The sequence below is a fragment of the Procambarus clarkii genome, chromosome 12 (genome assembly GCF_040958095.1).
Source record: "Procambarus clarkii isolate CNS0578487 chromosome 12, FALCON_Pclarkii_2.0, whole genome shotgun sequence".
Taxonomy (NCBI): Eukaryota; Metazoa; Arthropoda; class Malacostraca; order Decapoda; family Cambaridae; genus Procambarus; species Procambarus clarkii.
The window spans coordinates 53,172,434-53,244,522 of NC_091161.1; positions in this window are offsets into that span (position 1 = coordinate 53,172,434).

Genomic DNA, 72,089 nt, shown 5'->3' on the forward strand with positions numbered 1-72,089 from the left:
TTTTTATCATTTGTATTGAAAACAACATTGTCATATATCTTCTCTTGGATCTAAATAATACGAAACCTCGCTCTATGATTTGAAGTTAAAATCCTCAAATATTGTATAATAGTAACTTTTTCACGTTAATCATGTAGTTTGATATTACGTAAATATATTCATTTTTACCAATATTTCGATACTATTTCATGTAGTATCACGATATGTGATTTGGTCTTCAAATCTCAGAATGTCTCATAATATTGCATTTTAAGCAAGTTTTCTTGCATTTTGTTTCGTACGAAAAATCATCGAATTTAGCAATATTTTGACGTTTATCATCCACTTTTCCTCTATGTGATTTAAACAAAATATCATCGAATTAGGCAATATTTTGCCGTTTTTCCACGTTTTTGTGAATTTTCAGTTTATGGGTTTAATTTATTATATATACGATAAAAATGATGCAAACACATAATTGATTAGATAATAACCTTAAATACTTCATTTTCAATCAACTATTTGTTTCTCGTTAAAATACTGAGTAAGATATTAAAAAGGGGAGAAGTTCTGTTTTTATTGCATATATCGACGTTTCAGCCGGATTACAGCGTTTTACGTGTACATCTTCCATCGGTAATATAAACGGAAAATCAAGAACATTTTAGTTAATGCTAATGAAAACACATTGTTTTTTATCATTTGTATTGAAAACAACATTGTCATATATCTTTTCTTGGATCTAAATAATACGAAACCTCGCTCTGTGATTTGAAGTTAAAATCCTCAAATATTGTATAACACTTTTTCACGTTAATCATGTAGTTTGATATTACGTAAATATATTCATTTTTACCAATATTTCGATACTATTTTATGTAGTATCACGATATGTGATTTGGCCTTCAAATCTCAGAATGTCGCATAATATTGCATTTTAAACAAATTTTCTTGCATTTTGTTTCGTACGAAATGTCATCGAATTTAGTAATATTTTGACGTTTATCATCTCCTTTTCCTTTATGTCATTTAAACAAAATATCATCGAATTAGGCAATATTTTGCCGTTTTTCCACGCTTATGTGAATTTTCAGTCTATGGATATTAATTCATTATATATACGATAAAAATGATGCAAACACATAATTGATTAGATAATAACCTTAAATACTTCATTTTCAATCATCTATTTGTTTCTCGTTAAAATACTGTGTAAGATATTGAAAAGGGGATAAGTTCGGTTTTTAATGCATATATCGACGTTTCAGCCGGATTAGAGCGGTTTTACGTGTACATCTTCCATCGGTAATATAAACAGAAAATCAAGAACATTTTAGTTAATGCTAATGAAAACACATTGTTTTTTATCATTTGTATTGAAAACAACATTGTCATATATCTTTTCTTGGATCTAAATAATACGAAACCTCGCTCTATGATTTGAAGTTAAAATCTTTAAATATTGTATAATAGTGACTTTTTCACGTTAATCATGTACTTTGATATTACGTAAATATATTCATTTTTCCCAATATTTCGATACTATTTCATGTAGTATCACGATATGTGATTTGGCCTTCAAATCTCAGAATTTCGCATAATATTGCATTTTAAGCAAGTTTTCTTGCATTTTGTTTCGTACGAAAAATCATCGAATTTATCAATATTTGGACGTTTATCATCCGCTTTTCCTCTATGAGATTTAAACAAAATATCATCGAATTAGGCAATATTTTGCCGTTTTTCCACGTTTTTGTGAATTTTCAGTTTATGGGTTTAATTCATTATATATACGATAAAAATGATGCAAACACATAATTGATTAGATAATAACCTTAAATACTTCATTTTCAATCAACTATTTGTTTCTCGTTATAATACTGAGTAAGATATTGAAAAAGGGAGAAGTTCTGTTTTTATTGCATATATCAACGTTTCAGCAGGATTAGAGCGGTTTTACGTGTACATTTTCCATAGGTAATATAAACAGAAAATCGGGAACATTTTAGTTAATTCTAATGAAAACACATTGATTTTTATCTTTTGAATTGGAAACAACATTGTCATATGTCTTTTCTTGGATCTAAATAATACGAAACCTCGCTCTATGATTTACAATTAAAATCCTCATATATGGTAATATAGTGACTTTTTTCACGTTTTTCATGTAGTGGGATTTTACGTAAATATATACGTTTATACCAATATTTCGATACTATTTCATGTAGTATCACAATATGTGATTTGGCTTTCAAATCTCAGAATGTCGCATAATATTGCATTTTAAGCAATTTTTCTTGCATTTTGTTTCGTACGAAAAATCATTGAATTTAGCAGTATTTTGACGTTTATCATCCACTTTTCCGCTATATGATTTAAACAAAATATCATCGAATTAGGCAATATTTTGCCGTTTTTCCACGTTTTTGTGAATTTTCAGTTTATGGGTTTAATTCATTATATATACGATAAAAATGATGCAAACACACAATTGATTAGATAATAACCTTAAATACTTCATTTTCAATCAACTATTTGTTTCTCGTTAAAATACTGAGTAAGATATTAAAAAAGGGAGAAGTTCTGTTTTTATTGCATATATCGACGTTTCAGCCGGAATAGAGCGTTTTACGTGTACATCTTCCATCGGTATTATAAACGTAAAATCAGGAACATTTTAGTTAATTCTAATGAAAACACGTTGATTTTTATCATTTGTATTGGAAACAACATTGTCATATGTCTTTTCTTGGATCTAAATAATACGAAACCTCGCTCTATGATTTGAAGTTAAAATCCTTAAATAATATAATAGTGACTTTTTCACGTTAATCATGTAGTTTGATATTACGAAAATATATTCACTTTTACCAATATTTCGATACTATTTTATGTAGTATCACGATATGTGATTTAGCCTTCAAATCTCAGAATGTCGCATAATATTGCATTTTAAGCAAGTTTTCTTGCATTTTGTTGTTTACGAAAAATCATTGAATTTAGCAATATTTTGACATTTATCATCCCCTTTTCCTTTATGTGATTTAAACAAAATATCATCAAATTAAGCAATATTTTGCCGTTTTCCACGTTTTTGTGAATTTTCAATTAATATGTATTAATTCATTATACATACGATAAAAATGATGCAAACACATAATTGATTAGATAATAACCGTAAATACTTCATTTTCAATCAACTATTTGTTTCTCGTTATAATACTGAGTAAAATATTGAAAAGGGGAGAAGTTCTGTTTTTATTGCATATATCGACGTTTCAGCAGGATTAGAGCGGTTTTACGTGTACATTTTCCATAGGTAATATAAACAGAAAATCAGGAACATTTTAGTTAATGCTATTGAAAACACATTGATTTTTATCTTTTGAATTGGAAACAACATTGTCATGTCTTTTCTTGGATCTAAATAATACGAAACCTCGCTCTATGATTTGAAGTTAAAATCCTCAAATATTGTATAATAGTAACTTTTTCACGTTAATCATGTAGTTTGATATTACGTAAATATATTCATTTTTACCAATATTTCGATACTATTTCATGTAGTATCACGATATGTGATTTGGTCTTCAAATCTCAGAATGTCTCATAATATTGCATTTTAAGCAAGTTTTCTTGCATTTTGTTTCGTACGAAAAATCATCGAATTTAGCAATATTTTGACGTTTATCATCCACTTTTCCTCTATGTGATTTAAACAAAATATCATCGAATTAGGCAATATTTTGCCGTTTTTCCACGTTTTTGTGAATTTTCAGTTTATGGGTTTAATTTATTATATATACGATAAAAATGATGCAAACACATAATTGATTAGATAATAACCTTAAATACTTCATTTTCAATCAACTATTTGTTTCTCGTTAAAATACTGAGTAAGATATTAAAAAGGGGAGAAGTTCTGTTTTTATTGCATATATCGACGTTTCAGCCGGATTACAGCGTTTTACGTGTACATCTTCCATCGGTAATATAAACGGAAAATCAAGAACATTTTAGTTAATGCTAATGAAAACACATTGTTTTTTATCATTTGTATTGAAAACAACATTGTCATATATCTTTTCTTGGATCTAAATAATACGAAACCTCGCTCTGTGATTTGAAGTTAAAATCCTCAAATATTGTATAACACTTTTTCACGTTAATCATGTAGTTTGATATTACGTAAATATATTCATTTTTACCAATATTTCGATACTATTTTATGTAGTATCACGATATGTGATTTGGCCTTCAAATCTCAGAATGTCGCATAATATTGCATTTTAAACAAATTTTCTTGCATTTTGTTTCGTACGAAATGTCATCGAATTTAGTAATATTTTGACGTTTATCATCTCCTTTTCCTTTATGTCATTTAAACAAAATATCATCGAATTAGGCAATATTTTGCCGTTTTTCCACGCTTATGTGAATTTTCAGTCTATGGATATTAATTCATTATATATACGATAAAAATGATGCAAACACATAATTGATTAGATAATAACCTTAAATACTTCATTTTCAATCATCTATTTGTTTCTCGTTAAAATACTGTGTAAGATATTGAAAAGGGGATAAGTTCGGTTTTTAATGCATATATCGACGTTTCAGCCGGATTAGAGCGGTTTTACGTGTACATCTTCCATCGGTAATATAAACGGAAAATCAAGAACATTTTAGTTAATGCTAATGAAAACACATTGTTTTTTATCATTTGTATTGAAAACAACATTGTCATATATCTTTTCTTGGATCCAAATAATACGAAACCTCGCTCTATGATTTGAAGTTAAAATCTTTAAATATTGTATAATAGTGACTTTTTCACGTTAATCATGTACTTTGATATTACGTAAATATATTCATTTTTACCAATATTTCGATACTATTTCATGTAGTATCACGATATGTGATTTGGCCTTCAAATCTCAGAATTTCGCATAATATTGCATTTTAAGCAAGTTTTCTTGCATTTTGTTTCGTACGAAAAATCATCGAATTTATCAATATTTTGACGTTTATCATCCGCTTTTCCTCTATGTGATTTAAACAAAATATCATCGAATTAGGCAATATTTTGCCGTTTTTCCACGTTTTTGTGAATTTTCAGTTTATGGGTTTAATTCATTATATATACGATAAAAATGATGCAAACAAATAATTGGTTAGATAATACCTTAAATACTTCATTTTCAATCATCTGTTTGTTTCTCGTTAAAATACTGTGTAAGATATTGAAAAGGGGAGAAGTTCAGTTTTTATTGCATATATCGACGTTTCAGCCGGATTAGAGCGGTTTTACGTGTACATCTTCCATCGGTAATATAAACGGAAAATCAAGAACATTTTAATTAATGCTGATGAAAACACATTGTTTTTTATCATTTGTATTGAAAACAACATTGTCATATATCTTCTCTTGGATCTAAATAATACGAAACCTCGCTCTATGATTTGAAGTTAAAATCCTCAAATATTGTATAATAGTAACTTTTTCACGTTAATCATGTAGTTTGATATTACGTAAATATATTCATTTTTACCAATATTTCGATACTATTTCATGTAGTATCACGATATGTGATTTGGTCTTCAAATCTCAGAATGTCTCATAATATTGCATTTTAAGCAAGTTTTCTTGCATTTTGTTTCGTACGAAAAATCATCGAATTTAGCAATATTTTGACGTTTATCATCCACTTTTCCTCTATGTGATTTAAACAAAATATCATCGAACTAGGCAATATTTTGCCGTTTTTCCACGTTTTTGTGAATTTTCAGTTTATGGGTTTAATTTATTATATATACGATAAAAATGATGCAAACACATAATTGATTAGATAATAACCTTAAATACTTCATTTTCAATCAACTATTTGTTTCTCGTTAAAATACTGAGTAAGATATTAAAAAGGGGAGAAGTTCTGTTTTTATTGCATATATCGACGTTTCAGCCGGATTACAGCGTTTTACGTGTACATCTTCCATCGGTAATATAAACGGAAAATCAAGAACATTTTAGTTAATGCTAATGAAAACACATTGTTTTTTATCATTTGTATTGAAAACAACATTGTCATATATCTTTTCTTGGATCTAAATAATACGAAACCTCGCTCTGTGATTTGAAGTTAAAATCCTCAAATATTGTATAACACTTTTTCACGTTAATCATGTAGTTTGATATTACGTAAATATATTCATTTTTACCAATATTTCGATACTATTTTATGTAGTATCACGATATGTGATTTGGCCTTCAAATCTCAGAATGTCGCATAATATTGCATTTTAAACAAATTTTCTTGCATTTTGTTTCGTACGAAATGTCATCGAATTTAGTAATATTTTGACGTTTATCATCTCCTTTTCCTTTATGTCATTTAAACAAAATATCATCGAATTAGGCAATATTTTGCCGTTTTTCCACGCTTATGTGAATTTTCAGTCTATGGATATTAATTCATTATATATACGATAAAAATGATGCAAACACATAATTGATTAGATAATAACCTTAAATACTTCATTTTCAATCATCTATTTGTTTCTCGTTAAAATACTGTGTAAGATATTGAAAAGGGGATAAGTTCGGTTTTTAATGCATATATCGACGTTTCAGCCGGATTAGAGCGGTTTTACGTGTACATCTTCCATCGGTAATATAAACAGAAAATCAAGAACATTTTAGTTAATGCTAATGAAAACACATTGTTTTTTATCATTTGTATTGAAAACAACATTGTCATATATCTTTTCTTGGATCTAAATAATACGAAACCTCGCTCTATGATTTGAAGTTAAAATCTTTAAATATTGTATAATAGTGACTTTTTCACGTTAATCATTTTGTTTGATATTACGTAAATATATTCATTTTTACCAATATTTCGATACTATTTCATGTAGTATCACGATATGTGATTTGGCCTTCAAATCTCAGAATTTCGCATAATATTGCATTTTAAGCAAGTTTTCTTGCATTTTGTTTCGTACGAAAAATCATCGAATTTATCAATATTTGGACGTTTATCATCCGCTTTTCCTCTATGAGATTTAAACAAAATATCATCGAATTAGGCAATATTTTGCCGTTTTTCCACGTTTTTGTGAATTTTCAGTTTATGGGTTTAATTCATTATATATACGATAAAAATGATGCAAACACATAATTGATTAGATAATAACCTTAAATACTTCATTTTCAATCAACTATTTGTTTCTCGTTATAATACTGAGTAAGATATTGAAAAAGGGAGAAGTTCTGTTTTTATTGCATATATCGACGTTTCAGCAGGATTAGAGCGGTTTTACGTGTACATTTTCCATAGGTAATATAAACAGAAAATCGGGAACATTTTAGTTAATTCTAATGAAAACACATTGATTTTTATCTTTTGAATTGGAAACAACATTGTCATATGTCTTTTCTTGGATCTAAATAATACGAAACCTCGCTCTATGATTTACAATTAAAATCCTCATATATGGTAATATAGTGACTTTTTTCACGTTTTTCATGTAGTGGGATTTTACGTAAATATATACGTTTATACCAATATTTCGATACTATTTCATGTAGTATCACAATATGTGATTTGGCTTTCAAATCTCAGAATGTCGCATAATATTGCATTTTAAGCAAGTTTTCTTGCATTTTGTTTCGTACGAAAAATCATTGAATTTAGCAATATTTTGACGTTTATCATCCACTTTTCCGCTATATGATTTAAACAAAATATCATCGAATTAGGCAATATTTTGCCGTTTTTCCACGTTTTTGTGAATTTTCAGTTTATGGGTTTAATTCATTATATATACGATAAAAATGATGCAAACACACAATTGATTAGATAATAACCTTAAATACTTCATTTTCAATCAACTATTTGTTTCTCGTTAAAATACTGAGTAAGATATTAAAAAAGGGAGAAGTTCTGTTTTTATTGCATATATCGACGTTTCAGCCGGAATAGAGCGTTTTACGTGTACATCTTCCATCGGTATTATAAACGTAAAATCAGGAACATTTTAGTTAATTCTAATGAAAACACGTTGATTTTTATCATTTGTATTGGAAACAACATTGTCATATGTCTTTTCTTGGATCTAAATAATACGAAACCTCGCTCTATGATTTGAAGTTAAAATCCTTAAATAATATAATAGTGACTTTTTCACGTTAATCATGTAGTTTGATATTACGTAAATATATTCACTTTTACCAATATTTCGATACTATTTTATGTAGTATCACGATATGTGATTTAGCCTTCAAATCTCAGAATGTCGCATAATATTGCATTTTAAGCAAGTTTTCTTGCATTTTGTTGTTTACGAAAAATCATCGAATTTAGCAATATTTTGACGTTTATCATCCACTTTTCCTCTATGTGATTTAAACAAAATATCATCGAATTAGGCAATATTTTGCCGTTTTCCACGTTTTTGTGAATTTTCAATTAATATGTATTAATTCATTATACATACGATAAAAATGATGCAAACACATAATTGATTAGATAATAACCTTAAATACTTCATTTTCAATCAACTATTTGTTTCTCGTTAAAATACTGAGTAAGATATTAAAAAGGGGAGAAGTTCTGTTTTTATTGCATATATCGACGTTTCAGCCGGATTACAGCGTTTTACGTGTACATCTTCCATCGGTAATATAAACGGAAAATCAAGAACATTTTAGTTAATGCTAATGAAAACACATTGTTTTTTATCATTTGTATTGAAAACAACATTGTCATATATCTTTTCTTGGATCTAAATAATACGAAACCTCGCTCTGTGATTTGAAGTTAAAATCCTCAAATATTGTATAACACTTTTTCACGTTAATCATGTAGTTTGATATTACGTAAATATATTCATTTTTACCAATATTTCGATACTATTTTATGTAGTATCACGATATGTGATTTGGCCTTCAAATCTCAGAATGTCGCATAATATTGCATTTTAAACAAATTTTCTTGCATTTTGTTTCGTACGAAATGTCATCGAATTTAGTAATATTTTGACGTTTATCATCTCCTTTTCCTTTATGTCATTTAAACAAAATATCATCGAATTAGGCAATATTTTGCCGTTTTTCCACGCTTATGTGAATTTTCAGTCTATGGATATTAATTCATTATATATACGATAAAAATGATGCAAACACATAATTGATTAGATAATAACCTTAAATACTTCATTTTCAATCATCTATTTGTTTCTCGTTAAAATACTGTGTAAGATATTGAAAAGGGGATAAGTTCGGTTTTTAATGCATATATCGACGTTTCAGCCGGATTAGAGCGGTTTTACGTGTACATCTTCCATCGGTAATATAAACGGAAAATCAAGAACATTTTAGTTAATGCTAATGAAAACACATTGTTTTTTATCATTTGTATTGAAAACAACATTGTCATATATCTTTTCTTGGATCCAAATAATACGAAACCTCGCTCTATGATTTGAAGTTAAAATCTTTAAATATTGTATAATAGTGACTTTTTCACGTTAATCATGTACTTTGATATTACGTAAATATATTCATTTTTACCAATATTTCGATACTATTTCATGTAGTATCACGATATGTGATTTGGCCTTCAAATCTCAGAATTTCGCATAATATTGCATTTTAAGCAAGTTTTCTTGCATTTTGTTTCGTACGAAAAATCATCGAATTTATCAATATTTTGACGTTTATCATCCGCTTTTCCTCTATGTGATTTAAACAAAATATCATCGAATTAGGCAATATTTTGCCGTTTTTCCACGTTTTTGTGAATTTTCAGTTTATGGGTTTAATTCATTATATATACGATAAAAATGATGCAAACACATAATTGATTAGATAATAACCTTAAATACTTCATTTTCAATCAACTATTTGTTTCTCGTTATAATACTGAGTAAGATATTGAAAAAGGGAGAAGTTCTGTTTTTATTGCATATATCGACGTTTCAGCAGGATTAGAGCGGTTTTACGTGTACATTTTCCATAGGTAATATAAACAGAAAATCGGGAACATTTTAGTTAATTCTAATGAAAACACATTGATTTTTATCTTTTGAATTGGAAACAACATTGTCATATGTCTTTTCTTGGATCTAAATAATACGAAACCTCGCTCTATGATTTACAATTAAAATCCTCATATATGGTAATATAGTGACTTTTTTCACGTTTTTCATGTAGTGGGATTTTACGTAAATATATACGTTTATACCAATATTTCGATACTATTTCATGTAGTATCACAATATGTGATTTGGCTTTCAAATCTCAGAATGTCGCATAATATTGCATTTTAAGCAAGTTTTCTTGCATTTTGTTTCGTACGAAAAATCATTGAATTTAGCAATATTTTGACGTTTATCATCCACTTTTCCTCCCTGTGATTTAAACAAAATATCATCGAATTAGGCAATATTTTGCCGTTTTTCCACGTTTTTGTGAATTTTCAGTTTATGGGTATTATTTCATTATATATACGATAAAAATGATGCAAACAAATAATTGGTTAGATAATAACCTTAAATACTTTATTTTCAATTATCTGTTTGTTTCCCGTTAAAATACTGCGTAAGATATTGGAAATTGGAGAAGTTCAGTTTTTATTGCATATATCGACGTTTCAGCCGGATTAGAGCGGTTTTACGTGTACATCTTCCATCGGTAATATAAACTGAAAATCAAGAACATTTTAATTAATGCTGATGAAAACACATTGTTTTTTATCATTTGTATTGAAAACAACATTGTCATATATCTTTTCTTGGATCTAAATAATGCGAAACCTCGCTCTATGATTTGAAGTTAAAACCCTCAAATATTGTATAATAGTGACTTTTTCACGTTAATCATGTAGTTTGATATTACGTAAATATATTCATTTTTACCAATATTTCGATACTATTTCATATAGTATCACGATATGTGATTTGGCCTTCAAATCTCAGAATGTCGCATAATATTGCATTTTAAGCAAGTTTTCTTGCCTTTTGTTTCGTACGAAAAATCATCGAATTTAGCAATATTTTGACGTTTATCATCCACTTTTCCTCTATGTGATTTAAACAAAATATCATCGAATTAGGCAATATTTTGCCGTTTTTCCACGTTTCTGTGAATTTTCAGTTTATGGGTTTAATTCATTATATATACGATAAAAATGATGCAAACACATAATTGATTAGATAATAACCTTAAATACTTCATTTTCAATCAACTATTTGTTTCTCGTTATAATACTGAGTAAGATATTGAAAAAGGGAGTTTTTATTGCATATATCGACGTTTCAGCAGGATTAGAGCGGTTTTACGTGTACATTTTCCATAGGTAATATAAACAGAAAATCGGGAACATTTTAGTTAATTCTAATGAAAACATATTGATTTTTATCTTTTGAATTGGAAACAACATTGTCATATGTCTTTTCTTGGATCTAAATAATACGAAACCTCGCTCTATGATTTACAGTTAAAATCCTCATATATGGTAATATAGTGACTTTTTTCACGTTTTTCATGTAGTGGGATTTTACGTAAATATATACGTTTTTACCAATATTTCGATACTATTTCATGTAGTATCACGATATGTGATTTGGCCTTCAAATCTCAGAATGTCGCATAATATTGCATTTTAAGCAAGTTTTCTTGCATATTGTTTCGTACGAAAAATCATTGAATTTAGCAATATTTTGACGTTTATCATCCACTTTTCCTCCCTGTGATTTTAACAAAATATCATCGAATTAGGCAATATTTTGCCGTTTTTCCACGTTTTTGTGAATTTTCAGTTTATGGGTTTAATTCATTATATATACGATAAAAATGATGCAAACAAATAATTGGTTAGATAATAACCTTAAATACTTCATTTTCAATCAACTATTTGTTTCTCGTTAAAATACTGAGTAAGATATTAAAAAGGGGAGAAGTTCTGTTTTTATTGCATATATCGACGTTTCAGCCGGAATAGAGCGTTTTACGTGTACATCTTCCATCGGTATTATAAACGTAAAATCAGGAACATTTTAGTTAATTCTAATGAAAACACGTTGATTTTTATCATTTGTATTGGAAACAACATTGTCATATGTCTTTTCTTGGATCTAAATAATACGAAACCTCGCTCTATGATTTGAAGTTAAAATCCTTAAATATTGTATAATAGTGACTTTTTCACGTTAATCATGTAGTTTGATATTACGTAAATATATTCACTTTTACCAATATTTCGATACTATTTTATGTAGTATCACGATATGTGATTTGGCCTTCAAATCTCAGAATGTCGCATAATATTGCATTTTAAGCAAGTTTTCTTGCATTTTGTTGTTTACGAAAAATCATTGAATTTAGCAATATTTTGACATTTATCATCCCCTTTTCCTTTATGTGATTTAAACAAAATATCAACAAATTAAGCAATATTTTGCCGTTTTCCACGTTTTTGTGAATTTTCAATTAATATGTATTAATTCATTATACATACGATAAAAATGATGCAAACACATAATTGATTTTGATAACCGATTGATTGATTTTGATGAAGATTGATTTTGATAATTGATAACCGTAAATACTTCATTTTCAATCAACTATTTGTTTCTCGTTATAATACTGAGTAAAATATTGAAAAGGGGAGAAGTTCTGTTTTTATTGCATATATCGACGTTTCAGCAGGATTAGAGCGGTTTTACGTGTACATTTTCCATAGGTAATATAAACAGAAAATCAGGAACATTTTAGTTAATGCTATTGAAAACACATTGATTTTTATCTTTTGAATTGGAAACAACATTGTCATGTCTTTTCTTGGATCTAAATAATACGAAACCTCGCTCTATGATTTGAAGTTAAAATCCTCATATATGATAAAATAATGACTTTTTTCATGTAGTGTGATTTTACGTAAATATATACGTTTTTACCAATATTTCGATACTATTTCATGTAGTATCACGATATGTGATTTGGGCTTCATATCTCAGAATTTCGCATAATATTGCATTTTAAGCAAGTTTTCTTGCATTTTGTTTCGTACGAAAAATCATCGAATTTAGCAATATTTTGACGTTTATCATCCACTTTTCCTCCCTGTGATTTAAACAAAATATCATCGAATTAGGCAATATTTTGCCGTTTTTCCACGTTTTTGTGAATTTTCAGTTTATGGGTATTAATTCATTATATATACGATAAAAATGATGCAAACAAATAATTGGTTAGATAATACCTTAAATACTTCATTTTCAATCATCTGTTTGTTTCTCGTTAAAATACTGTGTAAGATATTGAAAAGGGGAGAAGTTCAGTTTTTATTGCATATATCGACGTTTCAGCCGGATTAGAGCGGTTTTACGTGTACATCTTCCATCGGTAATATAAACGGAAAATCAAGAACATTTTAATTAATGCTGATGAAAACACATTGTTTTTTATCATTTGTATTGAAAACAACATTGTCATATATCTTCTCTTGGATCTAAATAATACGAAACCTCGCTCTATGATTTGAAGTTAAAATCCTCAAATATTGTATAATAGTAACTTTTTCACGTTAATCATGTAGTTTGATATTACGTAAATATATTCATTTTTACCAATATTTCGATACTATTTTATGTAGTATCACGATATGTGATTTGGCCTTCAAATCTCAGAATGTCGCATAATATTGCATTTTAAGCAAGTTTTCTTGCATTTTGTTTCGTACGAAATGTCATCGAATTTAGTAATATTTTGACGTTTATCATCTCCTTTTCCTTTATGTCATTTAAACAAAATATCATCGAATTAGGCAATATTTTGCCGTTTTTCCACGCTTATGTGAATTTTCAGTCTATGGATATTAATTCATTATATATACGATAAAAATGATGCAAACACATAATTGATTAGATAATAACCTTAAATACTTCATTTTCAATCATCTATTTGTTTCTCGTTAAAATACTGTGTAAGATATTGAAAAGGGGATAAGTTCGGTTTTTATTGCATATATCGAAGTTTCAGCCGGATTAGAGCGGTTTTACGTGTACATCTTCCATCGGTAATATAAACGGAAAATCAAGAACATTTTAGTTAATGCTAATGAAAACACATTGTTTTTTATCATTTGTATTGAAAACAACATTGTCATATATCTTTTCCTGGATCTAAATAATACGAAACCTCGCTCTATGATTTGAAGTTAAAATCTTTAAATATTGTATAATAGTGACTTTTTCACGTTAATCATGTAGTTTGATATTACGCAAATATATTCATTTTTACCAATATTTCGATACTATTTCATGTAGTATCACGATATGTGATTTGGCCTTCAAATCTCAGAATTTCGCATAATATTGCATTTTTAGCAAGTTTTCTTGCATTTTGTTTCGTACGAAAAATCATCGAATTTAGCAATATTTTGACATTTATCATCCCCTTTTCCTTTATGTGATATAAACAAAATATCATCAAATTAAGCAATATTTTGCCGTTTTCCACGTGTTTGTGAATTTTCAATATATGTGTAATAATTCATTATACATACGATAAAAATGATGCAAACATAATTGATTAGATAATAACCTTAAATACTTCATTTTCAATCAACTATTTGTTTCTCGTTATAATACTGAGTAAGATATTGAAAAGGGAAAAGTTCTGTTTTTATTGCATATATCGACGTTTCAGCAGGATTAGAGCGGTTTTACGTGTACATTTTCCATAAGTAATATAAACAGAAAATCAGGAACATTTTAGTTAATGCTATTGAAAACACATTGATTTTTATCTTTTGAATTGGAAACAACATTGTCATGTCTTTTCTTGGATCTAAATAATGCAATATTATGCGAAACCTCGCATAATATACGAAATTATATTATACGAATTATATTATACGAAACCTCGCTCTATGATTTGAAGTTAAAATCCTCATATATGGTAAAATAGTGACTTTTTTCATGTAGTGTGATTTTACGTAAATATATAAGTTTTTACCAATATTTCGATACTATTTCATGTAGTATCACGATATGTGATTTGGGCTTCATATCTCAGAATTTCGCATAATATTGCATTTTAAGCAGGTTTTCTTGCATTTTGTTTCGTACGAAAAATCACCGAATTTAGCAATATTTTGACGTTTATCATCTCCTTTTCCTTTATGTCATTTAAACAAAATATCATCGAATTAGGCAATATTTTGCCGTTTTTCCACGCTTTTGTGAATTTTCAGTCTATGGATATTAATTCATTATATATACGATAAAAATGATGCAAACACATAATTGATTAGATAATAACCTTAAATACTTCATTTTCAATCATCTATTTGTTTCTCGTTAAAATACTGTGTAAGATATTGAAAAGGGGATAAGTTCGGTTTTTATTGCATATATCGACGTTTCAGCCGGATTAGAGCGGTTTTACGTGTACATCTTCCATCGGTAATATAAACGGAAAATCAAGAACATTTTAGTTAATGCTAATGAAAACACATTGTTTTTTATCATTTGTATTGACAACAACATTGTCATATATCTTTTCTTGGATCTAAATAATACGAAACCTCGCTCTATGATTTGAAGTTAAAATCTTTAAATATTGTATAATAGTGACTTTTTCACGTTAATCATGTAGTTTGATATTACGTAAATATATTCATTTTTACCAATATTTCGATACTATTTCATGTAGTATCACGATATGTGATTTGGCCTTCAAATCTCAGAATTTCGCATAATATTGCATTTTAAGCAAGTTTTCTTGCATTTTGTTGTTTACGAAAAATCATTGAATTTAGCAATATTTTGACATTTATCATCCCCTTTTCCTTTATGTGATTTAAACAAAATATCATCAAATTAAGCAATATTTTGCCGTTTTCCACGTTTTTGTGAATTTTCAATTAATATGTATTAATTCATTATACATACGATAAAAATGATGCAAACACATAATTGATTAGATAATAACCGTAAATACTTCATTTTCAATCAACTATTTGTTTCTCGTTATAATACTGAGTAAAATATTGAAAAGGGGAGAAGTTCTGTTTTTATTGCATATATCGACGTTTCAGCAGGATTAGAGCGGTTTTACGTGTACATTTTCCATAGGTAATATAAACAGAAAATCAGGAACATTTTAGTTAATGCTATTGAAAACACATTGTTTTTTATCATTTGTATTAAAAACAACATTGTCATATATCTTTTCTTGGATCTAAATAATACGAAACCTCGCTCTGTGATTTGAAGTTAAAATCCTCAAATATTGTATAACACTTTTTCACGTTAATCATGTAGTTTGATATTACGTAAATATATTCATTTTTACCAATATTTCGATACTATTTTATGTAGTATCACGATATGTGATTTGGTCTTCAAATCTCAGAATGTCTCATAATATTGCATTTTAAGCAAGTTTTCTTGCATTTTGTTTCGTACGAAAAATCATCGAATTTAGCAATATTTTGACGTTTATCATCCACTTTTCCTCTATGTGATTTAAACAAAATATCATCGAATTAGGCAATATTTTGCCGTTTTTCCACGTTTTTGTGAATTTTCAGTTTATGGGTTTAATTTATTATATATACGATAAAAATGATGCAAACACATAATTGATTAGATAATAACCTTAAATATTTCATTTTCAATCAACTATTTGTTTCTCGTTAAAATACTGAGTAAGATATTAAAAAGGGGAGAAGTTCTGTTTTTATTGCATATATCGACGTTTCAGCCGGATTACAGCGTTTTACGTGTACATCTTCCATCGGTAATATAAACGGAAAATCAAGAACATTTTAGTTAATGCTAATGAAAACACATTGTTTTTTATCATTTGTATTGAAAACAACATTGTCATATATCTTTTCTTGGATCTAAATAATACGAAACCTCGCTCTGTGATTTGAAGTTAAAATCCTCAAATATTGTATAACACTTTTTCACGTTAATCATGTAGTTTGATATTACGTAAATATATTCATTTTTACCAATATTTCGATACTATTTTATGTAGTATCACGATATGTGATTTGGCCTTCAAATCTCAGAATGTCGCATAATATTGCATTTTAAACAAATTTTCTTGCATTTTGTTTCGTACGAAATGTCATCGAATTTAGTAATATTTTGACGTTTATCATCTCCTTTTCCTTTATGTCATTTAAACAAAATATCATCGAATTAGGCAATATTTTGCCGTTTTTCCACGCTTATGTGAATTTTCAGTCTATGGATATTAATTCATTATATATACGATAAAAATGATGCAAACACATAATTGATTAGATAATAACCTTAAATACTTCATTTTCAATCATCTATTTGTTTCTCGTTAAAATACTGTGTAAGATATTGAAAAGGGGATAAGTTCGGTTTTTAATGCATATATCGACGTTTCAGCCGGATTAGAGCGGTTTTACGTGTACATCTTCCATCGGTAATATAAACGGAAAATCAAGAACATTTTAGTTAATGCTAATGAAAACACATTGTTTTTTATCATTTGTATAGAAAACAACATTGTCATATATCTTTTCTTGGATCTAAATAATACGAAACCTCGCTCTATGATTTGAAGTTAAAATCTTTAAATATTGTATAATAGTGACTTTTTCACGTTAATCATGTACTTTGATATTACGTAAATATATTCATTTTTACCAATATTTCGATACTATTTCATGTAGTATCACGATATGTGATTTGGCCTTCAAATCTCAGAATTTCGCATAATATTGCATTTTAAGCAAGTTTTCTTGCATTTTGTTTCGTACGAAAAATCATCGAATTTATCAATATTTTGACGTTTATCATCCGCTTTTCCTCTATGTGATTTAAACAAAATATCATCGAATTAGGCAATATTTTGCCGTTTTTTCACGTTTTTGTGAATTTTCAGTTTATGGGTTTAATTCATTATATATACGATAAAAATGATGCAAACACATAATTGATTAGATAATAACCTTAAATACTTCATTTTCAATCAACTATTTGTTTCTCGTTATAATACTGAGTAAGATATTGAAAAAGGGAGAAGTTCTGTTTTTATTGCATATATCGACGTTTCAGCAGGATTAGAGCGGTTTTACGTGACCATTTTCCATAGGTAATATAAACAGAAAATCGGGAACATTTTAGTTAATTCTAATGAAAACACATTGATTTTTATCTTTTGAATTGGAAACAACATTGTCATATGTCTTTTCTTGGATCTAAATAATACGAAACCTCGCTCTATGATTTACAATTAAAATCCTCATATATGGTAATATAGTGACTTTTTTCACGTTTTTCATGTAGTGGGATTTTACGTAAATATATACGTTTATACCAATATTTCGATACTATTTCATGTAGTATCACAATATGTGATTTGGCTTTCATATCTCAGAATGTCGCATAATATTGCATTTTAAGCAAGTTTTCTTGCATTTTGTTTCGTACGAAAAATCATTGAATTTAGCAGTATTTTGACGTTTATCATCCACTTTTCCTCCCTGTGATTTAAACAAAATATCATCGAATTAGGCAATATTTTGCCGTTTTTCCACGTTTTTGTGAATTTTCAGTTTATGGGTATTAATTCATTATATATACGATAAAAATGATGCAAACAAATAATTGGTTAGATAATAACCTTAAATACTTTATTTTCAATCATCTGTTTGTTTCTCGTTAAAATACTGCGTAAGATATTGAAAATTGGAGAAGTTCAGTTTTTATTGCATATATCGACGTTTCAGCCGGATTAGAGCGGTTTTACGTGTACATCTTTCATCGGTAATATAAACTGAAAATCAAGAACATTTTAATTAATGCTGATGAAAACACATTGTTTTTTATCATTTGTATTGAAAACAACATTGTCATATATCTTTTCTTGGATCTAAATAATACGAAACCTCGCTCTATGATTTGAAGTTAAAATCCTCAAATATTGTATAATAGTAACTTTTTCACGTTAATCATGTAGTTTGATATTACGTAAATATATTCATTTTTACCAATATTTCGATACTATTTCATATAGTATCACGATATGTGATTTGGCCTTCAAATCTCGGAATGTCGCATAATATTGCATTTTAAGCAAGTTTTCTTGCATTTTGTTTCGTACGAAAAATCATCGAATTTAGCAATATTTTGACGTTTATCATCCACTTTTCCTCTATGTGATTTAAACAAAATATCATCGAATTAGGCAATATTTTGCCGTTTTTCCACGTTTTTGTGAATTTTCAGTTTATGGGTTTAATTTATTATATATACGATAAAAATGATGCAAACACATAATTGATTAGATAATAACCTTAAATACTTCATTTTCAATCAACTATTTGTTTCTCGTTAAAATACTGAGTAAGATATTAAAAAGGGGTGAAGTTCTGTTTTTATTGCATATATCGACGTTTCAGCCGGATTACAGCGTTTTACGTGTACATCTTCCATCGGTAATATAAACGGAAAATCAAGAACATTTTAGTTAATGCTAATGAAAACACATTGTTTTTTATCGTTTGTATTGAAAACAACATTGTCATATATCTTTTCTTGGATCTAAATAATACGAAACCTCGCTCTGTGATTTGAAGTTAAAATCCTCAAATATTGTATAACACTTTTTCACGTTAATCATGTAGTTTGATATTACGTAAATATATTCACTTTTACCAATATTTCGATACTATTTTATGTAGTATCACGATATGTGATTTGGCCTTCAAATCTCAGAATGTCGCATAATATTGCATTTTAAACAAATTTTCTTGCATTTTGTTTCGTACGAAATGTCATCGAATTTAGTAATATTTTGACGTTTATCATCTCCTTTTCCTTTATGTCATTTAAACAAAATATCATCGAATTAGGCAATATTTTGCCGTTTTTCCACGCTTTTGTGAATTTTCAGTCTATGGATATTAATTCATTATATATACGATAAAAATGATGCAAACACATAATTGATTAGATAATAACCTTAAATACTTCATTTTCAATCATCTATTTGTTTCTCGTTAAAATACTGTGTAAGATATTGAAAAGGGGATAAGTTCGGTTTTTATTGCATATATCGACGTTTCAGCCGGATTAGAGCGGTTTTACGTGTACATCTTCCATCGGTAATATAAACGGAAAATCAAGAACATTTTAGTTAATGCTAATGAAAACACATTGTTTTTTATCATTTGTATTGAAAACAACATTGTCATATATCTTTTCTTGGATCTAAATAATACGAAACCTCGCTCTATGATTTGAAGTTAAAATCTTTAAATATTGTATAATAGTGACTTTTTCACGTTAATCATGTAGTTTGATATTACGTAAATATATTCATTTTTACCAATATTTCGATACTATTTCATGTAGTATCACGATATGTGATTTGGCCTTCAAATCTCAGAATTTCGCATAATATTGCATTTTAAGCAAGTTTTCTTGCATTTTGTTGTTTACGAAAAATCATTGAATTTAGCAATATTTTGACATTTATCATCCCCTTTTCCTTCATGTGATTTAAACAAAATATCATCAAATTAAGCAATATTTTGCCGTTTTCCACGTTTTTGTGAATTTTCAATTAATATGTATTAATTCATTATACATACGATAAAAATGATGCAAACACATAATTGATTAGATAATAACCGTAAATACTTCATTTTCAATCAACTATTTGTTTCTCGTTATAATACTGAGTAAAATATTGAAAAGGGGAGAAGTTCTGTTTTTATTGCATATATCGACGTTTCAGCAGGATTAGAGCGGTTTTACGTGTACATTTTCCATAGGTAATATAAACAGAAAATCAGGAACATTTTAGTTAATGCTATTGAAAACACATTGATTTTTATCTTTTGAATTGGAAACAACATTGTCATGTCTTTTCTTGGATCTAAATAATACGAAACCTCGCTCTATGATTTGAAGTTAAAATCCTCATATATGATAAAATAATGACTTTTTTCATGTAGTGTGATTTTACGTAAATATATACGTTTTTACCAATATTTCGATACTATTTCATGTAGTATCACGATATGTGATTTGGGCTTCATATCTCAGAATTTCGCATAATATTGCATTTTAAGCAAGTTTTCTTGCATTTTGTTTCGTACGAAAAATCATCGAATTTAGCAATATTTTGACGTTTATCATCCACTTTTCCTCCCTGTGATTTAAACAAAATATCATCGAATTAGGCAATATTTTGCCGTTTTTCCACGTTTTTGTGAATTTTCAGTTTATGGGTATTAATTCATTATATATACGATAAAAATGATGCAAACAAATAATTGGTTAGATAATACCTTAAATACTTCATTTTCAATCATCTGTTTGTTTCTCGTTAAAATACTGTGTAAGATATTGAAAAGGGGAGAAGTTCAGTTTTTATTGCATATATCGACGTTTCAGCCGGATTAGAGCGGTTTTACGTGTACATCTTCCATCGGTAATATAAACGGAAAATCAAGAACATTTTAATTAATGCTGATGAAAACACATTGTTTTTTATCATTTGTATTGAAAACAACATTGTCATATATCTTCTCTTGGATCTAAATAATACGAAACCTCGCTCTATGATTAGAAGTTAAAATCCTCAAATATTGTATAATAGTAACTTTTTCACGTTAATCATGTAGTTTGATATTACGTAAATATATTCATTTTTACCAATATTTCGATACTATTTCATGTAGTATCACGATATGTGATTTGGTCTTCAAATCTCAGAATGTCTCATAATATTGCATTTTAAGCAAGTTTTCTTGCATTTTGTTTCGTACGAAAAATCATCGAATTTAGCAATATTTTGACGTTTATCATCCACTTTTCCTCTATGTGATTTAAACAAAATATCATCGAATTAGGCAATATTTTGCCGTTTTTCCACGTTTTTGTGAATTTTCAGTTTATGGGTTTAATTTATTATATATACGATAAAAATGATGCAAACACATAATTGATTAGATAATTACCTTAAATACTTCATTTTCAATCAACTATTTGTTTCTCGTTAAAATACTGAGTAAGATATTAAAAAGGGGAGAAGTTCTGTTTTTATTGCATATATCGACGTTTCAGCCGGATTACAGCGTTTTACGTGTACATCTTCCATCGGTAATATAAACGGAAAATCAAGAACATTTTAGTTAATGCTAATGAAAACACATTGTTTTTTATCATTTGTATTGAAAACAACATTGTCATATATCTTTTCTTGGATCTAAATAATACGAAACCTCGCTCTGTGATTTGAAGTTAAAATCCTCAAATATTGTATAACACTTTTTCACGTTAATCATGTAGTTTGATATTACGTAAATATATTCATTTTTACCAATATTTCGATACTATTTTATGTAGTATCACGATATGTGATTTGGCCTTCAAATCTCAGAATGTCGCATAATATTGCATTTTAAACAAATTTTCTTGCATTTTGTTTCGTACGAAATGTCATCGAATTTAGTAATATTTTGACGTTTATCATCTCTTTTTCCTTTATGTCATTTAAACAAAATATCATCGAATTAGGCAATATTTTGCCGTTTTTCCACGCTTATGTGAATTTTCAGTCTATGGATATTAATTCATTATATATACGATAAAAATGATGCAAACACATAATTGATTAGATAATAACCTTAAATACTTCATTTTCAATCATCTATTTGTTTCTCGTTAAAATACTGTGTAAGATATTGAAAAGGGGATAAGTTCGGTTTTTAATGCATATATCGACGTTTCAGCCGGATTAGAGCGGTTTTACGTGTACATCTTCCATCGGTAATATAAACGGAAAATCAAGAACATTTTAGTTGATGCTAATGAAAACACATTGTTTTTTATCATTTGTATAGAAAACAACATTGTCATATATCTTTTCTTGGATCTAAATAATACGAAACCTCGCTCTATGATTTGAAGTTAAAATCTTTAAATATTGTATAATAGTGACTTTTTCACGTTAATCATGTACTTTGATATTACGTAAATATATTCATTTTTACCAATATTTCGATACTATTTCATGTAGTATCACGATATGTGATTTGGCCTTCAAATCTCAGAATTTCGCATAATATTGCATTTTAAGCAAGTTTTCTTGCATTTTGTTTCGTATGAAAAATCATCGAATTTATCAATATTTTGACGTTTATCATCCGCTTTTCCTCTATGTGATTTAAACAAAATATCATCGAATTAGGCAATATTTTGCCGTTTTTCCACGTTTTTGTGAATTTTCAGTTTATGGGTTTAATTCATTATATATACGATAAAAATGATGCAAACACATAATTGATTAGATAATAACCTTAAATACTTCATTTTCAATCAACTATTTGTTTCTCGTTATAATACTGAGTAAGATATTGAAAAAGGGAGAAGTTCTGTTTTTATTGCATATATCGACGTTTCAGCAGGATTAGAGCGGTTTTACGTGTACATTTTCCATAGGTAATATAAACAGAAAATCGGGAACATTTTAGTTAATTCTAATGAAAACACATTGATTTTTATCTTTTGAATTGGAAACAACATTGTCATATGTCTTTTCTTGGATCTAAATAATACGAAACCTCGCTCTATGATTTACAATTAAAATCCTCATATATGGTAATATAGTGACTTTTTTCACGTTTTTCATGTAGTGGGATTTTACGTAAATATATACGTTTATACCAATATTTCGATACTATTTCATGTAGTATCACGATATGTGATTTGGGCTTCATATCTCAGAATTTCGCATAATATTGCATTTTAAGCAAGTTTTCTTGCATTTTGTTTCGTACGAAAAATCATCGAATTTAGCAATATTTTGACGTTTATCATCCACTTTTCCTCCCTGTGATTTAAACAAAATATCATCGAATTAGGCAATATTTTGCCGTTTTTCCACGTTTTTGTGAATTTTCAGTTTATGGGTATTAATTCATTATATATACGATAAAAATGATGCAAACAAATAATTGGTTAGATAATAACCTTAAATACTTTATTTTCAATCATCTGTTTGTTTCTCGTTAAAATACTGCGTAAGATATTGAAAATTGGAGAAGTTCAGTTTTTATTGCATATATCGACGTTTCAGCCGGATTAGAGCGGTTTTACGTGTACATCTTCCATCGGTAATATAAACTGAAAATCAAGAACATTTTAATTAATGCTGATGAAAACACATTGTTTTTTATCATTTGTATTGAAAACAACATTGTCATATATCTTTTCTTGGATCTAAATAATACGAAACCTCGCTCTATGATTTGAAGTTAAAATCCTCAAATATTGTATAATAGTAACTTTTTCACGTTAATCATGTAGTTTGATATTACGTAAATATATTCATTTTTACCAATATTTCGATACTATTTCATATAGTATCACGATATGTGATTTGGCCTTCAAATCTCGGAATGTCGCATAATATTGCATTTTAAGCAAGTTTTCTTGCATTTTGTTTCGTACGAAAAATCATCGAATTTAGCAATATTTTGACGTTTATCATCCACTTTTCCTCTATGTGATTTAAACAAAATATCATCGAATTAGGCAATATTTTGCCGTTTTTCCACGTTTTTGTGAATTTTCAGTTTATGGGTTTAATTTATTATATATACGATAAAAATGATGCAAACACATAATTGATTAGATAATAACCTTAAATACTTCATTTTCAATCAACTATTTGTTTCTCGTTAAAATACTGAGTAAGATATTAAAAAGGGGTGAAGTTCTGTTTTTATTGCATATATCGACGTTTCAGCCGGATTACAGCGTTTTACGTGTACATCTTCCATCGGTAATATAAACGGAAAATCAAGAACATTTTAGTTAATGCTAATGAAAACACATTGTTTTTTATCGTTTGTATTGAAAACAACATTGTCATATATCTTTTCTTGGATCTAAATAATACGAAACCTCGCTCTGTGATTTGAAGTTAAAATCCTCAAATATTGTATAACACTTTTTCACGTTAATCATGTAGTTTGATATTACGTAAATATATTCACTTTTACCAATATTTCGATACTATTTTATGTAGTATCACGATATGTGATTTGGCCTTCAAATCTCAGAATGTCGCATAATATTGCATTTTAAACAAATTTTCTTGCATTTTGTTTCGTACGAAATGTCATCGAATTTAGTAATATTTTGACGTTTATCATCTCCTTTTCCTTTATGTCATTTAAACAAAATATCATCGAATTAGGCAATATTTTGCCGTTTTTCCACGCTTTTGTGAATTTTCAGTCTATGGATATTAATTCATTATATATACGATAAAAATGATGCAAACACATAATTGATTAGATAATAACCTTAAATACTTCATTTTCAATCATCTATTTGTTTCTCGTTAAAATACTGTGTAAGATATTGAAAAGGGGATAAGTTCGGTTTTTATTGCATATATCGACGTTTCAGCCGGATTAGAGCGGTTTTACGTGTACATCTTCCATCGGTAATATAAACGGAAAATCAAGAACATTTTAGTTAATGCTAATGAAAACACATTGTTTTTTATCATTTGTATTGAAAACAACATTGTCATATATCTTTTCTTGGATCTAAATAATACGAAACCTCGCTCTATGATTTGAAGTTAAAATCTTTAAATATTGTATAATAGTGACTTTTTCACGTTAATCATGTAGTTTGATATTACGTAAATATATTCATTTTTACCAATATTTCGATACTATTTCATGTAGTATCACGATATGTGATTTGGCCTTCAAATCTCAGAATTTCGCATAATATTGCATTTTAAGCAAGTTTTCTTGCATTTTGTTGTTTACGAAAAATCATTGAATTTAGCAATATTTTGACATTTATCATCCCCTTTTCCTTCATGTGATTTAAACAAAATATCATCAAATTAAGCAATATTTTGCCGTTTTCCACGTTTTTGTGAATTTTCAATTAATATGTATTAATTCATTATACATACGATAAAAATGATGCAAACACATAATTGATTAGATAATAACCGTAAATACTTCATTTTCAATCAACTATTTGTTTCTCGTTATAATACTGAGTAAAATATTGAAAAGGGGAGAAGTTCTGTTTTTATTGCATATATCGACGTTTCAGCAGGATTAGAGCGGCTTTACGTGTACATTTTCCATAGGTAATATAAACAGAAAATCAGGAACATTTTAGTTAATGCTATTGAAAACACATTGATTTTTATCTTTTGAATTGGAAACAACATTGTCATGTCTTTTCTTGGATCTAAATAATACGAAACCTCGCTCTATGATTTGAAGTTAAAATCCTCATATATGATAAAATAATGACTTTTTTCATGTAGTGTGATTTTACGTAAATATATACGTTTTTACCAATATTTCGATACTATTTCATGTAGTATCACGATATGTGATTTGGGCTTCATATCTCAGAATTTCGCATAATATTGCATTTTAAGCAAGTTTTCTTGCATTTTGTTTCGTACGAAAAATCATCGAATTTAGCAATATTTTGACGTTTATCATCCACTTTTCCTCCCTGTGATTTAAACAAAATATCATCGAATTAGGCAATATTTTGCCGTTTTTCCACGTTTTTGTGAATTTTCAGTTTATGGGTATTAATTCATTATATATACGATAAAAATGATGCAAACAAATAATTGGTTAGATAATACCTTAAATACTTCATTTTCAATCATCTGTTTGTTTCTCGTTAAAATACTGTGTAAGATATTGAAAAGGGGAGAAGTTCAGTTTTTATTGCATATATCGACGTTTCAGCCGGATTAGAGCGGTTTTACGTGTACATCTTCCATCGGTAATATAAACGGAAAATCAAGAACATTTTAATTAATGCTGATGAAAACACATTGTTTTTTATCATTTGTATTGAAAACAACATTGTCATATATCTTCTCTTGGATCTAAATAATACGAAACCTCGCTCTATGATTAGAAGTTAAAATCCTCAAATATTGTATAATAGTAACTTTTTCACGTTAATCATGTAGTTTGATATTACGTAAATATATTCATTTTTACCAATATTTCGATACTATTTCATGTAGTATCACGATATGTGATTTGGTCTTCAAATCTCAGAATGTCTCATAATATTGCATTTTAAGCAAGTTTTCTTGCATTTTGTTTCGTACGAAAAATCATCGAATTTAGCAATATTTTGACGTTTATCATCCACTTTTCCTCTATGTGATTTAAACAAAATATCATCGAATTAGGCAATATTTTGCCGTTTTTCCACGTTTTTGTGAATTTTCAGTTTATGGGTTTAATTTATTATATATACGATAAAAATGATGCAAACACATAATTGATTAGATAATAACCTTAAATACTTCATTTTCAATCAACTATTTGTTTCTCGTTAAAATACTGAGTAAGATATTAAAAAGGGGAGAAGTTCTGTTTTTATTGCATATATCGACGTTTCAGCCGGATTACAGCGTTTTACGTGTACATCTTCCATCGGTAATATAAACGGAAAATCAAGAACATTTTAGTTAATGCTAATGAAAACACTGTTTTTTATCATTTGTATTGAAAACAACATTGTCATATATCTTTTCTTGGATCTAAATAATACGAAACCTCGCTCTGTGATTTGAAGTTAAAATCCTCAAATATTGTATAACACTTTTTCACGTTAATCATGTAGTTTGATATTACGTAAATATATTCATTTTTACCAATATTTCGATACTATTTTATGTAGTATCACGATATGTGATTTGGCCTTCAAATCTCAGAATGTCGCATAATATTGCATTTTAAACAAATTTTCTTGCATTTTGTTTCGTACGAAATGTCATCGAATTTAGTAATATTTTGACGTTTATCATCTCTTTTTCCTTTATGTCATTTAAACAAAATATCATCGAATTAGGCAATATTTTGCCGTTTTTCCACGCTTATGTGAATTTTCAGTCTATGGATATTAATTCATTATATATACGATAAAAATGATGCAAACACATAATTGATTAGATAATAACCTTAAATACTTCATTTTCAATCATCTATTTGTTTCTCGTTAAAATACTGTGTAAGATATTGAAAAGGGGATAAGTTCGGTTTTTAATGCATATATCGACGTTTCAGCCGGATTAGAGCGGTTTTACGTGTACATCTTCCATCGGTAATATAAACGGAAAATCAAGAACATTTTAGTTTATGCTAATGAAAACACATTGTTTTTTATCATTTGTATAGAAAACAACATTGTCATATATCTTTTCTTGGATCTAAATAATACGAAACCTCGCTCTATGATTTGAAGTTAAAATCTTTAAATATTGTATAATAGTGACTTTTTCACGTTAATCATGTACTTTGATATTACGTAAATATATTCATTTTTACCAATATTTCGATACTATTTCATGTAGTATCACGATATGTGATTTGGCCTTCAAATCTCAGAATTTCGCATAATATTGCATTTTAAGCAAGTTTTCTTGCATTTTGTTTCGTATGAAAAATCATCGAATTTATCAATATTTTGACGTTTATCATCCGCTTTTCCTCTATGTGATTTAAACAAAATATCATCGAATTAGGCAATATTTTGCCGTTTTTCCACGTTTTTGTGAATTTTCAGTTTATGGGTTTAATTCATTATATATACGATAAAAATGATGCAAACACATAATTGATTAGATAATAACCTTAAATACTTCATTTTCAATCAACTATTTGTTTCTCGTTATAATACTGAGTAAGATATTGAAAAAGGGAGAAGTTCTGTTTTTATTGCATATATCGACGTTTCAGCAGGATTAGAGCGGTTTTACGTGTACATTTTCCATAGGTAATATAAACAGAAAATCGGGAACATTTTAGTTAATTCTAATGAAAACACATTGATTTTTATCTTTTGAATTGGAAACAACATTGTCATATGTCTTTTCTTGGATCTAAATAATACGAAACCTCGCTCTATGATTTACAATTAAAATCCTCATATATGGTAATATAGTGACTTTTTTCACGTTTTTCATGTAGTGGGATTTTACGTAAATATATACGTTTATACCAATATTTCGATACTATTTCATGTAGTATCACAATATGTGATTTGGCTTTCAAATCTCAGAATGTCGCATAATATTGCATTTTAAGCAAGTTTTCTTGCATTTTGTTTCGTACGAAAAATCATTGAATTTAGCAATATTTTGACGTTTATCATCCACTTTTCCTCCCTGTGATTTAAACAAAATATCATCGAATTAGGCAATATTTTGCCGTTTTTCCACGTTTTTGTGAATTTTCAGTTTATGGGTATTAATTCATTATATATACGATAAAAATGATGCAAACAAATAATTGGTTAGATAATAACCTTAAATACTTTATTTTCAATCATCTGTTTGTTTCTCGTTAAAATACTGCGTAAGATATTGAAAATTGGAGAAGTTCAGTTTTTATTGCATATATCGACGTTTCAGCCGGATTAGAGCGGTTTTACGTGTACATCTTCCATCGGTAATATAAACTGAAAATCAAGAACATTTTAATTAATGCTGATGAAAACACATTGTTTTTTATCATTTGTATTGAAAACAACATTGTCATATATCTTTTCTTGGATCTAAATAATACGAAACCTCGCACTATGATTTGAAGTTAAAACCCTCAAATATTGTATAATAGTGACTTTTTCACGTTAATCATGTAGTTTGATATTACGTAAATATATTCATTTTTACCAATATTTCGATACTATTTCATATAGTATCACGATATGTGATTTGGCCTTCAAATCTCGGAATGTCGCATAATATTGCATTTTAAGCAAGTTTTCTTGCATTTTGTTTCGTACGAAAAATCATCGAATTTAGCAATATTTTGACGTTTATCATCCACTTTTCCTCTATGTGATTTAAACAAAATATCATCGAATTAGGCAATATTTTGCCGTTTTTCCACGTTTTTGTGAATTTTCAGTTTATGGGTTTAATTTATTATATATACGATAAAAATGATGCAAACACATAATTGATTAAATAATAACCTTAAATACTTCATTTTCAATCAACTATTTGTTTCTCGTTAAAATACTGAGTAAGATATTAAAAAGGGGAGAAGTTCTGTTTTTATTGCATATATCGACGTTTCAGCCGGATTACAGCGTTTTACGTGTACATCTTCCATCGGTAATATAAACGAAAAATCAAGAACATTTTAGTTAATGCTAATGAAAACACATTGTTTTTTATCATTTGTATTGAAAACAACATTGTCATATATCTTTTCTTGGATCTAAATAATACGAAACCTCGCTCTGTGATTTAAAGTTAAAATCCTCAAATATTGTATAACACTTTTTCACGTTAATCATGTAGTTTGATATTACGTAAATATATTCATTTTTACCAATATTTCGATACTATTTTATGTAGTATCACGATATGTGATTTGGCCTTCAAATCTCAGAATGTCGCATAATATTGCATTTTAAGCAAGTTTTCTTGCATTTTGTTTCGTACGAAAAATCATCGAATTTATCAATATTTGGACGTTTATCATCCGCTTTTCCTTTATGTCATTTAAACAAAATATCATCGAATTAGGCAATATTTTGCCGTTTTTCCACGTTTTTGTGAATTTTCAGTCTATGGATATTAATTCATTATATATACGATAAAAATGATGCAAACACATAATTGATTAGATAATAACCTTAAATACTTCATTTTCAATCAACTATTTGTTTCTCGTTATAATACTGAGTAAGATATTGAAAAAGGGAGAAGTTCTGTTTTTATTGCATATATCGACGTTTCAGCAGGATTAGAGCGGTTTTACGTGTACATTTTCCATAGGTAATATAAACAGAAAATCGGGAACATTTTAGTTAATTCTAATGAAAACACATTGATTTTTATCTTTTGAATTGGAAACAACATTGTCATATGTCTTTTCTTGGATCTAAATAATACGAAACCTCGCTCTATGATTTACAATTAAAATCCTCATATATGGTAATATAGTGACTTTTTTCACGTTTTTCATGTAGTGGGATTTTACGTAAATATATACGTTTATACCAATATTTCGATACTATTTCATGTAGTATCACAATATGTGATTTGGCTTTCAAATCTCAGAATGTCGCATAATATTGCATTTTAAGCAAGTTTTCTTGCATTTTGTTTCGTACGAAAAATCATTGAATTTAGCAATATTTTGACGTTTATCATCCACTTTTCCGCTATATGATTTAAACAAAATATCATCGAATTAGGCAATATTTTGCCGTTTTTCCACGTTTTTGTGAATTTTCAGTTTATGGGTTTAATTCATTATATATACGATAAAAATGATGCAAACACACAATTGATTAGATAATAACCTTAAATACTTCATTTTCAATCAACTATTTGTTTCTCGTTAAAATACTGAGTAAGATATTAAAAAGGGGAGAAGTTCTGTTTTTATTGCATATATCGACGTTTCAGCCGGAATAGAGCGTTTTACGTGTACATCTTCCATCGGTATTATAAACGTAAAATCAGGAACATTTTAGTTAATTCTAATGAAAACACGTTGATTTTTATCATTTGTATTGGAAACAACATTGTCATATGTCTTTTCTTGGATCTAAATAATACGAAACCTCGCTCTATGATTTGAAGTTAAAATCCTTAAATAATATAATAGTGACTTTTTCACGTTAATCATGTAGTTTGATATTACGTAAATATATTCACTTTTACCAATATTTCGATACTATTTTATGTAGTATCACGATATGTGATTTGGCCTTCAAATCTCAGAATGTCGCATAATATTGCATTTTAAGCAAGTTTTCTTGCATTTTGTTGTTTACGAAAAATCATTGAATTTAGCAATATTTTGACATTTATCATCCCCTTTTCCTTTATGTGATTTAAACAAAATATCATCAAATTAAGCAATATTTTGCCGTTTTCCACGTTTTTGTGAATTTTCAATTAATATGTATTAATTCATTATACATACGATAAAAATGATGCAAACACATAATTGATTAGATAATAACCGTAAATACTTCATTTTCAATCAACTATTTGTTTCTCGTTATAATACTGAGTAAAATATTGAAAAGGGGAGAAGTTCTGTTTTTATTGCATATATCGACGTTTCAGCAGGATTAGAGCGGTTTTACGTGTACATTTTCCATAGGTAATATAAACAGAAAATCAGGAACATTTTAGTTAATGCTAATGAAAACACATTGTTTTTTATCATTTGTATTGAAAACAACATTGTCATATATCTTTTCTTGGATCTAAATAATACGAAACCTCGCTCTGTGATTTGAAGTTAAAATCCTCAAATATTGTATAACACTTTTTCACGTTAATCATGTAGTTTGATATTACGTAAATATATTCATTTTTACCAATATTTCGATACTATTTCATATAGTATCACGATATGTGATTTGGCCTTCAAATCTCAGAATGTCGCATAATATTGCATTTTAAGCAAGTTTTCTTGCCTTTTGTTTCGTACGAAAAATCATCGAATTTAGCAATATTTTGACGTTTATCATCCACTTTTCCTCTATGTGATTTAAACAAAATATCATCGAATTAGGCAATACTTTGCCGTTTTTCCACGTTTCTGTGAATTTTCAGTTTATGGGTTTAATTCATTATATATACGATAAAAATGATGCAAACACATAATTGATTAGATAATAACCTTAAATACTTCATTTTCAATCAACTATTTGTTTCTCGTTATAATACTGAGTAAGATATTAAAAAAGGGAGTTTTTATTGCATATATCGACGTTTCAGCAGGATTAGAGCGGTTTTACGTGTACATTTTCCATAGGTAATATAAACAGAAAATCGGGAACATTTTAGTTAATTCTAATGAAAACATATTGATTTTTATCTTTTGAATTGGAAACAACATTGTCATATGTCTTTTCTTGGATCTAAATAATACGAAACCTCGCTCTATGATTTACAGTTAAAATCCTCATATATGGTAATATAGTGACTTTTTTCACGTTTTTCATGTAGTGGGATTTTACGTAAATATATACGTTTTTACCAATATTTCGATACTATTTCATGTAGTATCACGATATGTGATTTGGCCTTCAAATCTCAGAATGTCGCATAATATTGCATTTTAAGCAAGTTTTCTTGCATATTGTTTCGTACGAAAAATCATTGAATTTAGCAATATTTTGACGTTTATCATCCACTTTTCATCCCTGTGATTTAAACAAAATATCATCGAATTAGGCAATATTTTGCCGTTTTTCCACGTTTTTGTGAATTTTCAGTTTATGGGTTTAATTCATTATATATACGATAAAAATTATGCAAACAAATAATTGGTTAGATAATAACCTTAAATACTTCATTTTCAATCAACTATTTGTTTCTCGTTAAAATACTGAGTAAGATATTAAAAAGGGGAGAAGATCTGTTTTTATTGCATATATCGACGTTTCAGCCGGAATAGAGCGTTTTACGTGTACATCTTCCATCGGTATTATAAACGTAAAATGAGGAACATTTTAGTTAATTCTAATGAAAACACGTTGATTTTTATCATTTGTATTGGAAACAACATTGTCATATGTCTTTTCTTGGATCTAAATAATACGAAACCTCGCTCTATGATTTGAAGTTAAAATCCTTAAATATTGTATAATAGTGACTTTTTCACATTAATCATGTAGTTTGATATTACGTAAATATATTCACTTTTACCAATATTTCGATACTATTTTATGTAGTATCACGATATGTGATTTGGCCTTCAAATCTCAGAATGTCGCATAATATTGCATTTTAAGCAAGTTTTCTTGCATTTTGTTGTTTACGAAAAATCATTGAATTTAGCAATATTTTGACATTTATCATCCCCTTTTCCTTTATGTGATTTAAACAAAATATCATCAAATTAAGCAATATTTTGCCGTTTTCCACGTTTTTGTGAATTTTCAATTAATATGTATTAATTCATTATACATACGATAAAAATGATGCAAACACATAATTGATTTTGATAACCGATTGATTGATTTTGATGAAGATTGATTTTGATAATTGATAACCGTAAATACTTCATTTTCAATCAACTATTTGTTTCTCGTTATAATACTGAGTAAAATATTGAAAAGGGGAGAAGTTCTGTTTTTATTGCATATATCGACGTTTCAGCAGGATTAGAGCGGTTTTACGTGTACATTTTCCATAGGTAATATAAACAGAAAATCAGGAACATTTTAGTTAATGCTATTGAAAACACATTGATTTTTATCTTTTGAATTGGAAACAACATTGTCATGTCTTTTCTTGGATCTAAATAATACGAAACCTCGCTCTATGATTTGAAGTTAAAATCCTCATATATGATAAAATAATGACTTTTTTCATGTAGTGTGATTTTACGTAAATATATACGTTTTTACCAATATTTCGATACTATTTCATGTAGTATCACGATATGTGATTTGGGCTTCATATCTCAGAATTTCGCATAATATTGCATTTTAAGCAAGTTTTCTTGCATTTTGTTTCGTACGAAAAATCATCGAATTTAGCAATATTTTGACGTTTATCATCCACTTTTCCTCCCTGTGATTTAAACAAAATATCATCGAATTAGGCAATATTTTGCCGTTTTTCCACGTTTTTGTGAATTTTCAGTTTATGGGTATTAATTCATTATATATACGATAAAAATGATGCAAACAAATAATTGGTTAGATAATACCTTAAATACTTCATTTTCAATCATCTGTTTGTTTCTCGTTAAAATACTGTGTAAGATATTGAAAAGGGGAGAAGTTCAGTTTTTATTGCATATATCGACGTTTCAGCCGGATTAGAGCGGTTTTACGTGTACATCTTCCATCGGTAATATAAACGGAAAATCAAGAACATTTTAATTAATGCTGATGAAAACACATTGTTTTTTATCATTTGTATTGAAAACAACATTGTCATATATCTTCTCTTGGATCTAAATAATACGAAACCTCGCTCTATGATTTGAAGTTAAAATCCTCAAATATTGTATAATAGTAACTTTTTCACGTTAATCATGTAGTTTGATATTACGTAAATATATTCATTTTTACCAATATTTCGATACTATTTTATGTAGTATCACGATATGTGATTTGGCCTTCAAATCTCAGAATGTCGCATAATATTGCATTTTAAGCAAGTTTTCTTGCATTTTGTTTCGTACGAAATGTCGTCGAATTTAGTAATATTTTGACGTTTATCATCTCCTTTTCCTTTATGTCATTTAAACAAAATATCATCGAATTAGGCAATATTTTGCCGTTTTTCCACGCTTATGTGAATTTTCAGTCTATGGATATTAATTCATTATATATACGATAAAAATGATGCAAACACATAATTGATTAGATAATAACCTTAAATACTTCATTTTCAATCATCTATTTGTTTCTCGTTAAAATACTGTGTAAGATATTGAAAAGGGGATAAGTTCGGTTTTTATTGCATATATCGAAGTTTCAGCCGGATTAGAGCGGTTTTACGTGTACATCTTCCATCGGTAATATAAACGGAAAATCAAGAACATTTTAGTTAATGCTAATGAAAACACATTGTTTTTTATCATTTGTATTGAAAACAACATTGTCATATATCTTTTCCTGGATCTAAATAATACTCGCTCTATGATTTGAAGTTAAAATCTTTAAATATTGTATAATAGTGACTTTTTCACGTTAATCATGTAGTTTGATATTACGTAAATATATTCATTTTTACCAATATTTCGATACTATTTCATGTAGTATCACGATATGTGATTTGGCCTTCAAATCTCAGAATTTCGCATAATATTGCATTTTAAGCAAGTTTTCTTGCATTTTGTTTCGTACGAAAAATCATCGAATTTATCAATATTTTGACGTTTATCATCCGCTTTTCCTCTATGTGATTTAAACAAAATATCATCGAATTAGGCAATATTTTGCCGTTTTTCCACGTTTTTGTGAATTTTCAGTTTATGGGTTTAATTCATTATATATACGATAAAAATGATGCAAACACATAATTGATTAGATAATAACCTTAAATACTTCATTTTCAATCAACTATTTGTTTCTCGTTATAATACTGAGTAAGATATTGAAAAAGGGAGAAGTTCTGTTTTTATTGCATATATCGACGTTTCAGCAGGATTAGAGCGGTTTTACGTGTACATTTTCCATAGGTAATATAAACAGAAAATCGGGAACATTTTAGTTAATTCTAATGAAAACACATTGATTTTTATCTTTTGAGTTGGAAACAACATTGTCATATGTCTTTTCTTGGATCTAAATAATACGAAACCTCGCTCTATGATTTACAGTTAAAATCCTCATATATGGTAATATAGTGACTTTTTTCACGTTTTTCATGTATTGGGATTTTACGTAAATATATTCATTTTTACCAATATTTCGATACTATTTCATGTAGTATCACGATATGTGATTTGGCCTTCAAATCTCAGAATGTCGCATAATATTGCATTTTAAGCAAGTTTTCTTGCATTTTGTTTCGTACGAAAAATCATTGAATTTAGCAATATTTTGACGTTTATCATCCACTTTTCCTCCCTGTGATTTAAACAAAATATCATCGAATTAGGCAATATTTTGCCGTTTTTCCACGTTTTTGTGAATTTTCAGTTTATGGGTATTAATTCATTATATATACGATAAAAATCATGCAAACAAATAATTGGTTACATTAATTAACCTTAAATACTTCATTTTCAATCATCTGTTTGTTTCTCGTTAAAATACTGCGTAAGATATTGAAAAGGGGAGATGTTCAGTTTTTATTGCATATATCGACGTTTCAGCCGGATTAGAGCGGTTTTACGTGTACATCTTCCATCGGTAATATAAACTGAAAATCAAGAACATTTTAATTAATGCTGATGAAAACACATTGTTTTTTATCATTTGTATTGAAAACAACATTGTCATATATCTTTTCTTGGATCTAAATAATACGAAACCTCGCTCTATGATTTGAAGTTAAAACCCTCAAATATTGTATAATAGTGACTTTTTCACGTTAATCATGTAGTTTGATATTACGTAAATATATTCATTTTTACCAATATTTCGATACTATTTCATATAGTATCACGATATGTGATTTGGCCTTCAAATCTCGGAATGTCGCATAATATTGCATTTTAAGCAAGTTTTCTTGCATTTTGTTTCTTACGAAAAATCATCGAATTTAGCAATATTTTGACATTTATCATCCCCTTTTCCTTTATGTGATATAAACAAAATATCATCAAATTAAGCAATATTTTGCCGTTTTCCACGTGTTTGTGAATTTTCAATATATGTGTAATAATTCATTATACATACGATAAAAATGATGCAAACACATAATTGATTAGATAATAACCTTAAATACTTCATTTTCAATCAACTATTTGTTTCTCGTTATAATACTGAGTAAGATATTGAAAAGGGAAAAGTTCTGTTTTTATTGCATATATCGACGTTTCAGCAGGATTAGAGCGGTTTTACGTGTACATTTTCCATAAGTAATATAAACAGAAAATCAGGAACATTTTAGTTAATGCTATTGAAAACACATTGATTTTTATCTTTTGAATTGGAAACAACATTGTCATGTCTTTTCTTGGATCTAAATAATGCAATATTATGCGAAACCTCGCATAATATACGAAATTATATTATACGAATTATATTATACGAAACCTCGCTCTATGATTTGAAGTTAAAATCCTCATATATGGTAAAATAGTGACTTTTTTCATGTAGTGTGATTTTACGTAAATATATAAGTTTTTACCAATATTTCGATACTATTTCATGTAGTATCACGATATGTGATTTGGGCTTCATATCTCAGAATTTCGCATAATATTGCATTTTAAGCAGGTTTTCTTGCATTTTGTTTCGTACGAAAAATCATCGAATTTAGCAATATTTTGACGTTTATCATCTCCTTTTCCTTTATGTCATTTAAACAAAATATCATCGAATTAGGCAATATTTTGCCGTTTTTCCACGCTTTTGTGAATTTTCAGTCTATGGATATTAATTCATTATATATACGATAAAAATGATGCAAACACATAATTGATTAGATAATAACCTTAAATACTTCATTTTCAATCATCTATTTGTTTCTCGTTAAAATACTGTGTAAGATATTGAAAAGGGGATAAGTTCGGTTTTTATTGCATATATCGACGTTTCAGCCGGATTAGAGCGGTTTTACGTGTACATCTTCCATCGGTAATATAAACGGAAAATCAAGAACATTTTAGTTAATGCTAATGAAAACACATTGTTTTTTATCATTTGTATTGAAAACAACATTGTCATATATCTTTTCTTGGATCTAAATAATACGAAACCTCGCTCTATGATTTGAAGTTAAAATCTTTAAATATTGTATAATAGTGACTTTTTCACGTTAATCATGTAGTTTGATATTACGTAAATATATTCATTTTTACCAATATTTCGATACTATTTCATGTAGTATCACGATATGTGATTTGGCCTTCAAATCTCAGAATTTCGCATAATATTGCATTTTAAGCAAGTTTTTTTGCATTTTGTTTCGTACGAAAAATCATCGAATTTATCAATATTTTGACGTTTATCATCCGCTTTTCCTCTATGTGATTTAAACAAAATATCATCGAATTAGGCAATATTTTGCCGTTTTTCCACGTTTTTGTGAATTTTCAGTTTATGGGTTTAATTCATTATATATACGATAAAAATGTTGCAAACACATAATTGATTAGATAATAACCTTAAATACTTCATTTTCAATCAACTATTTGTTTCTCGTTATAATACTGAGTAAGATATTGAAAAAGGGAGAAGTTCTGTTTTTATTGCATATATCGACGTTTCAGCAGGATTAGAGCGGTTTTACGTGTACATTTTCCATAGGTAATATAAACAGAAAATCGGGAACATTTTAGTTAATTCTAATGAAAACACATTGATTTTTATCTTTTGAGTTGGAAACAACATTGTCATATGTCTTTTCTTGGATCTAAATAATACGAAACCTCGCTCTATGATTTACAGTTAAAATCCTCATATATGGTAATATAGTGACTTTTTTCACGTTTTTCATGTAGTGGGATTTTACGTAAATATATTCATTTTTACCAATATTTCGATACTATTTCATGTAGTATCACGATATGTGATTTGGCCTTCAAATCTCGGAATGTCGCATAATATTGCATTTTAAGCAAGTTTTCTTGCATTTTGTTTCTTACGAAAAATCATCGAATTTAGCAATATTTTGACATTTATCATCCCCTTTTCCTTTATGTGATATAAACAAAATATCATCAAATTAAGCAATATTTTGCCGTTTTCCACGTGTTTGTGAATTTTTAATATATGTGTAATAATTCATTATACATACGATAAAAATGATGCAAACACATAATTGATTAGATAATAACCTTAAATACTTCATTTTCAATCAACTATTTGTTTCTCGTTATAATACTGAGTAAGATATTGAAAAGGGAAAAGTTCTGTTTTTATTGCATATATCGACGTTTCAGCAGGATTAGAGCGGTTTTACGTGTACATTTTCCATAAGTAATATAAACAGAAAATCAGGAACATTTTAGTTAATGCTATTGAAAACACATTGATTTTTATCTTTTGAATTGGAAACAACATTGTCATGTCTTTTCTTGGATCTAAATAATGCAATATTATGCGAAACCTCGCATAATATACGAAATTATATTATACGAATTATATTATACGAAACCTCGCTCTATGATTTGAAGTTAAAATCCTCATATATGGTAAAATAGTGACTTTTTTCATGTAGTGTGATTTTACGTAAATATATAAGTTTTTACCAATATTTCGATACTATTTCATGTAGTATCACGATATGTGATTTGGGCTTCATATCTCAGAATTTCGCATAATATTGCATTTTAAGCAAGTTTTCTTGCATTTTGTTTCGTACGAAAAATCATCGAATTTAGCAATATTTTGACGTTTATCATCTCCTTTTTCTTTATGTCATTTAAACAAAATATCATCGAATTAGGCAATATTTTACCGTTTTTCCACGCTTTTGTGAATTTTCAGTCTATGGATATTAATTCATTATATATACGATAAAAATGATGCAAACACATAATTGATTAGATAATAACCTTAAATACTTCATTTTCAATCATCTATTTGTTTCTCGTTAAAATACTGTGTAAGATATTGAAAAGGGGATAAGTTCGGTTTTTATTGCATATATCGACGTTTCAGCCGGATTAGAGCGGTTTTACGTGTACATCTTCCATCGGTAATATAAACGGAAAATCAAGAACATTTTAGCTAATGCTAATGAAAACACATTGTTTTTTATCATTTGTATTGAAAACAACATTGTCATATATCTTTTCTTGGATCTAAATAATACGAAACCTCGCTCTATGATTTGAAGTTAAAATCTTTAAATATTGTATAATAGTGACTTTTTCACGTTAATCATGTAGTTTGATATTACGTAAATATATTCATTTTTACCAATATTTCGTTACTATTTCATGTAGTATCACGATATGTGATTTGGCCTTCAAATCTCAGAATGTCGCATAATATTGCATTTTAAGCAAGTTTTCTTGCATTTTGTTTCGTACGAAAAATCATCGAATTTAGCAATATTTTGACGTTTATCATCCACTTTTCCTCTATGTGATTTAAACAAAATATCATCGAATTCGGCAATATTTTGCCGTTTTTCCACGTTTCTGTGAATTTTCAGTTTATGGGTTTAATTCATTATATATACGATAAAAATGATGCAAACACATAATTGATTAGATAATAACCTTAAATACTTCATTTTCAATCAACTATTTGTTTCTCGTTATAATACTGAGTAAGATATTGAAAAAGGGAAAAGTTCTGTTTTTATTGCATATATCGACGTTTCAGCAGGATTAGAGCGGTTTTACGTGTACATTTTCCATAGGTAATATAAACAGAAAATCGGGAACATTTTAGTTAATTCTAATGAAAACACGTTGATTTTTATCATTTGTATTGGAAAAAACATTGTCATATGTCTTTTCTTGGATCTAAATAATACGAAACCTCGCTCTATGATTTGAAGTTAAAATCCTTAAATATTGTATAATAGTGACTTTTTCACGTTAATCATGTAGTTTGATATTACGTAAATATATTCACTTTTACCAATATTTCGATACTATTTTATGTAGTATCACGATATGTGATTTGGCCTTCAAATCTCAGAATGTCGCATAATATTGCATTTTAAGCAAGTTTTCTTGCATTTTGTTGTTTACGAAAAATCATTGAATTTAGCAATATTTTGACATTTATCATCCCCTTTTCCTTTATGTGATTTAAACAAAATATCATCAAATTAAGCAATATTTTGCCGTTTTCCACGTTTTTGTGAATTTTCAATTAATATGTATTAATTCATTATACATACGATAAAAATGATGCAAACACATAATTGATTAGATAATAACCGTAAATACTTCATTTTCAATCAACTATTTGTTTCTCGTTATAATACTGAGTAAAATATTGAAAAGGGGAGAAGTTCTGTTTTTATTGCATATATCGACGTTTCAGCAGGATTAGAGCGGTTTTACGTAAACATTTTCCATAGGTAATATAAACAGAAAATCAGGAACATTTTAGTTAATGCTATTGAAAACACATTGATTTTTATCTTTTGAATTGGAAACAACATTGTCATGTCTTTTCTTGGATCTAAATAATACGAAACCTCGCTCTATGATTTGAAGTTAAAATCCTCATATATGGTAAAATAATGACTTTTTTCATGTAGTGTGATTTTACGTAAATATATACGTTTTTACCAATATTTCGATACTATTTCATGTAGTATAACGATATGTGATTTGGGCTTCATATCTCAGAATTTCGCATAATATTGCATTTTAAGCAAGTTTTCTTGCATTTTGTTTCGTACGAAAAATCATCGAATTTAGCAGTATTTTGACGTTTATCATCCAATTTTCCTCCCTGTGATTTAAACAAAATATCATCGAATTAGGCAATATTTTGCCGTTTTTCCACGTTTTTGTGAATTTTCAGTTTATGTGTTTAATTTATTATATATACGATAAAAATGATGCAAACACATAATTGATTAGATAATAACCTTAAATACTTCATTTTCAATCAACTATTTGTTTCTCGTTAAAATATTGAGTAAGATATTAAAAAGGGGAGAAGTTCTGTTTTTATTGCATATATCGACGTTTCAGCCGGATTACAGCGTTTTACGTGTACATCTTCCATCGGTAATATAAACGGAAAATCAAGAACATTTTAGTTAATGCTAATGAAAACACATTGTTTTTTATCATTTGTATTGAAAACAACATTGTCATATATCTTTTCTTGGATCTAAATAATACGAAACCTCGCTCTGTGATTTGAAGTTAAAATCCTCAAATATTGTATAAAACTTTTTCACGTTAATCATGTAGTTTGATATTACGTAAATATATTCATTTTTACCAATATTTCGATACTATTTTATGTAGTATCACGATATGTGAATTGGCCTTCAAATCTCAGAATGTCGCATAATATTGCATTTTAAACAAATTTTCTTGCATTTTGTTTCGTACGAAATGTCATCGAATTTAGTAATATTTTGACGTTTATCATCTCCTTTTCCTTTATGTCATTTAAACAAAATATCATCGAATTAGGCAATATTTTGCCGTTTTTCCACGCTTATGTGAATTTTCAGTCTATGGATATTAATTCATTATATATACGATAAAAATGATGCAAACACATAATTGATTAGATAATAACCTTAAATACTTCATTTTCAATCATCTATTTGTTTCTCGTTAAAATACTGTGTAAGATATTGAAAAGGGGATAAGTTCGGTTTTTATTGCATATATCGACGTTTCAGCCGGATTAGAGTGGTTTTACGTGTACATCTTCCATCGGTAATATAAACGGAAAATCAAGAACATTTTAGTTAATGCTAATGAAAACACATTGTTTTTTATCATTTGTATTGAAAACAGCATTGTCATATATCTTTTCTTGGATCTAAATAATACGAAACCTCTCTCTATGATTTGAAGTTAAAATCTTTAAATATTGTATAATAGTGACTTTTTCACGTTAATCATGTAGTTTGATATTACGTAAATATATTCATTTTTACCAATATTTCGATACTATTTCATGTAGTATCACGATATGTGATTTGGCCTTCAAATCTCAGAATTTCGCATAATATTGCATTTTAAGCAAGTTTTCTTGCATTTTGTTTCGTACGAAAAATCATCGAATTTAGCAATATTTTGACGTTTATCATCCGCTTTTCCTCTATGTGATTTAAACAAAATATCATCGAATTAGGCAATATTTTGCCGTTTTTCCACGTTTTTGTGAATTTTCAGTTTATGGGTTTAATTCATTATATATACGATAAAAATGATGCAAACACATAATTGATTAGATAATAACCTTAAATACTTCATTTTCAATCAACTATTTGTTTCTCGTTATAATACTAAGTAAGATATTGAAAAAGGGAGAAGTTCTGTTTTTATTGCATATATCGACGTTTCAGCAGGATTAGAGCGGTTTTACGTGTACATTTTCCATTGGTAATATAAACAGAAAATCGGGAACATTTTAGTTAATTCTAATGAAAACACATTGATTTTTATCTTTTGAATTGGAAACAACATTGTCATATGTCTTTTCTTGGATCTAAATAATACGAAACCTCGCTCTATGATTTACAATTAAAATCCTCATATATGGTAATATAGTGACTTTTTTCACGTTTTTCATGTAGTGGGATTTTACGTAAATATATACGTTTATACCAATATTTCGATACTATTTCATGTAGTATCACAATATGTGATTTGGCTTTCAAATCTCAGAATGTCGCATAATATTGCATTTTAAGCAAGTTTTCTTGCATTTTGTTTCGTACGAAAAATCATTGAATTTAGCAATATTTTGACGTTTATCATCCACTTTTCCTCCCTGTGATTTAAACAAAATATCATCGAATTAGGCAATATTTTGCCGTTTTTCCACGTTTTTGTGAATTTTCAGTTTATGGGTATTAATTCATTATATATACGATAAAAATGATGCAAACAAATAATTGGTTAGATAATAACCTTAAATACTTCATTTTCAATCATCTGTTTGTTTCTCGTTAAAATACTGCGTAAGATATTGAAAAGGGGAGAAGTTCAGTTTTTATTGCATATGTCGACGTTTCAGCCGGATTAGAGCGGTTTTACGTGTACATCTTCCATCGGTAATATAAACTGAAAATCAAGAACATTTTAATTAATGCTGATGAAAACACATTGTTTTTTATCATTTGTATTGAAAACAACATTGTCATATATCTTTTCTTGGATCTAAATAATACGAAACCTCGCTCTATGATTTGAAGTTAAAACCCTCAAATATTGTATAATAGTGACTTTTTCACGTTAATCATGTAGTTTGATATTACGTAAATATATTCATTTTTACCAATATTTCGATACTATTTCATATAGTATCACGATATGTGATTTGGCCTTCAAATCTCGGAATGTCGCATAATATTGCATTTTAAGCAAGTTTTCTTGCATTTTGTTTCTTACGAAAAATCATCGAATTTAGCAATATTTTGACATTTATCATCCCCTTTTCCTTTATGTGATTTAAACAAAATATCATCAAATTAAGCAATATTTTGCCGTTTTCCACTTTTTTGTGAATTTTCAATTTATGTGTAATAATTCATTATACATACGATAAAAATGATGCAAACACATAATTGATTAGATAATAACCTTAAATACTTCATTTTCAATCAACTATTTGTTTCTCGTTATAATACTGAGTAAGATATTGAAAGGGGAGAAGTTCTGTTTTTATTGCATACATCGACGTTTCAGCAGGATTAGAGCGGTTTTACGTGTACATTTTCCATAAGAAATATAAACAGAAAATCAGGAACATATTAGTTAGAAAACACATTGATTTTTATCTTTTGAATTGGAAACAACATTGTCATGTCTTTTCTTGGATCTAAATAATGCAATATTTTGCGAAACCTCGCATAATATACGAAATTATATTATACGAATTATATTATACGAAACCTCGCTCTATGATTTGAAGTTAAAATCCTCATATATGGTAAAATAGTGACTTTTTTCATGTAGTGTGATTTTACGTAAATATATAAGTTTTTACCAATATTTCGATACTATTTCATGTAGTATCACGATATGTGATTTGGGCTTCATATCTCAGAATTTCGCATAATATTGCATTTTAAGCAAGTTTTCTTGCATTTTGTTTCGTACGAAAAATCATCGAATTTAGCAATATTTTGACGTTTATCATCTCCTTTTCCTTTATGTCATTTAAACAAAATATCATCGAATTAGGCAATATTTTGCCGTTTTTCCACGCTTTTGTGAATTTTCAGTCTATGGATATTAATTCATTATATATACGATAAAAATGATGCAAACACATAATTGATTAGATAATAACCTTAAATACTTCATTTTCAATCATCTATTTGTTTCTCGTTAAAATACTGTGTAAGATATTGAAAAGGGGATAAGTTCGGTTTTTATTGCATATATCGACGTTTCAGCCGGATTAGAGCGGTTTTACGTGTACATCTTCCATCGGTAATATAAACGGAAAATCAAGAACATTTTAGTTAATGCTAATGAAAACACATTGTTTTTTATCATTTGTATTGAAAACAACATTGTCATATATCTTTTCTTGGATCTAAATAATACGAAACCTCGCTCTATGATTTGAAGTTAAAATCTTTAAATATTGTATAATAGTGACTTTTTCACGTTAATCATGTAGTTTGATATTACGTAAATATATTCATTTTTACCAATATTTCGTTACTATTTCATGTAGTATTACGATATGTGATTTGGCCTTCAAATCTCAGAATGTCGCATAATATTGCATTTTAAGCAAGTTTTCTTGCATATTGTTTCGTACGAAAAATCATTGAATTTAGCAATATTTTGACGTTTATCATCCACTTTTCCTCCCTGTGATTTAAACAAAATATCATCGAATTAGGCAATATTTTGCCGTTTTTCCACGTTTTTGTGAATTTTCAGTTTATGGGTTTAATTCATTATATATACGATAAAAATGATGCAAACACACAATTGATTAGATAATAACCTTAAATACTTCATTTTCAATCAACTATTTGTTTCTCGTTATAATACTGAGTAAAATATTGAAAAGGGGAGAAGTTCTGTTTTTATTGCATATATCGACGTTTCAGCAGGATTAGAGCGGTTTTACGTGTACATTTTCCATAGGTAATATAAACAGAAAATCAGGAACATTTTAGTTAATGCTATTGAAAACACATTGATTTTTATCTTTTGAATTGGAAACAACATTGTCATGTCTTTTCTTGGATCTAAATAATACGAAACCTCGCTCTATGATTTGAAGTTAAAATCCTCATATATGGTAAAATAATGACTTTTTTCATGTAGTGTGATTTTACGTAAATATATACGTTTTTACCAATATTTCGATACTATTTCATGTAGTATCACGATATGTGATTTGGGCTTCATATCTCAGAATGTCGCATAATATTGCATTTTAAGCAAGTTTTCTTGCATTTTGTTTCGTACGAAAAATCATCGAATTTAGCAATATTTTGACGTTTATCATCCACTTTTCCTCCCTGTGATTTAAACAAAATATCATCGAATTAGGCAATATTTTGCCGTTTTTCCACGTTTTTGTGAATTTTCAGTTTATGGGTATTAATTCATTATATATACGATAAAAATGATGCAAACAAATAATTGGTAAGATAATACCTTAAATACTTCATTTTCAATCATCTGTTTGTTTCTCGTTAAAATACTGTGTAAGATATTGAAAAGGGGAGAAGTTCAGTTTTTATTACATATATCGACGTTTCAGCCGGATTAGAGCGGTTTTACGTGTACATCTTCCATCGGTAATATAAACGGAAAATCAAGAACATTTTATTTAATGCTGATGAAAACACATTGTTTTTTATCATTTGTATTGAAAACAACATTGTCATATATCTTCTCTTGGATCTAAATAATACGAAACCTCGCTCTATGATTTGAAGTTAAAATCCTCAAATATTGTATAATAGTAACTTTTTCACGTTAATCATGTAGTTTGATATTACGTAAATATATTCATTTTTACCAATATTTCGATACTATTTCATGTAGTATCACGATATGTGATTTGGTCTTCAAATCTCAGAATGTCTCATAATATTGCATTTTAAGCAAGTTTCGTAGCATTTTGTTTCGTACGAAAAATCATCGAATTTAGCAATATTTTGACGTTTATCATCCACTTTTCCTCTATGTGATTTAAACAAAATACCATCGAATTAGGCAATATTTTGCCGTTTTTCCACGTTTTTGTGAATTTTCAGTTTATGGGTTTAATTTATTATATATACGATAAAAATGATGCAAACACATAATTGATTAGATAATAACCTTAAATACTTCATTTTCAATCATCTATTTGTTTCTCGTTAAAATACTGTGTAAGATATTGAAAAGGGGATAAGTTCGGTTTTTATTGCATATATCGACGTTTCAGCCGGATTAGAGCGGTTTTACGTGTACATCTTCCATCGGTAATATAAACGGAAAATCAAGAACATTTTAGTTAATGCTAATGAAAACACATTGTTTTTTATCATTTGTATTGAAAACAACATGGTCATATATCTTTTCTTGGATCTAAATAATACGAAACCTCGCTCTATGATTTGAAGTTAAAATCTTTAAATATTGTATAATAGTGACTTTTTCACGTTAATCATGTAGTTTGATATTACGTAAATATATTCATTTTTACCAATATTTCGATACTATTTCATGTAGTATCACGATATGTGATTTGGCCTTCAAATCTCAGAATTTCGCATAATATTGCATTTTAAGCAAGTTTTCTTGCATTTTGTTTCGTACGAAAAATCATCGAATTTAGCAATATTTTGACGTTTATCATCCGCTTTTCCTCTATGTGATTTAAACAAAATATCATCGAATTAGGCAATATTTTGCCGTTTTTCCACGTTTTTGTGAATTTTCAGTTTATGGGTTTAATTCATTATATATACGATAAAAATGATGCAAACACATAATTGATTAGATAATAACCTTAAACACTTCATTTTCAATCAACTATTTGTTTCTCGTTATAATACTGAGTAAGATATTGAAAAAGGGAGAAGTTCTGTTTTTATTGCATATATCGACGTTTCAGCAGGATTAGAGCGGTTTTACGTGTACATTTTCCATAGGTAATATAAACAGAAAATCGGGAACATTTTAGTTAATTCTAATGAAAACACATTGATTTTTATCTTTTGAATTGGAAACAACATTGTCATATGTCTTTTCTTGGATCTAAATAAGACGAAACCTCGCTCTATGATTTACAGTTAAAATCCTCATATATGGTAATATAGTGACTTTTTTCACGTTTTTCATGTAGTGGGATTTTACGTAAATATATTCATTTTTACCAATATTTCGATACTATTTCATGTAGTATCACGATATGTGATTTGGCCTTCAAATCTCAGAATGTCGCATAATATTGCATTTTAAGCAAGTTTTCTTGCATTTTGTTTCGTACGGAAAATCATCGAATTTAGCAATATTAATATCATCGAATTAGGCAATATTTTGCCGTTTTTCCACGTTTTTGTGAATTTTCAGTTTATGGGTTTAATTCATTATATATACGATAAAAATGATGCAAACACATAATTGATTAGATAATAACCTTAAATACTTCATTTTCAATCAACTATTTGTTTCTCGTTATAATACTGAGTAAGATATTGAAAAAGGGAGAAGTTCTGTTTTTATTGCATATATCGACGTTTCAGCAGGATTAGAGCGGTTTTACGTGTACATTTTCCATAGGTAATATAAACAGAAAATCGGGAACATTTTAGTTAATTCTAATGAAAACACATTGATTTTTATCTTTTGAATTGGAAACAACATTGCCATATGTCTTTTCTTGGATCTAAATAATACGAAACCTCGCTCTATGATTTACAGTTAAAATCCTCATATATGGTAATATAGTGACTTTTTTCACGTTTTTCATGTAGTGGGATTTTACGTAAATATATACGTTTATACCAATATTTCGATACTATTTCATGTAGTATCACAATATGTGATTTGGCTTTCAAATCTCAGAATGTCGCATAATATTGCATTTTAAGCAAGTTTTCTTGCATTTTGTTTCGTACGAAAAATCATTGAATTTAGCAATATTTTGACGTTTATCATCCACTTTTCCTCCCTGTGATTTAAACAAAATATCATCGAATTAGGCAATATTTTGCCGTTTTTCCACGTTTTTGTGAATTTTCAGTTTATGGGTTTAATTCATTATATATACGATAAAAATGATGCAAACACACATTGATTAGATAATAACCTTAAATACTTCATTTTCAATCAACTATTTGTTTCTCGTTATAATACTGAGTAAAATATTGAAAAGGGGAGAAGTTCTGTTTTTATTGCATATATCGACGTTTCAGCAGGATTAGAGCGGTTTTACGTGTACAATTTCCATAGGTAATATAAACAGAAAATCAGGAACATTTTAGTTAATGCTATTGAAAACACATTGATTTTTATCTTTTGAATTGGAAACAACATTGTCATGTCTTTTCTTGGATCTAAATAATACGAAACCTCGCTCTATGATTTGAAGTTAAAATCCTCATATATGGTAAAATAATGACTTTTTTCATGTAGTGTGATTTTACGTAAATATATACGTTTTTACCAATATTTCGATACTATTTCATGTAGTATCACGATATGTGATTTGGGCTTCATATCTCAGAATGTCGCATAATATTGCATTTTAAGCAAGTTTTCTTGCATTTTGTTTCGTACGAAAAATCATCGAATTTAGCAATATTTTGACGTTTATCATCCACTTTTCCTCCCTGTGATTTAAACAAAATATCATCGAATTAGGCAATATTTTGCCGTTTTTCCACGTTTTTGTGAATTTTCAGTTTATGGGTATTAATTCATTATATATACGATAAAAATGATGCAAACAAATAATTGGTTAGATAATACCTTAAATACTTCATTTTCAATCATCTGTTTGTTTCTCGTTAAAATACTGTGTAAGATATTGAAAAGGGGAGAAGTTCAGTTTTTATTGCATATATCGACGTTTCAGCCGGATTAGAGCGGTTTTACGTGTACATCTTCCATCGGTAATATAAACGGAAAATCAAGAACATTTTATTTAATGCTGATGAAAACACATTGTTTTTTATCATTTGTATTGAAAACAACATTGTCATATATCTTCTCTTGGATCTAAATAATACGAAACCTCGCTCTATGATTTGAAGTTAAAATCCTCAAATATTGTATAATAGTAACTTTTTCACGTTAATCATGTAGTTTGATATTACGTAAATATATTCATTTTTACCAATATTTCGATACTATTTCATGTAGTATCACGATATGTGATTTGGTCTTCAAATCTCAGAATGTCTCATAATATTGCATTTTAAGCAAGTTTCCTAGCATTTTGTTTCGTACGAAAAATCATCGAATTTAGCAATATTTTGACGTTTATCATCCACTTTTCCTCTATGTGATTTAAACAAAATATCATCGAATTAGGCAATATTTTGCCGTTTTTCCACGTTTTTGTGAATTTTCAGTTTATGGGTTTAATTTATTATATATACGATAAAAATGATGCAAACACATAATTGATTAGATAATAACCTTAAATACTTCATTTTCAATCATCTATTTGTTTCTCGTTAAAATACTGTGTAAGATATTGAAAAGGGGATAAGTTCGGTTTTTATTGCATATATCGACGTTTCAGCCGGATTAGAGCGGTTTTACGTGTACATCTTCCATCGGTAATATAAACGGAAAATCAAGAACATTTTAGTTAATGCTAATGAAAACACATTGTTTTTTATCATTTGTATTGAAAACAACATTGTCATATATCTTTTCTTGGATCTAAATAATACGAAACCTCGCTCTATGATTTGAAGTTAAAATCTTTATATATTGTATAATAGTGACTTTTTCACGTTAATCATGTAGTTTGATATTACGTAAATATATTCATTTTTACCAATATTTCGATACTATTTCATGTAGTATCACGATATGTGATTTGGCCTTCAAATCTCAGAATTTCGCATAATATTGCATTTTAAGCAAGTTTTCTTGCATTTTGTTTCGTACGAAAAATCATCGAATTTAGCAATATTTTGACGTTTATCATCCGCTTTTCCTCTATGTGATTTAAACAAAATATCATCGAATTAGGCAATATTTTGCCGTTTTTCCACGTTTTTGTGAATTTTCAGTTTATGGGTTTAATTCATTATATATACGATAAAAATGATGCAAACACATAATTGATTAGATAATAACCTTAAATACTTCATTTTCAATCAACTATTTGTTTCTCGTTATAATACTGAGTAAGATATTGAAAAAGGGAGAAGTTCTGTTTTTATTGCATATATCGACGTTTCAGCAGGATTAGAGCGGTTTTACGTGTACATTTTCCATAGGTAATATAAACAGAAAATCGGGAACATTTTAGTTAATTCTAATGAAAACACATTGATTTTTATCTTTTGAATTGGAAACAACATTGTCATATGTCTTTTCTTGGATCTAAATAATACGAAACCTCGCTCTATGATTTACAGTTAAAATCCTCATATATGGTAATATAGTGACTTTTTTCACGTTTTTCATGTAGTGGGATTTTACGTAAATATATTCATTTTTACCAATATTTCGATACTATTTCATGTAGTATCACGATATGTGATTTGGCCTTCAAATCTCAGAATGTCGCATAATATTGCATTTTAAGCAAGTTTTCTTGCATTTTGTTTCGTACGAAAAATCATCGAATTTAGCAATATTAATATCATCGAATTAGGCAATATTTTGCCGTTTTTCCACGTTTTTGTGAATTTTCAGTTTATGGGTTTAATTCATTATATATACGATAAAAATGATGCAAACACATAATTGATTAGATAATAACCTTAAATACTTCATTTTCAACCAACTATTTGTTTCTCGTTATAATACTGAGTAAGATATTGAAAAAGGGAGAAGTTCTGTTTTTATTGCATATATCGACGTTTCAGCAGGATTAGAGCGGTTTTACGTGTACATTTTCCATAGGTAACATAAACAGAAAATCGGGAACATTTTAGTTAATTCTAATGAAAACACATTGATTTTTATCTTTTGAATTGGAAACAACATTGTCATATGTCTTTTCTTGGATCTAAATAATACGAAACCTCGCTCTATGATTTACAGTTAAAATCCTCATATATGGTAATATAGTGACTTTTTTCACGTTTTTCATGTAGTGGGATTTTACGTAAATATATACGTTTATACCAATATTTCGATACTATTTCATGTAGTATCACAATATGTGATTTGGCTTTCAAATCTCAGAATGTCGCATAATATTGCATTTTAAGCAAGTTTTCTTGCATTTTGTTTCGTACGAAAAATCATTGAATTTAGCAATATTTTGACGTTTATCATCCACTTTTCCTCCCTGTGATTTAAACAAAATATCATCGAATTAGGCAATATTTTGCCGTTTTTCCACGTTTTTGTGAATTTTCAGTTTATGGGTATTAATTCATTATATATACGATAAAAATGATGCAAACAAATAATTGGTTAGATAATAACCTTAAATACTTCATTTTCAATCATCTGTTTGTTTCTCGTTAAAATACTGCGTAAGATATTGAAAAGGGGAGAAGTTCAGTTTTTATTGCATATATCGACGTTTCAGCCGGATTAGAGCGGTTTTACGTGTACATCTTCCATCGGTAATATAAACGGAAAATCAAGAACATTTTAATTAATGCTGATGAAAACACATTGTTTTCTATCATTTGTATTGAAAACAACATTGTCATATATCTTTTCTTGGATCTAAATAATACGAAACCTCGCTCTATGATTTGAAGTTAAAACCCTTAAATATTGTATAATAGTGACTTTTTCACGTTAATCATGTAGTTTGATATTACGTAAATATGTTCATTTTTACCAATATTTCGATACTATTTCATATAGTAATACGATATGTGATTTGGCCTTCAAATCTCGGAATGTCGCATAATATTGCATTTTAAGCAAGTTTTCTTGCATTTTGTTTCTTACGAAAAATCATCGAATTTAGCAATATTTTGACATTTATCATCCCCTTTTCCTTTATGTGATTTAAAGAAAATATCATCAAATTAAGCAATATTTTGCCGTTTTCCACGTTTTTGTGAATTTTCAATTTATGTGTAACAATTCATTATACATACGATAAAAATGATGCAAACACATAATTGATTAGATAATAACCTTAAATACTTCATTTTCAATCAACTATTTGTTTCTCGTTATAATACTGAGTAAGATATTGAAAGGGGAGAAGTTCTGTTTTTATTGCATATATCGACGTTTCAGCAGGATTAGAGCGGTTTTACGTGTACATTTTCCATAAGTAATATAAACAGAAAATCAGGAACATTTTAGTTAATGCTATTGAAAACACATTGATTTTTATCTTTTGAATTGGAAACAACATTGCCATGTCTTTTCTTGGATCTAAATAATGCAATATTATGCGAAACCTCGCATAATATACGAAATTATATTATACGAATTATATTATACGAAACCTCGCTCTATGATTTGAAGTTAAAATCCTCATATATGGTAAAATAGTGACTTTTTTCATGTAGTGTGATTTTACGTAAATATATAAGTTTTTACCAATATTTCGATACTATTTCATGTAGTATCACGATATGTGATTTGGGCTTCATATCTCAGAATTTCGCATAATATTGCATTTTAAGCAAGTTTTCTTGCATTTTGTTTCGTACGAAAAATCATCGAATTTATCAATATTTTGACGTTTATCATCTCCTTTTCCTTTATGTCATTTAAACAAAATATCATCGAATTAGGCAATATTTTGCCGTTTTTCCACGCTTTTGTGAATTTTCAGTCTATGGATATTAATTCATTATATATACGATAAAAATGATGCAAACACATAATTGATTAGATAATAACCTTAAATACTTCATTTTCAATCATCTATTTGTTTCTCGTTAAAATACTGTGTAAGATATTGAAAAGGGGATAAGTTCGGTTTTTATTGCATATATCGACGTTTCAGCCGGATTAGAGCGGTTTTACGTGTACATCTTCCATCGGTAATATAAACGGAAAATCAAGAACATTTTAGTTAATGCTAATGAAAACACATTGTTTTTTATCATTTGTATTGAAAACAACATTGTCATATATCTTTTCTTGGATCTAAATAATACGAAACCTCGCTCTATGATTTGAAGTTAAAATCTTTAAATATTGTATAATAGTGACTTTTTCACGTTAATCATGTAGTTTGATATTACGTAAATATATTCATTTTTACCAATATTTCGATACTATTTCATGTAGTATCACGATATGTGATTTGGCCTTCAAATCTCAGAATTTCGCATAATATTGCATTTTAAGCAAGTTTTTTTGCATTTTGTTTCGTACGAAAAATCATCGAATTTATCAATATTTTGACGTTTATCATCCGCTTTTCCTCTATGTGATTTAAACAAAATATCATCGAATTAGGCAATATTTTGCCGTTTTTCCACGTTTTTGTGAATTTTCAGTTTATGGGTTTAATTCATTATATATACGATAAAAATGTTGCAAACACATAATTGATTAGATAATAACCTTAAATACTTCTTTTTCAATCAACTATTTGTTTCTCGTTATAATACTGAGTAAGATATTGAAAAAGGGAGAAGTTCTGTTTTTATTGCATATATCGACGTTTCAGCAGGATTAGAGCGGTTTTACGTGTACATTTTCCATAGGTAATATAAACAGAAAATCGGGAACATTTTAGTTAATTCTAATGAAAACACATTGATTTTTATCTTTTGAGTTGGAAACAACATTGTCATATGTCTTTTCTTGGATCTAAATAATACGAAACCTCGCTCTATGATTTACAGTTAAAATCCTCATATATGGTAATATAGTGACTTTTTCACGTTAATCATGTAGTTTGATATTACGTAAATATATTCATTTTTACCAATATTTCGATACTATTTCATGTAGTATCACGATATGTGATTTGGCCTTCAAATCTCAGAATGTCGCATAATATTGCATTTTAAGCAAGTTTTTTTGCATTTTGTTTCTTACGAAAAATCATCGAATTTAGCAATATTTTGACATTTATCATCCCCTTTTCCTTTATGTGATTTAAACAAAATATCATCAAATTAAGCAATATTTTGCCGTTTTCCACGTTTTTGTGAATTTTCAATTTATGTGTATTAATTCATTATACATACGATAAAAATGATGCAAACACATAATTGATTAGATAATAATCTTAAATACTTCATTTTCAGTCAACTATTTGTATCTCGTTAAAACACTGAGGAAGACTTCTCTAAAAGGGGAGAAGTTCTGTTTTTATTGCATATATCGACGTTTCAGCCGGAATAAAGCGTTTTACGTGTACATCTTCCATCGGTATTATAAACGGAAAATCAGGAACATTTTAGTTAATTCTAATGAAAACACGTATTTGTATTGGAAACAACATTGTCATATGTCTTTTCTTGGATTTAAATAATACGAAACCTCGCTCTATGATTTGAAGTTAAAATCCTCAAATAAATTTCCGGTTAAAATAGTGACTTTTTCACGTTAATCACGTAGTTTGATATTACGTAAATATATTCATTTTTACCAAAATTTCGATACTATTTTATGTAGTATCACGATATGTGATTTGGCCTTCATATTTCAGAATTTCGCATAATATTGCATTTTAAACAAGTTTTCTTGCATTTTGTTTCGTACGAAAAATCATCGAATTTAGCAATATTTTGACGTTTATCATCTACTTTTCCTTTATGTCATTTAGACAAAATATTATCGAATTATGCAATATTTTGCCGTTTTTCCACGTTTTTGTGAATTTTCAGTCTATCGGTATTAATTCATTATATATACGATAAAAATGATGCAAACACATAATTGATTAGATAATAATCTTAAATACTTCATTTTCAATCATCTATTTGTTTCTCGTTAAAATACTTATTATTATTATTAACATCTTTATTGACAAAATTAATTACAATTTTGCCTAATCTGAGAATTTTGATAGTCTTATTAAATTGAGGTTAATGCTAGTATTCACTGTCACGCAGGACAGAGGGTCATACATAAGACAATAGGTCTAAACTGTAGGCTGAAGCACATATATATCATGGTTACAATCAATGTTTTAATGTGTGAATATGTGACAACAACTTTCTATTGTGCACTGCCACTTATTGAAAAGAGGAGAAGTTCGGTTTTTATTGCATATATCGACGTTTCAGCCAGATTAGAGCGGTTTTACGTGTACATCTTCCATAGGAAATATATACGGAAAATCAAGAACATTTTAATTAATGCTGACGAAAACACATTGTTTTTTATCATTTTTATTGAAAACAACATTGTCATATATCTTTTCTTGGATCTAAATAATACTCGCTCTATGATTTGAAGTTAAAATCCTCAAATATTGTATAATAGTAACTTTTTCACGTTAATCATGTAGTTTGATATTACGTAAATATATTCATTTTTTCCAATATTTCGATACTATTTCATGTAGTATCACGATGTGATTTGGCCTTCAAATCTCAGAATGTCTCATAATATTGCATTTTAAGCAAGTTTTCTTGCATTTTGTTTCCTACGAAAAATCATCGAATTTAGCAATATTTTGACGTTTATCATCCTCTTTTCCTCTATGTGATTTAAACAAAATATCATCGAATTAGGCAATATTTTGCCGTTTTTCCACGTTTTTGTGAATTTTCAGTTTATGGGTTTAATTTATTATATATACGATAAAAATGATGCAAACACATAATTGATTAGATAATAACCTTAAATACTTCATTTTCAATCAACTATTTGTTTCTCGTTAAAATACTGAGTAAGATATTAAAAAGGGGAGAAGTTCTGTTTTTATTGCATATATCGACGTTTCAGCCGGATTAGAGCGGTTTTACGTGTACATCTTCCATCGGTAATATAAACGGAAAATCAACAACATTTTAATTAATGCTGATGAAAACACATTGTTTTTTATCATTTGTATTGAAAACAACATTGTCATATATCTTTTCTTGGATCTAAATAATACGAAACCTCGCTCTATGATTTGTAGTTAAAATCCACAAATATTGTATAACAGTAACTTTTTCACGTTAATCATGTAATTTGATATTACGTAAATATATTCATTTTTACCAATATTTCGATACTATTTCATGTAGTATCACGATATGTGATTTGGCCTTCAAATCTCAGAATGTCTCATAATATTGCATTTTAAGCAAGTTTTCTTGTATTTTGTTTCGTACGAAAAATCATCGAATTTAGCAATATTTTGACGTTTATCATCCACTTTTCCTCTATGTGATTTAAACAAAATATCATCGAATTAGGCAATATTTTGCCGTTTTTCCACGTTTTTGTGAATTTTCATTTTATGGGTTTGATTTATTATATATACGATAAAAATGATGCAAACACATAATTGATTAGATAATAACCTTAAATACTTCATTTTCAATCAACTATTTGTTTCTCGTTATAATACTGAGTAAGATATTGAAAAGGGGAGAAGTTCTGTTTTTATTGCATATATCGACGTTTCAGCAGGATTAGAGCGGTTTTACGTGTACATTTTCCATAGGTAATATAAACAGAAAATCGGGAACATTTTAGTTAATTCTAATGAAAACACATTGATTTTTATCTTTTGAATTGGAAACAACATTGTCATATGTCTTTTCTTGGATCTAAATAATACGAAACCTCGCTCTATGATTTACAGTTAAAATCCTCATATATGGTAATATAGTGACTTTTTTCACGTTTTTCATGTAGTGGGATTTTACGTAAATATATTCATTTTTACCAATATTTCGATACTATTTCATGTAGTATCACGATATGTGATTTGGCCTTCAAATCTCAGAATGTTGCATAATATTGCATTTTAAGCAAGTTTTCTTGCATTTTGTTTCGTACGAAAAATCATCGAATTTAGCAATATTAATATCATCGAATTAGGCAATATTTTGCCGTTTTTCCACGTTTTTGTGAATTTTCAGTTTATGGGTTTAATTCATTATATATACGATAAAAATGATGCAAACACATAATTGATTAGATAATAACCTTAAATACTTCATTTTCAATCAACTATTTGTTTCTCGTTATAATACTGAGTAAGATATTGAAAAAGGGAGAAGTTCTGTTTTTATTGCATATATCGACGTTTCAGCAGGATTAGAGCGGTTTTACGTGTACATTTTCCATAGGTAATATAAACAGAAAATCGGGAACATTTTAGTTAATTCTAATGAAAACACATTGATTTTTATCTTTTGAATTGGAAACAACATTGTCATATGTCTTTTCTTGGATCTAAATAATACGAAACCTCGCTCTATGATTTACAGTTAAAATCCTCATATATGGTAATATAGTGACTTTTTTCACGTTTTTCATGTAGTGGGATTTTACGTAAATATATACGTTTATACCAATATTTCGATACTATTTCATGTAGTATCACAATATGTGATTTGGCTTTCAAATCTCAGAATGTCGCATAATATTGCATTTTAAGCAAGTTTTCGTGCATTTTGTTTCGTACGAAAAATCATTGAATTTAGCAATATTTTGACGTTTATCATCCACTTTTCCTCCCTGTGATTTAAACAAAATATCATCGAATTAGGCAATATTTTGCCGTTTTTCCACGTTTTTGTGAATTTTCAGTTTATGGGTATTAATTCATTATATATACGATAAAAATGATGCAAACAAATAATTGGTTAGATAATAACCTTAAATACTTCATTTTCAATCATCTGTTTGTTTCTCGTTAAAATACTGCGTAAGATATTGAAAAGGGGAGAAGTTCAGTTTTTATTGCATATATCGACGTTTCAGCCGGATTAGAGCGGTTTTACGTGTACATCTTCCATCGGTAATATAAACGGAAAATCAAGAACATTTTAATTAATGCTGATGAAAACACATTGTTTTTTATCATTTGAATTGAAAACAACATTGTCATATATCTTTTCTTGGATCTAAATAATACGAAACCTCGCTCTATAATTTGAAGTTAAAACCCTCAAATATTGTATAATAGTGACTTTTTCACGTTAATCATGTAGTTTGATATTACGTAAATATGTTCATTTTTACCAATATTTCGATACTATTTCATATAGTATCACGATATGTGATTTGGCCTTCAAATCTCGGAATGTCGCATAATATTGCATTTTAAGCAAGTTTTCTTGCATTTTGTTTCTTACGAAAAATCATCGAATTTAGCAATATTTTGACATTTATCATCCCCTTTTCCTTTATGTGATTTAAAGAAAATATCATCAAATTAAGCAATATTTTGCCGTTTTCCACGTTTTTGTGAATTTTCAATTTATGTGTAACAATTCATTATACATACGATAAAAATGATGCAAACACATAATTGATTAGATGAAAACACATTGTTTTTTATCATTTGTATTGAAAACATCATTGTCATATATCTTTTCTTGGATCTAAATAATACGAAACCTCGCTCTATGATTTGTATTTAAAATCCACAAATATTGTATAACAGTAACTTTTTCACGTTAATCATGTAATTTGATATTACGTAAATATACTCATTTTTACCAATATTTCGATACTATTTCATGTAGTATCACGATATGTGATTTGGCCTTCAAATCTCAGAATGTCTCATAATATTGCATTTTAAGCAAGTATTTTAACCTTAAATACTTCATTTTCAATCAACTATTTGTTTCTCGTTATAATACTGAGTAAGATATTGAAAGGGGAGAAGTTCTGTTTTTATTGCATATATCGACGTTTCAGCAGGATTAGAGCGGAATTACGTGTACATTTCCATAAGTAATATAAACAGAAAATCAGGAACATTTTAGTTAATGCTATTGAAAACACATTGATTTTTATCTTTTGAATTGGAAACAACATTGTCATGTCTTTTCTTGGATCTAAATAATGCAATATTATGCGAAACCTCGCATAATATACGAAATTATATTATACGAATTATATTATACGAAACCTCGCTCTATGATTTGAAGTTAAAATCCTCATATATGGTAAAATAGTGACTTTTTTCATGTAGTGTGATTTTACGTAAATATATAAGTTTTTACCAATATTTCGATACTATTTCATGTAGTATCACGATATGTGATTTGGGCTTCATATCTCAGAATTTCGCATAATATTGCATTTTAAGCAAGTTTTCTTGCATTTTGTTTCGTACGAAAAATCATCGAATTTAGCAATATTTTGACGTTTATCATCTCCTTTTCCTTTATGTCATTTAAACAAAATATCATCGAATTAGGCAATATTTTGCCGTTTTTCCACGCTTTTGTGAATTTTCAGTCTATGGATATTAATTCATTATATATACGATAAAAAGGATGCAAACACATAATTGATTAGATAATAACCTTAAATACTTCATTTTCAATCATCTATTTGTTTCTCGTTAAAATACTGTGTAAGATATTGAAAAGGGGATAAGTTCGGTTTTTATTGCATATATCGACGTTTCAGCCGGATTAGAGCGGTTTTACGTGTACATCTTCCATCGGTAATATAAACGGAAAATCAAGAACATTTTAGTTAATGCTAATGAAAACACATTGTTTTTTAACATTTGTATTGAAAACAACATTGTCATATATCTTTCTTGGATCTAAATAATACGAAACCTCGCTCTATGATTTGAAGTTAAAATCTTTAAATATTGTATAATAGTGACTTTTTCACGTTAATCATGTAGTTTGATATTACGTAAATATATTCATTTTTACCAATATTTCGTTACTATTTCATGTAGTATCACGATATGTGATTTGGCCTTCAAATCTCAGAATGTCGCATAATATTGCATTTTAAGCAAGTTCTCTTGCATTTTGATTCGTACGAAAAATCATCGAATTTAGCAATATTTTGACGTTTATCATCCACTTTTCCTCTATGTGATTTAAACAAAATATCATTGAATTAGGCAATATTTTGCCGTTTTTCCACGTTTCTGTGAATTTTCAATTTATGTGTATTAATTCATTATACATACGATAAAAATGATGCAAACACATAATTGATTAGATAATAACCTTAAATACTTCATTTTCAGTCAACTATTTGTATCTCGTTAAAACACTGAGTAAGATATTAAAAAGGGGAGAAGTTCTGTTTTTATTGCATATATCGACGTTTCAGCCGGAATAAAGCGTTTTACGTGTACATCTTCCATCGGTATTATAAACGGAAAATCAGGAACATTTTAGTTAATTCTAATGAAAACACGTATTTGTATTGGAAACAACATTGTCATATGTCTTTTCTTGGATTTAAATAATACGAAACCTCGCTCTATGATTTGAAGTTAAAATCCTCAAATAAATTTCCGGTTATAATAGTGACTTTTTCACGTTAATCATGTAGTTTGATATTACGTAAATATATTTATTTTTACCAAAATTTCGATACTATTTTATGTAGTATCACGATATGTGATTTGGCCTTCATATATCAGAATTTCCCATAATATTGCATTTTAAACAAGTTTTCTTGCATTTTGTTTCGTACGAAAAATCATCGAATTTAGCAATATTTTGACGTTTATCATCTACTTTTCCTTTATGTCATTTAGACAAAATATCATCGAATTATGCAATATTTTGCCGTTTTTCCACGTTTTTGTGAATTTTCAGTCTATCGGTATTAATTCATTATATATACGATAAAAATGATGCAAACACATAATTGATTAGATAATAATCTTAAATACTTCATTTTCAATCATCTATTTGTTTCTCGGTAAAATACTGTGTAAGATATTGAAAAGAGGAGAAGTTCGGTTTTTATTGCATATATCGACGTTTCAGCCAGATTAGAGCGGTTTTACGTGTACATCTTCCATCGGGAATATAAACGGAAAATCAAGAACATTTTAATTAATGCTGACGAAAACACATTGTTTTTTATCATTTGTATTGAAAACAACATTGTCATATATCTTTTCTTGGATCTAAATAATACGAAACCTCGCTCTATGATTTGAAGTTAAAATCCTCAAATAAATTTCCGTTTATAATAGTGACTTTTTCACGTTAATCATATAGTTTGATATTACGTAAATATATTCATTTTTACCAATATTTCGATACTATTTCATGTAGTATCACGATATGTGATTTGGCCTTCAAATCTCAGAATGTCGCATAATATTGCACTTTAAGCAAGTTTTCTTCCATTTTGATTCGTTCGAAAAATCATTGAATTTAGCAATATTTTGACGTTTATCATCCACTTTTCCTCCCTGTGATTTAAACAAAATATCATCGAATTAGGCAATATTTTGCCGTTTTTCCACGTTTTTGTGAATTTTCCGATTATGGGTATTAATTCATTATATATACGATAAAAATGATGCAAACAAATAATTGGTTAGATAATAACCTTAAATACTTCATTTTCAATCATCTGTTTGTTTCTCGTTAAAATACTGTGTAAGATATTGAAAAGGGGAGAAGTTCTGTTTTTATTGCATATATCGACGTTTCAGCAGGATTAGAGCGGTTTTACGTGTACATTTTCCATAGGTAATAAAAATAGAAAATCAGGAACATTTTAGTTAATGCTATTGAAAACACATTGATTTTTATCTTTTGAATTGGAAACAACATTGTCATGTCTTTTCTTGGATCTAAATAATATGAAACCTCGCTCTATGATTTGAAGTTAAAATCCTCATATATGGTAAAATAGTGACTTTTTTCATGTAGTGTGATTTTACGTAAATATATACGTTTTTACCAATATTTCGATACTATTTCATGTAGTATCACGATATGTGATTTGGGGTTCATATCTCAGAATTTCGCATAATATTGCATTTTAAGCAAGTTTTCTTGCATTTTCTTTCGTACGAAAAATCATCGAATATAGCAATATTTTGACGTTTATCATCTCCTTTTCCTTTATGTCATTTAAACAAAATATCATCGAATTAGGCAATATTTTGCCGTTTTTCCACGTTTTTGTGAATTTTCAGTTTATGGGTTTAATTTATTATATATACGATAAAAATGATGCAAACACATAATTGATTAGATAATAACCTTAAATACTTCATTTTCAATCAACTATTTGTTTCTCGTTAAAATACTGAGTAAGATATTAAAAAGGGGAGAAGTTCTGTTTTTATTGCATATATCGACGTTTCAGCCGGATTAGAGCGGTTTTACGTGTACATCTTCCATCGGTAATATAAACGGAAAATCAACAACATTTTAATTAATGCTGATGAAAACACATTGTTTTTTATCATTTGTATTGAAAACAACATTGTCATATATCTTTTCTTGGATCTAAATAATACGAAACCTCGCTCTATGATTTGTAGTTAAAATCCACAAATATTGTATAACAGTAACTTTTTCACGTTAATCATGTAATTTGATATTACATAAATATATTCATTTTTACCAATATTTCGATACTATTTCATGTAGTATCACGATATGTGATTTGGCCTTCAAATCTCAGAATGTCTCATAATATTGCATTTTAAGCAAGTTTTCTTGTATTTTGTTTCGTACGAAAAATCATCGAATTTAGCAATATTTTGACGTTTATCATCCACTTTTCCTCTATGTGATTTAAACAAAATATCATCGAATTAGGCAATATTTTGCCGTTTTTCCACGTTTTTGTGAATTTTCATTTTATGGGTTTGATTTATTATATATACGATAAAAATGATGCAAACACATAATTGATTAGATAATAACCTTAAATACTTCATTTTCAATCAACTATTTGTTTCTCGTTATAATACTGAGTAAGATATTGAAAAGGGGAGAAGTTCTGTTTTTATTGCATATATCGACGTTTCAGCAGGATTAGAGCGGTTTTACGTGTACATTTTCCACAGGTAATATAAACAGAAAATCGGGAACATTTTAGTTAATTCTAATGAAAACACATTGATTTTTATCTTTTGAATTGGAAACAACATTGTCATATGTCTTTTCTTGGATCTAAATAATACGAAACCTCGCTCTATGATTTACAGTTAAAATCCTCATATATGGTAATATAGTGACTTTTTTCACGTTTTTCATGTAGTGGGATTTTACGTAAATATATTCATTTTTACCAATATTTCGATACTATTTCATGTAGTATCACGATATGTGATTTGGCCTTCAAATCTCAGAATGTTGCATAATATTGCATTTTAAGCAAGTTTTCTTGCATTTTGTTTCGTACGAAAAATCATCGAATTTAGCAATATAAATATCATCGAATTAGGCAATATTTTGCCGTTTTTCCACGTTTTTGTGAATTTTCAGTTTATGGGTTTAATTCATTATATATACGATAAAAATGATGCAAACACATAATTGATTAGATAATAACCTTAAATACTTCATTTTCAATCAACTATTTGTTTCTCGTTATAATACTGAGTAAGATATTGAAAAAGGGAGAAGTTCTGTTTTTATTGCATATATCGACGTTTCAGCAGGATTAGAGCGGTTTTACGTGTACATTTTCCATAGGTAATATAAACAGAAAATCGGGAACATTTTAGTTAATTCTAATGAAAACACATTGATTTTTATCTTTTGAATTGGAAACAACATTGTCATATGTCTTTTCTTGGATCTAAATAATACGAAACCTCGCTCTATGATTTACAGTTAAAATCCTCATATATGGTAATATAGTGACTTTTTTCACGTTTTTCATGTAGTGGGATTTTACGTAAATATATACGTTTATACCAATATTTCGATACTATTTCATGTAGTATCACAATATGTGATTTGGCTTTCAAATCTCAGAATGTCGCATAATATTGCATTTTAAGCAAGTTTTCGTGCATTTTGTTTCGTACGAAAAATCATTGAATTTAGCAATATTTTGACGTTTATCATCCACTTTTCCTCCCTGTGATTTAAACAAAATATCATCGAATTAGGCAATATTTTGCCGTTTTTCCACGTTTTTGTGAATTTTCAGTTTATGGGTATTAATTCATTATATATACGATAAAAATGATGCAAACAAATAATTGGTTAGATAATAACCTTAAATACTTCATTTTCAATCATCTGTTTGTTTCTCGTTAAAATACTGCGTAAGATATTGAAAAGGGGAGAAGTTCAGTTTTTATTGCATATATCGACGTTTCAGCCGGATTAGAGCGGTTTTACGTGTACATCTTCCATCGGTAATATAAACGGAAAATCAAGAACATTTTAATTAATGCTGATGAAAACACATTGTTTTTTATCATTTGAATTGAAAACAACATTGTCATATATCTTTTCTTGGATCTAAATAATACGAAACCTCGCTCTATAATTTGAAGTTAAAACCCTCAAATATTGTATAATAGTGACTTTTTCACGTTAATCATGTAGTTTGATATTACGTAAATATGTTCATTTTTACCAATATTTCGATACTATTTCATATAGTATCACGATATGTGATTTGGCCTTCAAATCTCGGAATGTCGCATAATATTGCATTTTAAGCAAGTTTTCTTGCATTTTGTTTCTTACGAAAAATCATCGAATTTAGCAATATTTTGACATTTATCATCCCCTTTTCCTTTATATGATTTAAAGAAAATATCATCAAATTAAGCAATATTTTGCCGTTTTCCACGTTTTTGTGAATTTTCAATTTATGTGTAACAATTCATTATACATACGATAAAAATGATGCAAACACATAATTGATTAGATGAAAACACATTGTTTTTTATCATTTGTATTGAAAACAACATTGTCATATATCTTTTCTTGGATCTAAATAATACGAAACCTCGCTCTATGATTTGTAGTTAAAATCCACAAATATTGTATAACAGTAACTTTTTCACGTTAATCATGTAATTTGATATTACGTAAATATACTCATTTTTACCAATATTTCGATACTATTTCATGTAGTATCACGATATGTGATTTGGCCTTCAAATCTCAGAATGTCTCATAATATTGCATTTTAAGCAAGTATTTTAACCTTAAATACTTCATTTTCAATCAACTATTTGTTTCTCGTTATAATACTGAGTAAGATATTGAAAGGGGAGAAGTTCTGTTTTTATTGCATATATCGACGTTTCAGCAGGATTAGAGCGGTATTACGTGTACATTTCCATAAGTAATATAAACAGAAAATCAGGAACATTTTAGTTAATGCTATTGAAAACACATTGATTTTTATCTTTTGAATTGGAAACAACATTGTCATGTCTTTTCTTGGATCTAAATAATGCAATATTATGCGAAACCTCGCATAATATACGAAATTATATTATACGAATTATATTATACGAAACCTCGCTCTATGATTTGAAGTTAAAATCCTCATATATGGTAAAATAGTGACTTTTTTCATGTAGTGTGATTTTACGTAAATATATAAGTTTTTACCAATATTTCGATACTATTTCATGTAGTATCACGATATGTGATTTGGGCTTCATATCTCAGAATTTCGCATAATATTGCATTTTAAGCAAGTTTTCTTGCATTTTGTTTCGTACGAAAAATCATCGAATTTAGCAATATTTTGACGTTTATCATCTCCTTTACCTTTATGTCATTTAAACAAAATATCATCGAATTAGGCAATATTTTGCCGTTTTTCCACGCTTTTGTGAATTTTCAGTCTATGGATATTAATTCATTATATATACGATAAAAATGATGCAAACACATAATTGATTAGATAATAACCTTAAATACTTCATTTTCAATTATCTATTTGTTTCTCGTTAAAATACTGTGTAAGATATTGAAAAGGGGATAAGTTCGGTTTTTATTGCATATATCGACGTTTCAGCCGGATTAGAGCGGTTTTACGTGTACATCTTCCATCGGTAATATAAACGCAAAATCAAGAACATTTTAGTTAATGCTAATGAAAACACATTGTTTTTTAACATTTGTATTGAAAACAACATTGTCATATATCTTTCTTGGATCTAAATAATACGAAACCTCGCTCTATGATTTGAAGTTAAAATCTTTAAATATTGTATAATAGTGACTTTTTCACGTTAATCATGTAGTTTGATATTACGTAAATATATTCATTTTTACCAATATTTCGTTACTATTTCATGTAGTATCACGATATGTGATTTGGCCTTCAAATCTCAGAATGTCGCATAATATTGCATTTTAAGCAAGTTCTCTTGCATTTTGATTCGTACGAAAAATCATCGAATTTAGCAATATTTTGACGTTTATCATCCACTTTTCCTCTATGTGATTTAAACAAAATATCATTGAATTAGGCAATATTTTGCCGTTTTTCCACGTTTCTGTGAATTTTCAATTTATGTGTATTAATTCATTATACATACGATAAAAATGATGCAAACACATAATTGATTAGATAATAACCTTAAATACTTCATTTTCAGTCAACTATTTGTATCTCGTTAAAACACTGAGTAAGATATTAAAAAGGGGAGAAGTTCTGTTTTTATTGCATATATCGACGTTTCAGCCGGAATAAAGCGTTTTACGTGTACATCTTCCATCGGTATTATAAACGGAAAATCAGGAACATTTTAGTTAATTCTAATGAAAACACGTATTTGTATTGGAAACAACATTGTCATATGTCTTTTCTTGGATTTAAATAATACGAAACCTCGCTCTATGATTTGAAGTTAAAATCCTCAAATAAATTTCCGGTTATAATAGTGACTTTTTCACGTTAATCATGTAGTTTGATATTACGTAAATATATTTATTTTTACCAAAATTTCGATACTATTTTATGTAGTATCACGATATGTGATTTGGCCTTCATATATCAGAATTTCGCATAATATTGCATTTTAAACAAGTTTTCTTGCATTTTGTTTCGTACGAAAAATCATCGAATTTAGCAATATTTTGACGTTTATCATCTACTTTTCCTTTATGTCATTTAGACAAAATATCATCGAATTATGCAATATTTTGCCGTTTTTCCACGTTTTTGTGAATTTTCAGTCTATCGGTATTAATTCATTATATATACGATAAAAATGATGCAAACACATAATTGATTAGATAATAATCTTAAATACTTCATTTTCAATCATCTATTTGTTTCTCGGTAAAATACTGTGTAAGATATTGAAAAGAGGAGAAGTTCGGTTTTTATTGCATATATCGACGTTTCAGCCAGATTAGAGCGGTTTTACGTGTACATCTTCCATCGGGAATATAAACGGAAAATCAAGAACATTTTAATTAATGCTGACGAAAACACATTGTTTTTTATCATTTGTATTGAAAACAACATTGTCATATATCTTTTCTTGGATCTAAATAATACGAAACCTCGCTCTATGATTTGAAGTTAAAATCCTCAAATAAATTTCCGTTTATAATAGTGACTTTTTCACGTTAATCATATAGTTTGATATTACGTAAATATATTCATTTTTACCAATATTTCGATACTATTTCATGTAGTATCACGATATGTGATTTGGCCTTCAAATCTCAGAATGTCGCATAATATTGCATTTTAAGCAAGTTTTCTTCCATTTTGATTCGTTCGAAAAATCATTGAATTTAGCAATATTTTGACGTTTATCATCCACTTTTCCTCCCTGTGATTTAAACAAAATATCATCGAATTAGGCAATATTTTGCCGTTTTTCCACGTTTTTGTGAATTTTCCGATTATGGGTATTAATTCATTATATATACGATAAAAATGATGCAAACAAATAATTGGTTAGATAATAACCTTAAATACTTCATTTTCAATCATCTGTTTGTTTCTCGTTTAAATACTGTGTAAGATATTGAAAAGGGGAGAAGTTCTGTTTTTATTGCATATATCGACGTTTCAGCAGGATTAGAGCGGTTTTACGTGTACATTTTCCATAGGTAATAAAAATAGAAAATCAGGAACATTTTAGTTAATGCTATTGAAAACACATTGATTTTTATCTTTTGAATTGGAAACAACATTGTCATGTCTTTTCTTGGATCTAAATAATATGAAACCTCGCTCTATGATTTGAAGTTAAAATCCTCATATATGGTAAAATAGTGACTTTTTTCATGTAGTGTGATTTTACGTAAATATATACGTTTTTACCAATATTTCGATACTATTTCATGTAGTATCACGATATGTGATTTGGGGTTCATATCTCAGAATTTCGCATAATATTGCATTTTAAGCAAGTTTTCTTGCATTTTCTTTCGTACGAAAAATCATCGAATATAGCAATATTTTGACGTTTATCATCTCCTTTTCCTTTATGTCATTTAAACAAAATATCATCGAATTAGGCAATATTTTGCCGTTTTTCCACGCTTTTGTGAATTTTCAGTCTATGGATATTAATTCATTATATATACGATAAAAAGGATGCAAACACATAATTGATTAGATAATAACCTTAAATACTTCATTTTTAATCATCTATTTGTTTCTCGTTAAAATACTGTGTAAGATATTGAAAAGGGGATAAGTTCGGTTTTTATTGCATATATCGACGTTTCAGCCGGATTAGAGCGGTTTTACGTGTACATCTTCCATCGGTAATATAAACGGAAAATCAAAAACATTTTAGTTAATGCTAATGAAAACACATTGTTTTTTATCATTTGTATTGAAAACAACATTGTCATATATCTTTTCTTGGATCTAAATAATACGAAACCTCGCTCTATGATTTGAAGTTAAAATCTTTAAATATTGTATAATAGTGACTTTTTCACGTTAATCATGTAGTTTGATATTACGTAAATATATTCATTTTTACCAATATTTCGATACTATTTCATGTAGTATCACGATATGTGATTTGGCCTTCAAATCTCAGAATGTCGCATAAAATTGCATTTTAAGCAAGTTTTCTTGCATTTTGTTTCGTACGAAAAATCATCGAATTTAGCAATATTTTGACATTTATCATCCCCTTTTCCTTTATGTGATTTAAACCAAATATCATCAAATTAAGCAATATTTTGCCGTTTTCCACGCTTTTGTGAATTTTCAGTTTATGGGTATTAATTCATTATACATACGATAGAAATGATGCAAACACATAATTGATTAGATAATAACCTTAAATACTTCATTTTCAATCAACTATTTGTTTCTCGTTATAATACTGAGTAAGATATTAAAAAGGGGAGAAGTTCTGTTTTTATTGCATATATCGACGTTTCAGCCGGATTAGAGCGTTTTACGTGTACATCTTCCATCGGTAATATAAACGGAAAATCAAGAACATTTTAGTTAATGCTAATGAAAACACATTGTTTTTTATCATTTGTATTGAAAACAACATTGTCATATATCTTTTCTTGGATCTAAATATTACGAAACCTCGCTCTATGATTTGAAGTTAAAATCCTCATATATGGTAAAATAGTGACTTTTTTCATGTAGTGTGATTTTACGTAAATATATACGTTTTTACCAATATTTCGATACTATTTCATGTAGTATCACGATATGTGATTTGGCCTTCAAATCTCAGAATGTCGCATAATATTGCATTTTAAGCAAGTTTTCTTGCATTTTGTTTCGTACGAAAAATCATCGAATTTAGCAATATTTTGACATTTATCATCCCCTTTTCCTTTATGTGATTTAAACAAAATATCATCAAATTAAGCAATATTTTGCCGTTTTTCCACGCTTTTGTGAATTTTCAGTTAATGGGTATTAATTCATTATACATACGATAAAAATGATGCAAACACATAATTGATTAGATAATAACCTTACATACTTCATTTTCAATCATCTGTTTGTTTCTCGTTAAAATACTGTGTAAGATATTGAAAAGGGGAGAAGTTCTGTTTTTATTGCATATATCGACGTTTCAGCAGGATTAGAGCGGTTTTACGTGTACATTTTCCATAGGTAATAAAAATAGAAAATCAGGAACATTTTAGTTAATGCTATTGAAAACACATTGATTTTTATCTTTTGAATTGGAAACAACATTGTCATGTCTTTTCTTGGATCTAAATAATATGAAACCTCGCTCTATGATTTGAAGTTAAAATCCTCATATATGGTAAAATAGTGACTTTTTTCATGTAGTGTGATTTTACGTAAATATATACGTTTTTACCAATATTTCGATACTATTTCATGTAGTATCACGATATGTGATTTGGGGTTCATATCTCAGAATTTCGCATAATATTGCATTTTAAGCAAGTTTTCTTGCATTTTCTTTCGTACGAAAAATCATCGAATATAGCAATATTTTGACGTTTATCATCTCCTTTTCCTTTATGTCATTTAAACAAAATATCATCGAATTAGGCAATATTTTGCCGTTTTTCCACGCTTTTGTGAATTTTCAGTCTATGGATATTAATTCATTATATATACGATAAAAAGGATGCAAACACATAATTGATTAGATAATAACCTTAAATACTTCATTTTTAATCATCTATTTGTTTCTCGTTAAAATACTGTGTAAGATATTGAAAAGGGGATAAGTTCGGTTTTTATTGCATATATCGACGTTTCAGCCGGATTAGAGCGGTTTTACGTGTACATCTTCCATCGGTAATATAAACGGAAAATCAAAAACATTTTAGTTAATGCTAATGAAAACACATTGTTTTTTAT